Source organism: Callorhinus ursinus, unplaced genomic scaffold (genome assembly GCF_003265705.2).
Source record: "Callorhinus ursinus isolate GAN/ISIS: 27379988/994484 unplaced genomic scaffold, GSC_fseal_2.0 scaffold8, whole genome shotgun sequence".
In the NCBI taxonomy this organism is placed as follows: Eukaryota; Metazoa; Chordata; class Mammalia; order Carnivora; family Otariidae; genus Callorhinus; species Callorhinus ursinus.
The window spans coordinates 41,375,375-41,447,126 of NW_027397070.1; the positions used below are offsets into that span (position 1 = coordinate 41,375,375).

The window sequence follows — 71,752 nt, forward strand, 5'->3', positions numbered from 1 at the left end:
GGGGGCGGGGAGGGGATTTGCCGAACAGTAACTAGGTGCATCACTGTAGCTGACCGGGTTGCACAGGTGGTTTTCGGTCTGCTCTGGTGGCAAAGGTACTGGAGAGCCAGAGAAGTGTCAGCCCCGATGGCACAGAGAGCGTGGGTTGAGAAAGCCCGCGGGGTGATGACCCTCACTTCTCAAAGTCTGGTCCTGGGCCTCGCACGTGGCCATCACCTTGCAGAGGCAGGTCTCAGACCTCTCCTTAATCAGGAAATACGTTTTAACCTGACAGCCAGGTATTTGGAGGCATGTTGGAGTTTGCAACACACGGAGGCACAGAAGGGAACATACGGGTGCTTCCATCTCTGACTGCATGATTTTAATTCCAGTTCTGTCACTCAGTAACAGTGTGATGTTAGGCACAGAAACACCCTCTCTGAGCTCCAGCTTCCTCACCTGTAAAGCGGAGGTGATGTTACCTATATCATAAAGGTATGAGGCAGGGGCCTGGCACCAGGAGGCTCCAACCTAGTAAATGTAAGCAGCACAGAGTTGATTGCTCAGGGAACGTTACTATCATTTGCTTCCACAAATCAGCTACGCAAGAGATGGGGCTTCCGCTGGCCCTCTTGCTATTTCACTTTTGTATTTTCTGAAAGGATTCATAGACCCCTGACCTGAACCCCCAAGCCGAGAGTTGTAGCCTCAGATGGAGGTGGGTGAAGGAGCTGACTGAACAGACAGACAGGGCCAGGTTGAGAGGGACTTCTGGGAAGAGGAGACACACACAGCATCTGACTTTGGGAACGGAGCTTTATAAATGGCACTTGACTGTTTCCCACAAGCTAGTAGTATAGAGTCTGGATTTCATTTCTCTTACCATCTCTGCGTTTCTTTGGGAGACGATAGTGTTCAGTCCTTGTGGGGGAGGAGCACTGACCGTCTTGCTTTGTTCTGTGTTGACCTGTTCTTCGGCCACAGCTCCCTCTTCTTGCCCAGGCTGAGGTAGCTGAGCACCGGGACACATAAGCCACAGGGGCCTGCTGGGGCTGTGAGGCCATGACCGCTGGGCTCATTTTGCAGAGCTGCTTTCCCAGCGGCACTTGGCTGACGCTGCTTTTCAAATTCGTTCTGGGGGACAGAGAGAGGGACAGCTCCTGGGCGGGCCTTTAAATGTGCCGGCTGGTTACCTGGCCAGCTGGGCGGCTCGTCTAACCTGGCTAAGCCTCAGTTTCCTCCTGGGATGGCAATTCTGAAGATGCCATGCAAGTCTCTGCCCATGCTGGGGACTCAGGAACCACAGGGAGCTGAAGTGATTAAATGAGGTGATACCTATAAGGAGTAGGGCCCAGAGAGTGCTGTGTGGTCACTACACATTAGCTGTGGTTCCTGTAGTTGTTAAAAGAGGTGAGCCTCTGGCAGTGGGCCGAGGCTGAAAATCACCAACAAGAAAGGGGCCTCCCCATTTGCAAACAGCAAGCAGAGCCTCCCTGCTCCTGTGCAGGTCAGCAACTGACCCTCTCCTCCCCCACCTTCATTTTTTCTTTCTTTAGCTGCAGGGGTTGTCACACGTGGCTCCCCAGGCTACCCCGGTGAATTTAAAGCTTGAAATAAATACAAGCTCAAAACTGCTCCTGACCTGGGGACGCCTCTCCCTCCCCTCCCTCTCTCTTCCTCTCCTGCTGGAAGCCAGGCCCAGGCAGAGCCCTGGAGAAGGTATCTCCTCTGCACGTACGCGGGTCCCAGGGGCCCTGCCTGGGGCGGACGAGGATCGTCCTGAACCAGCACAGACTCTCCTCTTCCTGGGTTTGTTAGAAGCCTGACCAGGCCCGAGTCTTATGACTTCAACAGATGTTTCTGCTTAAGCAGCCCTGGCATCTTTATGGCCTGTTTTTTCCATTCTTGCTTCTCTTCCTCTGTCCCAGCAGCCCTGAACACAATTTGGACTTCATTTTCTTTCTAATGGTTACAGGGATAGAAAGGACTTTTATTTATTTTTTTCTTTTTCATTTTTTCACCCTTTTTCCTTAGCTCTTCAAATCACTCTCTCACACACACACACACACACTCTAGATGCATTCAGATCTGTGTTCGCAATGTGTATTTGCTAATCGTACTGACATTTATTTCATTAAGACTTAGTCCCATTTTAAAGCCTCCTTCCCTGCCTCCACCCTCACCTCACATTCGTCCCCTGCCTGTCCCCACACAGGTCACCCCAGGATAACCCGATTAGTGTGTCCTCCCAGATGCTCAGGCTGGCCCCAGTCTCTGGCTCGCTACCTGAGGAGCCCCGTTGTGCGTCGGGCCCCGTGTGTCGGGGAAGGTTTGGGCTGGGTGATGGAGGGAGCGCCGAGGCTCCAATGGCTGTGTATTGCTCCAAACTCCCCCAGCCAGCCAGGCCACCAAGGCTCAGGTGGGGCCAAACTGACAGTTGCTACAAAATGAAACCAGTCTTCAGCGAGGAGGTCACAAGCTCGAAACCAGTCCGGCTGCTCCTCACATCAACACCTATAATGCCACCCAGCTTGCCTGCATAGCAGGGTATTCACGTTCGCCTGCCCTGCAGGGTTTGGGGTCACCTGTCTCAGAGTCTGGTTCCCACAGCAAAGAAAGCCTGGAGACCTCGGGTCTTCATCCGAGGGCCTGTCCATGTCAAAGGCACCTGGGATTGGGTCCCCTTATTGCTTCCCAAGGCTGAGAAATGCACCTGGATTTCTCCTCAGGTGGCCCCACTGGGGGTAAAGACAGACCTACCTGGAGTCCTCAATGTTAGCACCACCTGCCATTAGCCCATTGCCTTTGAGGGGCCGTCCAATCTTAATTTCTCCATGTCTCTGCAACATTTCTACCGAAGAGTTTAACAAAGCATTCACCTCTCAGGGCATGGTCATAACTGAGCTAACCACCAACTCCTGCAGACTACTGTAAGCCATTCTGATACTGACCACGGGGGAAGGCGGGGTCTTCAGAATATCCCATCTCCAACATCCTCACCACAGAGGCGCCTTTCCAGAGGGACGAGAGGGGGATATCTGAGCTAAACCTCAGCATGTCCTTACTAGATGACAGCCCCCGCTTGAGAAGGGCCAGGCAGTCGCTGTCTCTACCTCGCCCGATCATGGTCATGTCACCATATACATCTCACCTGTGACCCTTCTCCCTCCTTCCTATTAAGACAAGTTAAAACCCTGGTTCTTCTCTGTGTTGAGAAGCTGAGTCATGGCACCCTCCCTGCAGTGGGTTAGGGGAGGCTGCCGCAGGGTAATGAGCTTGGGCTCCAATAGCAGGGTGACATGTGTGAGGGCAGTGGGGAATGGAAGTCAGAAGAAGACCTGGAAGTAGGAGTGGGACAATGGCCGTCTTACACGCCCAAGTCTGCTGGGGAAGCTGTGTATTCTGAACGGGGGCCATGCTCCTCCGGCTGAGTCTCGAGCATGCCCCTTTCTGTTTGCTTTACTTATCTCACAACCACTAGTAAAGAGGAAGAAGGGAGCTGTCTCTTTGGCTTTTCCATCCATAATCCCTCCAGAATACCCCTCTGAGATGGACACGTCCCTAGAAATAACTACATGGTGTTAATATAACTAGAGCTCCCTCTGATCATTAAAATCAAATCCACACAGGGACGCCTGGGTGACTCAGTCAGTTAAGCTTCTGACTTCAGCTCAGGTCATGATCTCATGGTCCTGGGATCGAGCCCCATGGCAGGCTCTCTGCGCAGCGGGGAGTTGCTTTTCCCTCTGCCTTTCCCCACCCTTGCGCATGCGCTCTCTCTCTCTCTCTCAAATAAATAAATAAAATCTTTAAAAAAATCAAATCAACACGTGAGCCCCATGTGTTGCTCTGACAGTCTTCTTCCCTGGGTGTTTGTCCCTTGAGGTACCAGGTCCTCCTGTGTGTGTGTGTGTGTGTGTGTGTGTGTGTGTGTGTGTGTGTGTGTGTGTGGTGCATGTTCAAGAAAAGGGAGAGAGAAGTGGAGAGGTGTTTCTTGAATATCAAAAGGAGGAATCTACTCAACCAAGAGGTGAAAGACTTGTACTCTGAAAACTATAAACCACTGATGAAAGAAATTGAAGACAATACAAACAAATGGAAAGATACTCTGTGCTCATGGATCAAAAGAACAAACACTGTTGAAGTATCTATACCACCCAAAGCAATACACAGATTTAATACACTCCCTATCAAAATACCAACAGCATTTTTCACAGAACTGGAACAGACAATCCTAAAACTTATATGGAACCACAAAATACCCCAAATAACCAAAGCAATCTAGAAAAAGAAGAAAAAAACTGGAGGTATCACAATCCCAGATTTTAAGATATACTTACAAAGCTGTAGTAATCAAAGCAGTATGGCACTGGCACAGAAATAGACATATAGACCAATGGAAAGAATAGAGAGCCCAGAAATAAACCCATGATTATATGGCCAATTAATCTTCCACAAAGCAGGCAAGAATATGCAGTGGGGAAAAGTCTGTCTCTTCAACAAGCAGTATTGGGAAAACTGGACCACTACATGCAATAGAATGAAACTGGACCACTTTCTTACACCACACACAAAAATATATTCAAAACATATTTCAAAATTCATTAAAGACCTAAATGTGAGACCTGAAACCAACCAACCAACCAAACAAACAAACAAAACTCCTAGAAGAGAGCACAGGCAGTAATGTCTCTGACTTTGACAGTAGCAAATTCTTTCTGAATACATCTCCTGAGACAAGGGGAAAAAAAGCAAAAATAAACTACTGGGACTACATCAAAATAAAAAGTTTCTACACAGTGAAAGAAATAATCAATAAAATTAAACGGCAACCTACTGAAGGGGAGAAGATATTTGCAAATGTCATACCTGATAAAGGGTTAATGTCCAAAATATATAAAGAACTTAAACAACTCAACACCAAAAAAAACCCAAATAATCCAATTAAAAATGAGCAGAAGACATGAACAGACATTTTTCTATAGAAGACATCCAGATGGCCAACAGACACATGAAAAGATGCTCAACATCACTTATCATCAGGGAAATGCAAATCAAAACTACAGTGCAAGATCACCTCACACCTGTCAGAATGGCTAAAATCAAAAACACAAGAAACAACAAGTGTTGGCAAGGATGTGGGGAAAAAGGAACCCTCAAGCACTGTTGGTGGGAATGCAAACTGGTGCAGCTACTGTGAAAAACAGTATGGAAGATCCTCAAAAAATTAAAAACAGAATTATAATATGATCCTATTATTCCACTACTGGGTATTTACCCAAAGAATATGAAAACATTAATTTGAAAAGATACATGCACCCCTATGTTTATTGCAGCATTATTTATAATAGCCAAACTGCGGAAGCAGCCCAAGTGCCCATCGACAGATGAATGGATAACAAAGATGTGGTATATATGCACAATGGAATATTACTCTGCCATAAAAAAGAATGAGATCTTGCCATTTGCAGCAACATGGGTGGAGCTAGAGGGTATAATGCTAAGTGAAATAAGTCAGTCAAAAACAAATACCATATGATTTCACTCATATGTGGAACTTAAGAAACAAAACATATGAACAAAGAAAAAAAGAGACAAAAAACAGACTCTTAACTTCAGAGAACAAACTGGTGGTTACCAGAGGGCAGGTGGGTAGAAGGATGGATAAGATGGGTGAAGGGAATTAAGACTACACTTATCTTGATCAGCACCAAGTGATGTGTAGAACTGTGGAATCATTATATTTTTTTTTAAAAAAAAGGGAGAAATCTGTCATAAGAAGAAGACTGAGTGACCCCAAATGCTTTAAACATATGCATCTCAGTTGTAAAATAATCACGACAGTAGAGTTAATCATTTTTTGGCTATCATTTAGTGATATCTTTCTCTATGTCAGGCACTTTGCATATATTATCTCATTTAATTCTCAAAAACCCCTGTGAGGTACAAGTATTGTTATGCAATTTTTAAATGGGAAAACAAGCATTGAAAAGTTTAGGTCAAATGCCAAAAGTTATAAAACTGAGAAGTGGCAGATACAGGATTTGAATCCCGGCTTCTGACCCAGAGTCCAGAGGCTTCACCAGAAGGGCCTTCCACCTGTATATACAACAGTAACTGCCTACACTTACAGCACACTTGCCATGTGCCAGGCACTGTTCTAAGAGCTTTACATAGATTCATTTAATTCATTCTCACAAAACTCTATTTATGATGTTCTCACTGAACAGATGAGGAAACTGAGGCGCAGAGCATTTGACATTGATTTCCCTCAGCAAATGTAAATGAAACACCTCTTATGTGTTAGGCACTGTGCTAGGAGCTCTGTGTGGGACCCAGAGTTGAGAAAGACATCAATCTTATTGTCTGGGATCTGTCAGAAAGGTCCATGGCAATGACCATCGGCATGGGCTTAGGGTAGGATTCCAGAACTTGAAATGAGGGCTGGTCAGAATAGGGTATCCTGAGGTATCCTAGAGAGATAAGCATACCAGGAAGTCTCTAAAGCAAGAGTCCAAGCACAGGAGCAAGACAGAATCCTGTCAGACTGAGGCCCAAGGTCAGATCTGGGACAGCAGCAGGACGGATAGAAACAGAGCTATTTTATTTCCATCTGCAATATGGCCTTATGGGCAGGACTCCAAAGCCAAGCTGCCAGATTCAAATCCTCACTCTACCACTATTTTATCCTTAGCGATCTCATCCTCCAATGACTGTTGAAGGTGTATGTGAGGCCCCTGGGGTGAGAAGGGGCGATGGCACGGGAGGTGGCTCTGCTGATCTGCCCCACCCAGACCAAGCTCCCAGGCATGAAGCACCTGCCCCTTCACCTGGCAGCCTGTTTCCTCTGGGCCTTCCTTCTAGGCTAAAGTGCTAGCAATATAGAAGCGGGAGGCATGTAAGGCACACCTTCAGGTGGCAGCTTGAGTTTCTCGAACCAGGAACCAGTGGCCTAGATTCTGCCCCAAATTCTCAGCTGGGAGTTTGCTCAGTGGCCAAGTCTTCTTAACCCTTTGGCTTGCTGGGAGCCTTGGTCCTTTCTGCTATTCTCCTCTGGACTATCTACTCCAACCAAGCAGAACAGTGACCCCGGAAGTACTAGATGCAGAGTATGACTCAGAATGGCTTGTGATTCACCCCGGAATGCATGCTTCCAGGTGCCTCTACTGACTTACCTTGCTCATTACAAGCTTCTGCTGCCATTACAATAAACTCGCCTTCCCTGTCAAAAGACGACCGGAGTCAAAGGGGAACCAAACAAGGGAATGTGTTTTGTCTGAAATAGTGCACATATGAATAAATGAGTTAAACACAACTGTCTTTTTACATCGGTGGGTGTTTCTGTGGAATTAAGAAAACCTGCAAGGCTAAATTTATTTGAGTAAATCAAATTTGTCCTTGTGTTCTGAGAAAAGGTTATGAAATCACCTGTGATATAGTTTCTCTGGCCCACAAAATGACCAATGGCTTTTGAGGAAGGACTACGTGACTGATGACCAGGACAATGGAACAGCCTGAGTTAGTGTCCCAGCATGTACATTATGTTACTTAAAATAACACAAAATAGACACAACCTAGGGGCACCTGGGTGGCTCAGTTGCTTAAGCGACGGCCTTTGGCTCAGGTCATGATCCTGGAGTCCCGGGATGGAGTCCTGCATTGGGCTCCCTGCTCAGCAGGGAGTCCGCTTCTCCCTCTGACCCTCCCCCCTCTCATGCGCGCTCTCTCTCTCTCATTCTCTCTCTCAAATAAATAAATAAGATCTTTTTTAAAAAAAGAGACACAACCTAAATGTCACCCATAGGGTATTAGTTACACAAACATCTGTATAATGGAATAGTGGGCCATCATTAGAAGAAGGCTTAATCTCATGGGAAAATATTCACAACATATCATTAAAAGGAAAAAGCAAATTATAAAGCAGTATGGACAGAACATAGCAGTCTTGTAAGAATAAAGTATTGTGTATATTTTTTAAAGGGAAGAATATGTATAAAAATGTTAATTGTGCTATCTCGGGGTAATAAGATTTGGCTTGACTTTTTTTATTTTGGTCTCTATTTTTTGTTTGTTTGGGGGAGAGGGAAGGGCCAAGAGAGAATCTCAAGCAGGCTCCATGCCCAGCAAGGAGCCCAACTCAGAGCTTGAGCTTATGACCCTGAGATCATGACCTGAGCTGAAATCAAGAGTTGGGTGCCCAGCCAACTGAGCCACCCAGGCGACCCAGTCTCTATTTTTTCAAATTTTCTTCCATGAACATATATTATTCCAAAACCTGGGAGGGGGGCGGATTATTAAAAAAAAAAAAAAAAAGATCGTCTTAAAGGCCAGAAAATGGGTTTCCTGTTTCTTATCCCATGTCTCTTCTCCATTTTATTTTGGAAATTCAAATTTCTCAGCCCTTCCCACAACAGATACTTAAGAAGCAAGAGGCACAGAGTTGTTGATGTCCTAAGCAACATCACCAAGGTGAATTACTCACTGACAGTAACGGCTTTGGAAAGGTTTCCTTCCCACCTGACCCTGGGAATTAATGGTACCAAAAACAATTTTTCTTCTAAGCAGAAACAAACTTCTCCACGGGATCTTACATGAGTAGATAGGGGCTCACAGAGGACAATTACAAACCTCAACAGCTGCTCCGTGGGTTTTCAAACATGAGGGTGAATCAACCCTTCTCCTGAGTCTTTTTACCGCACCCTATCCCTCCGAGTTGTGAAAATCTGCTGCTGCAGCTAGAAGGGGAGGGCTTGGGAGAACCGTGGAAGGACAAGGAAGGGAACTGGAAAGAACACAGCTAAGGGACTGACGCAGCTGGGTTTTGCTTGCCTGGTTCACGGAAGAGCATCCCGCATAGAGGGGGGCCTGAGAGTGGACAAAGGGAGCAACAGCTGATTTCATGGAAGGAAACCACTGTAAAATCTGCTGCTGAGTAGAGACAGGCCATTGTACACACCATTTCTGTCACAGATTTCTAAAAACCCATCTAGTTTTACCTCTTCCTTATCACCACTTCCTTCCGAAGCAGAATGGTCAAGATCGTCCCCTTCCCCTCGCTGGAAATGGCAGTGGTAGATCTTGGCGACACACCTAGAAGGTAGCAGGGAGCATCACTGTTCTCGTGGTCTGCTATTCCAGCTGGTCATCCCTGCCATCCCCGAGGGGACTGCATTACCTAATTCTCAGGCATGGTCGGATGGTGGCTTTTCTCCGTCAGCCTGTCCTTGGAAAACTCATTCCTCTCTTGTCCTGGAAAATTCCTCTGGTGCCTGTCATTGCACATATCAGGAGACAAAGGTTTCCATTTTCACAGAAGTAATTAACCATCTCATGTCTGAGACCAAGCCTGTTCCTGGAATTTTTTTACTCATCCTTTTAAAGCCCAGGAGATGAGGTCTGAAGCAGGGCTGTGCAGTATCCCAAAGCAAAGAATCAGAGGCTGGGCCAGGCTGTGCACTGAGTCTGGGGTCCATCTCCAGCAGCTATGATCACCCCAGCCCTACCACTGATTTCATTTTGTGCCCTCTACTCTTGATTGCCTGTGGGGGAATAAAGAGTGGGCAAGGAAGGGCCAGCTGAGGAGCACTTACCCTGTAGAATAAGTCTCCCACCATCCTGGCCCTTGATAAGACTCTTCAAGAGAGAAAGAGGTGGGGGGAGCGAGAGAGGGAGAAAGAAAGAAAAGAAAGAAGGAAAGAAAGAAAGAAAAAAGAAAAAGAGGGAATAGCCTGACCCTGCTGGAAAGAAGTCTACCCTTCTCTATCCTTGCCAGAGGACAAGCGGGGGAGATGTTCACTTTTCGGACGATGGACACAGAAATAAAGAATTGTATTTCAGGGGATGAAAACTCAACAGATTAAACTAAAAAGCCTCACTGCTTCAGTTCTGAGGATTGGCTATAGCAGAGAAGTCAGCTTGGAAAAATAGACTAGGGTTCTCTTGGCCCTAGAACCCCATAGGGTTCAATCTGATTTTAATCTAAATTCTCAATGAAAGTATATTCGGGGTGAGAAATCTACTTATGCACAGTGATGCTTTTAGTAGGAAATCCTTAGGCCCTAACATTTTATTATCAAAGATGATGAAGGTGAAGCTTTCTGTTGATATCATTGTCAGACCATGCAAAACACACCAACTCAAACCTCATTCATTCATTCACGTGCCCATTTAACAAACATTTATTGAACACCTTGCATGTACATGAACCAAATACTCTGCATTACCAACCATCCCCTCCAGGAGTTCACAGCCCAGGAGAAGGGCACTCAGGGAAAATGAGAAATTATAATAGATTATGGTTAAAGCCTAAAGCAAGGTAAGAAGAACGAGCCACGGGTACACAAAGAAGAGTGTTGTTAATTCTACCCACAGCTTCTAGAAGCTCTTCACAGTAAAGAAGACTTGTAGGTTGAGGTGAATAATGAGTAGGAGTTTTCCAGGCAATTAGACTGATGTTCTCACTGGGGACATGAGCGCACTGCACTATGCATCTGAGCTCCAGAATGTCAGGACACGGTGGGTGACAGCCTCCTGTAGGACATGTATCCCATCACCCCTCGGGAGCCATCGCTGTACGCTAGCAATGAACCTGGGGGCTAGTGGCCCTACACAGGCCTTAATGGTTGATGCAGCCAGAAGACATCTCAGACCTGAGTCCTGAGCATGTTCATCCAGAGCTGGCTCCTTCTTAGGAAATTGAGGGTCCAGCTCTACTCAAGCATGTAGGCAAAAATGCCTGGACAAAGACTGGAGAGGGTTTGCACAGTGTGGGTCCCAACCTGCCATGGGTTTCTGTCCTTCGGTGATGCCCCTTTCTCCCTCTCCCTGCCATATCCGCCCCACTCCTCCCGGAGCCTCGTGGTTCAAGACTTAGCTCAAATGTCATCTTCTCTAAAAAGACTTTCCCAATATTTCTGGATAGAAATGTCATCCCCTTTCTTACCCCACCTTGGCACATGTTGCATCTCACCTGTATCAGAAGTCACTGTATTCATTTACTTATATGTCTAACTACCTGAGGGCAGGAAGTGGGTCTTTCTCATCTCTGTAACCCCAATGCCCAAGTGCCTGGTGAACTTTTATTGAATAGATGTGGACTGCACTAGTATGTCATCCAACAGAGCAGAAGATATTCTACTGCAGAGTCCTTCCGGATAGAATCATCACGTGTCTAATTACCCTGTTTCACATATAAATAATGTGTGAAGGGAGGCAAGTCCAGAATTTACTTGAATCCAGGACTGTAAACCTCAACCAGGACTGTGCAGAGACCAAAATTCCTCGGAGCCCCCAGGGCCACCCCAAATCAGACACAAGTCTAAACAAGCCAGAGCCTTGCTGAACAGTTCCCCAGTGCTGGGCTCTCGTGTGTTCTGGAAGGTTCTTCGGAACTGTGCCTCCAAAGGGTTGTGGCAGGGAGAAGCCCCAAAGGCCTAGTGCAGTGTCAGGTTCCCCCTTTTCTGTCAGCAGGCATGGAAGAGCCTTTAAGAAAATGGAGTATTATTATTTGTTTGTTTTTACAATGACTCATCTGTCGTAACTGGGTTAAAGTCCACTTAGAGAAAAGGAGAACAAAAGACCTCCTGTTAGTGCTGGAAGTTTGCCTCTTAAGATATCACTGAGAGGAACTGGGAAGAAAAAAAAAAAAAACCAGCAGGGCAGAGGAAGCTGCAGGCCTTCAGGAACACAGCGGCACTTTGGGAAGGCAAACACGGTGGCTTTCATCTCCAGAGCCCTATCTGAGCTGGCCGCTCCCTTTGCTGCTCCTTTGTGACCCACTGCAGTGCAAGCCATCAGACACAGGCCAGTGCCCTGTTCCCACACTCTTTGCACCCAGGGAGGCTGCCAGGAGCCAGGGCAGCATGGGCAAATCTCTATATTCAACTAACTCCAGGCTCAGGAGGAGGAGGACCGTGCTAACAACACAGAAAACTCACTAAGTGCCAGATGCCATCCTAACGTTACAGATCACAACTCATTTCAGAAATATCCAGGAGGCTAGCATGCTACCCCCCCAGCTGCTGCAGAAGGGAGATGCCACAAGGCAGAAATCTGGCCCCACCCTCTTTGGGAAAGCCACTGACTCCGTGTAGGTGTAGGAACTGTGGGGCTGGTGGGCTCCCAAATGGGGTGGGACCAGGTTTCCAGGGGGCATTTTCCAGAGTGCAAACTCAGACTGTCTGACCCCAAGACTCGAGGACTTAGCCCTTACACTCTTCAAATAAAAATATAAATAAGCTAGAGAAAGACTAGACTCTGCGGTTCTCTTCCCACAATCTTCCAACCCATCAGCCCCACCTGCGGTCCACTTGCATCCATGTCCTTCATCCAGCAGTTCTTTGAAAATATTCTCACCTTTGGCCATCCAGACATGAGGTGGGTTTGCACCGCAACTGCCCATTCTGGCCCTGGTCCTCTTCCCCTTCATTGTAAAAGGCTGGGATTTCTCTGCTCCAAGGCTATGAAAGAGGGATGGGGACCTGAAGGAAAAGATAAAAATCCCCGGAAAATCCCAGGTCCCTCCCCCCCATTAGAAGCACTTCTTATCACTCTCTTCCTTCCCAGGGGGCTGCTGGTCCCCCAGAGATAAGGTCTCGGCTGTGTGTCCCAGACCTCTGCCCTGCAGGGTAATAGGACCTTCTGGGCCTTCCAATTCAAATAGTCATCCCTAATCATTCCATTTCCTGAACAAGACTTATTTTTGGTAATTTATGATCAAACACCAAGAATCCTTCAACAAAAACCCCGAAAGGAAAGTGTTATTGTGCTAATCTACCCGCTCTTTGCTCATGGATATCCACGTTCCACCAAATGCGGCAGACGGGTGTGGGAAACAACTTGCTTACGGTGATAGAGGTGCCGTAATTAGGCTGCCCCAGCACAGGGCTGGTCCTCTGGTTTTCTCTACGCTGCTCTGTGACTTTGAGGGGATTATTTGCACTAACAAGCAAGGCTTCCCCCAAACAATGGGTTGAGGGGAAGACTCAAAAGAAGCCGACCCAGTGCTCCCTGGGATGCTTCTCCCTTTGGCTGGCCTCGCGAGGATCAGGCCCCTGGTGGAATCACTGGAGATTTAAGGCTTAATTAAACCCTGGCTTTGGGCCAACATGCCGGTGGCCCCTTGATTTTCCCAGGTCCACCCAAGTGGCATAAACAGCGGACTAGGAATGTGAACGGCTTAGCTGATCCCATAAGAGCCAGTGTTCATTAGCTAGGAGTCTTAGTATTGCCAGCTCACAGAGTTCAGCAGGTGTCGGCAGGCCCAATCCTGGAAGGACAGCATGACTTTAGGTTAATTGTCCCTATATCTGCCACAGGTGGGGGGCTTTGCAGACCAACTTCACCATTAGGATCTTGGGGATGCCCTTCACTTCTTGGCCCGATAAAGCCCAAGCTCACCACCAGAGGCGACTAAATCATCTTAGTGGGCTGTCCCTGATTACCATTGGCATTTAGAGATCATTTGGCTTCTGAGCAAATGGTTGGATCTTGCACAGCGCAAAGCATAAAGACTAGGGGCATTTCCCTACTAGAAGGCACTGGAGAATTTCCCATGTGAGAGTACCCATGAAACACAAACAGAACAACTGCATGCTTTCTTGAGTTTGGCAATTTTGTTGTTGCTAAGACTCAGCATTTGTTTGTGACCCTTAAGGACTCAGCAGACAGAGTAAGCTGCTTAGGCCCCCATATGGCCCAGGACTAAGCAAACACTAGCTTCATTCCCAGAACCCCACAGCTGGCAGCCCCAGGACCCTCCGGGATTATCCTGAGGCTACCCTCTAAAGCATGAACCCTGTAGTTGGTCTGTCTCAGAGCCAAGTCTCCCCAGTAACATGGGGGTCCTGGCAAGATGTGGGTGACTTAGGAATGGCCTAGAAGCAGAAGGGGAGAGCCAGGTATGACACCTCCCACCCTGACTAGTTGCATGAACTTGGTTCTCATCTCCGCCACAATATCCATGCCCATAAACATAAAGATGATACCCGCCACCAACTTTTCCCTAAAGGAGGCTGCAAGAGTGAATTAATTAATGTTTATTGAGCACCTGGAGTTCTTTGGAGAGAGGCCTTTATAAATATAAGGCATGATTAAAGGATATCAGTTTGCTAACTCTCAGAGGAAGTACTTAATGGGATCAGGGCTAAATATCTTAATGACTGAGTTTCATTCTTAATTCAAATATGCCCTGGGCTCCCATCACTCAACTCTGCTGTCCACTCGTGTTATTATCCTGTTTTCTTTTTTCCTTTCCATATAGCACAGTACAACAGCTGCTCCCCTCCTACCACGCTTACCCACTGCCTCCTTCCTTCACACCAGCTTTTGTCACCTCCACTGAGGTTACCAAGACCACCTAATTGTTAGGCTCAATGGCTTTTCCCATTCCTCATTCTCCTTTTCCTTTCTGGAGCATGACACTGGCCATTACCTGCTCCTCACCCTTGAAAGTCTTATTCTGTGACTTCCTCAAGCCCAACAGGTCCAAACTGAAGTCACCATTGTCCTCAAATCAATTCCCTGCCCTGACCTCGAGACCTCGCTCTCCATGGACAACCCCCAGTGCAGGCCCTTACTGTCCCAGCCTGCTCGGTCCTGGCAAAAACCCATGCCTAGGCAGCGAAACCTCTAGATTTGAGGCAGGTGTGACACGTGTATGTCCCTGAACTGTCTCCCAGATCTCTCCGTACCACTTTGGCCTCTGGCTGTCCTTTTCCCAAACCCATCTGAGTCTCCTGCCCCTTTCCTGTGGGCTGTTCCAGCTCCAGACACCACAGGACCTGTTTTCCCACTTGCCCCCCACTTCCTGCCTGCTTCCCAGACCAGTGTGCACTGTTGCCCCCAGCAAGCTGTCTGAACTGACTGAAAATATAGCAACCAAGTCCTCTTCTGGGGACTCCATGACAGACTCGTCCCTGCCTACAGCCCCCAGCGGATCCAAACAAATAGACACACATGAACACTCACATAGACACGCACACACATTGATGTATACAGATGTGCAAAGAGTTGTAGCTACATGCACAGGCACGCCCAGACACACACACACACACACACACACACACACACACACACACACACACAGATTTTAAGAAACTGGTTCATGCAATTGGCTGGCAAGTCTGAAATTGTAGCTTGAATCCAAAGGCAGTCTGGAAGCAAAATTCCCTTTTCCTCAGGGGACTCCAGTCTTTTCTCTCAAGACCTTCAACGGATTGGATGTGGGCCACCCACATCACAGCAGGTCATCCGCTCTACGCAACATCTACTGATTTAAGAGTTACTCTTATCTGAAAAAAAACCTTCAGAGCAACATCTAGCTTGTTGTTTTCACCAAGTATCTGGGGACCATGGCCTACGGAGTGGAAACATAAAGTTAACCACCACCCCACCAGCCGGCAAGCCTGTGCCCACGTAATTCTCCTAAAATGCCGCCCTCATCACAATGGTTCCCCGCTCCAAAACTTGAACATCTTTCCCCCTGACTCAGACTAGGCATGAGGTAAATACCTGTTGGGTAAATGAATAATGAATAGCCTTTGTACGGGGCACTACACAGCTCACTGCAGAGGGCCCAACAGTGAGCTCCACTAGGAACTGAGGACACAAATGTCAAAAACCACTCTTCACATTGCTTGTCCTCTCCCTCTGCTTTCTCGGGGCCAGGGGCCATGCCACGGGTATCTCTAATCCCCCTACAGTACGTAATGGAGTACTTTATACAAAGCAGGCCCTCACTTACTTGTGGATTCATTCATTTGATCCTTTTTACTGATCCCTATATCAAATTTACCTGAAATAGGACACATTTTAGAGCCTCATTTATGAAAGCATGAATTGTAGTGCCCCAGTCTGTTTCTACCTTTCTTCGAAAGGGGCAGATGTCAAGAGATATTTTCATACTCAGGAAGGGTATATACACCACAGACCACTGACAGTAGTCTCTAGGGGTGGGATTGCGGGTGGCTTCTATGTGATTTTTTTATACTTTTCTGTGTCTTCCAAATTGTCCCCTGTGACCATGTGTTACTTTTATGACCATAAAAAAAACAGTACATGTTTTTTTTCTTTCATCTTCTCATTTATGAGTATGAGGAGATTCAGGGTTCCACTCTCTGCACTTTCTTGGGGCCCTTGGCGTACCTCTTGGCTTTCCTTTGAAAAGAAGGCGTTCTGGGACATCCTTGTAAAAATCTGTGAGGTCATAAAAGGTAAAGTTAACTGCAAACGGTTGTTCTGTTTTAATTATGTTCAAGTGTCAGGTAACGTGGAACTTTTAATAAAAGCATTCAGGGAGTTAATGATGACGGCTCTTGTTAAACTGGTGGGAAGCCCGAGCCGGGAAGCTGGGTACACGGCGTCTTGCCTTGGGCCACTTCTCCAGGACACCCCCCCCCCCCCCCCCCCTCCCGCCCCGGTCCCGTGGCCGCTTCTGGGCCGCCTGTCCGAGTGCTGTCAGGCTGCATCTGAGCCAGATGCCCAACACCCCAGTCATGGTGGAAGTGACTGTTCCTTGAACTTTGCTTCAGACCCGCCTGCCGGGGTGTCTGGAGGAAAGGGTTCACCTCTGGCCCCGATGAAATGGAGCTTCAGAAAAACCACAGCGGAGGCCACAGCGACCTCGGGCCCTCAACACTGGAATTCTTAGACTGCCAGAATCACCAACTGCTGAGTGCCACGGGACTCCCAGAGCTGGGAAGAGGGAGCCAAAAAGCCGGAGGAGGAGCGCAGACACCTTGTGGCTGGAGAGTGGGTCTCCAGAGCCACCTAGGCATGTGGCAGGTGGGCCGGCGAGGGGCTGGAGCCCTGGGGACCCAGGCAGGTGAACCAGAACAGGGAGGCCGGGCCCACTCCGAGGCTAAAATTCCAAGAAACTCACCCTGCACCAGGCCAGATCTGTGAAATTGCCCTCATTCTGGAAAGGATCCTATGCACATTTCTGGGGTTTCCAGTGTGATATTTGATAAGTGCAAACAGGCTGAAAATATTCTCGAGATGCTGCGGTTTTGTACCATTAGTGGCAGCTGCTGAGGCCCAGCTCACCGCCTCCAGTGTCCCAGTGTCCCGCCGGTGGTTGCAATGGCCAGGCAAGGCCCAGCCTTTGTCCCCGACCACCGTGGCCCTCCAGTAAGGCATGTTTCACCCTTTGTGCCTGCGGAGGAAAGCAGGGGTCCAACTCCATGTCCCCTGCAGACAGAGAGATAGCGGTGGCCCCCCAAAATGCCCCAGTGGCAGCCCAGTGGCTCCCAGCCAGGCCACCCTCCTTTCTCCCTTTCCAGCCACCAAATGTCAGAGCTGGAAGAAAACTTAGTGTTCATTGACCCAACCTCCTCACCGAGGGGCAGTAGACCCCTCAGCTGCAAGCTCCCTGGGGGCAGGGCAGGGCTGGCTCTGGTCTTTGTATCTTTGTGTTCCCAGAGCCTGACACATAGCAGGGCCCCCCAAGTAGGAGGTGAATGAGCGAGTGAACGCATGAATGAACTGATTCCTTTGTTCTTGTCTTACCTTCACAGACTCACACTTTGGACAGGTCACACTTTACTCTGCCCTCAGCTTCTCAGTAGAATGAGCCCACTGCTGTTCCCTCCCCAGCTCCCAAAATCCTCGGCCCCAAGCCCGCCGCAGTCCTGGCATGAGTGTCTCAGGAGGAGCGTCTACAGCAAGGATTACTAACGTCAGTCTCTGCGTGAGTTTCCTAGGGCTGCTGTAACAGAGGACCACAAACTTGGTAAAGCTGGGCTTATAACAGACATTTCCCCTGGAACATCTGTTCCAGGCCACTCTCCGGCTTCTGATGGTTGCCTGCTCTCCTTGGCATTCCCTGACGGGCAGGTGCGCTATCAGCCCAGTCCCTGCCTCCCTCTTCATGCGGTGTTCTTCCTCTGTGTCTCTCCTCTTCTTGTAAGGAACTGTATCCCAGGGTCCCAGGACCCACCTTTTCCACTGCACTGACCTATGCCAACTGCCAGTTTGCTGTGTGACCTTGGATAGGTGTCTTTACTTCTGAGCATCAGTCTTCCTACTTAAACTTTGCAAGGAATTAAGGGCTTACCCTATCCCAGTATGACCTCATCTTAACGAATCACATCGGCAGTGACCCTACTTTAATAAAAAAATAAGGACACACTCTGGGAGTCCAGGAAGGACATGAATTTTAGGGGGATACTATCCAACCCAGAACAGCCTTCCTGCCCCCACCCTGACAAACTTCTGTCTTATTCCCCACCTCCATCTAAACTCACTGCCCTTTCCTTTAGTTGGGGGTGCAGGCTTCTGGAATGTGGTCTCATCCGCTCACCAGTCTGAGCAGCAGTAAAGAGGTAGAGGGTAGGGAGCTGTCTGTCTGTCACTGCTTCCCTCCATGGACATGGACACTCTGGGGCTCCCTGAACTGCCAGGTCTGAACTATAAGTCGGTTTACCCAGCCCACGCTGCATACTAGGATCACCCGGGCAGCTCTTCAAACACATGGAGCACTAACCACTCTCCCAGGATGCTGCTTCACTTGGTCAGGGTAGGACATGACGTGGGTATTTTCAGAAGCTCATCAGGTGATTCTAATGTGAAGCCCAGGATAAGAACAGCTGTGTCAGATGCTGTGAAAACAGCTGTCTCCTTAGGAAGGGGATACAGCCCCCCCATACACACATACACATACACACATTCACCAGGAATATGAGTTTCTGCAATTCACTGCCTAGTGGGCCCTGAATACCCTTTAGAAAACTCCCCACCTAGTTCACAGGCTACACGAGAGAACAAATACGTCCTGGGAGGACCTGAAGCAGACAGCAGCAAGTACAGAATGTCCTTAAGTTTCCGGTGTTACTTTGAAGGTGTGAATTTCACATTCCCTTCTATAGTATAGCCATCTTGTTTTACAATTAAAAAAAAAAAAAGATTTTTTTTTCCCCTCCAGAAATATTCAAGTATAGAAATGAGGCTCCAGAAAGATGTACCACGTTTAAAGTGTGGCTCTGTATATTCTTTTGACACACCGTTCAGTTCCCCTGAGGTTGATAAGGCCAGGCACAGAGTTTTAGAGGGGGCAGCCAATCTGCTTAAACTCTGGAGCGAGTTGCATCTTATGGAGGAAAGCCTGTGCCCAGAGAGATTAAGTAACTCACCCAGGGTCACACAGTTCATCATTAGCTGACCGTATCTCAAGACCCAACTTTTCCACTGCACTGACCCAGGTCAACTGCTGATTTGCTGTGTGAACTTGGATCGGTATCTTTACCTCTCTGTGTCAGTTTTCCTGCCTGTAAAATGCTGCTGATATCTGTTCCACCTCAGTGGATCTGTGTAGCAGCACTTCAAAATTCTATGTAAAGGCAAGGTCCTGTAACTGGGGTATTTGCAGCCTGACACGTCTAGGCGAGGCACGGTGACTCCTGCCCGAGTGACCCCTCCAGGGTCATACTGCAGGCACTGTCTGAGGGGAGACGAGGGTGGTGAGCTCTGCCCCTTGGAGCCAGCGGACAGGTCCAAGTGAACTCCCTAATGTTCCAGTCCCGGGAAGGCTGAGGCCTTGGGAGCTCACGCCTGTCACTTCGGTTTGTGCTCTACTGCTCTAAGCTTTTATCTACCCGGCCCCAGCCCCAGTCTCAGGCTGAGAAGCCATTTCCCCCCAAACCACCTTCTCTTCCCAATCCTGAGAGTGTCATTTCAAAAGGGTAAGTCATGGGAAAATGAGTGGCAAACAGCAGCAGGGCCAGCATCTTCTTTCTCTTTTCACCAGGCCGCAGAGACCTCTCCCCGCCACCCGCCCCTTCCAGAGGAAGTGGGCGGCCACCAGCCCACTCCAGACCCCTCGCTGGCCGTCCCAGACCCAAGTGAGGCTCCTTGGCCCACGTCCGCCCTTTTCTGTTTACACTGGGAGATGAGCTTCTGCTGAGCTTAAGTGCAGTTCTGGCTCTTTTGTTTGTTTTTAAGTCAAGTTACAACTTTGCTCCTAGATTTATTGCAAATTCCATTTATCTTCTTCTGTCTGGGGTCTCTGCACAAATCCTTCAGAGCTTCCCTCCTCCTCTCTGGACAAATCACCAGGGGCCGGGGCAGGGACAGGGAACACAAGGGTGGGTGGATAGAATGACTGGCATCCTCGGAGGAGGCAACGCCAGGAAGGGCCAGAGGCTGGCCCCCCCCCGCCCCCCCCCCCCCCCCCCGCCCTCCCCCCCACCCCACCCCCCACCCCCCACCACCCCCCACCCCCCGCCGCCATGGTACAGGGGACAGAGCGGGTCTGGCAATGCAGGAGCGGCCATAGATCACCCAGGGAGGACAAGGCCAAAGGAAGGCCAGCCACCCCACCTCTGGCCCCCTTCTTGCAAAGTCCTCCAGAGGGAAGAAGAGTCAGGCTGAAAGGCAAAGAAACCCCAGGTTTTAGCAGAGGGAATAAAGAAAGGAAGTTCTGATTTAGAGGGAAGGAGCCCACACAGTTTCTGGCAGGCGTTGGTCTGAGTCCCAAGGGGCCTAAAAAGTATACCACGAGGGGCTGTCTGACAAGAGCTGTGGGTCCGAGGGTTTGGCCCATGGAGGCCCGCCCCAGGCCTGGGGAGACCTACTGGGCACCAGCATCGCGTCTGAGAGCTCCTGTCCCTCCTCTTTCCTCCCCCTACGCCACAGTTCCCATAAACTGCTGATGACCAGCAAATAGCTACACACGGAAGCTCACCAGGGGGAGAAAGAGAATCAAACTGAGCCGAACAAACTGAGAGTAGGGTGTCCAGCCGCACAGCTGGCTTGTCGTCCCAGGGCAGGAAGTGCCCATGGCCTGTCCTCCGTCCCCAGCAGAGCTCCCCCGCTCAGGGCTGTGCCAGGAGCACTCACTGGCTTCCAGACGGGTCCGGCAGTGTGGGAGAGGTGAGGGGTGGTCCCAGGGGCTGGGAAAGCAGAACTGCTGGAATCTCAGGGCCAAATGGCTTGACCTCAGAGTGGTGTTCGAACCTTCCCGGCCCGGGGTAGCAGCTGCAGGTTGCTGGGGTGACCACAGTGTGTCCTCGAGCAGGTGCCTATGAGTCCTCCCGGAGGGAGTTAACTTTTCACATCCTCCCTCCGCATCAGGGTCCAGAGGCATGAGACTCAGCCCAGGGTCGCACTCAAGGAGCCTCAGGAAGTGGGGGTTGAGTAAGCGCGAGCAAGGCAGGCCCCCTCTGCCTTTGGGACCATTCTGGCTTCCAAACAGGCGCCATGGCTAACAAGTGGAAGGACTTTCCACAGCAATTTCACAGGCCAGGCTTGGATTCCACCCTCCTGGAGCTGCTGGGCCCTGGTTCTTCCTGTCACTCATCACTCCGCCATGAGACCAGCCTCCCTCTCCTCGTGCCTCGGCCCCTCGCCTGCAGGGCCTCCTCTCTCCAGCCTCCAGCTTTCTGTGTCTCGGCTGCCTGGCCCCCCGAGCCACCTCTAGCGCTCACCTCCCAGACCTCACCACCAACAGCTCTGGAACGTCGGCTTCCCTCTCACCTCTTCCTTTCTCCTGCTTTCTCTTCCACCCTCTCTTGTGCCCGGCCCCCACCCCATGTCCCTTCGGGAGTCTCCTTTTCCTCCAAGTGCTCATCTGCACCCTCGGACCGAGGAACCCCAGTGGGTCCACCACCCGTTCACTCTGTGGCCACACTAGCTGCACAACTTACCCGAGGCCCCACTCTCCTGTCTGGCCGGCAACTCAGCCGGACCACTGTCCCTGAGGCTTCGGTCCTCCGGGGACCCCCCTCCCAGACCCCACCTCCACCTTCTACCTGCAGAATCCCTCACTGCTCACCAGACCGAGAAGGTCCAGGCGTCTCCGGAGGGGCTTCCTCGTGCCTCTTACCCCCCCCCACCTCACGTTTCCTTCACATCACACTTCTGTGCAGCTGACACCCAGTCCCCCTCTGCAAAACAAACTTACTTAGCTGGCCCAAGGGGGGGCATCATCGGCTCCTGTCCCTTCCGTGCCACGGCATCCTCTGCTCTCATTCCTAGATGGGAAGCTGCATTTAGTGGGATTCTCTATGATGCAAGTGCACATTCACATCTGAGAAGCACGTGGCCAAAAAGTGGCCATGTCTTCCTTACCCTCAAATGGCCTCCCTTGGCCCCACTCTCTTTCAGCTCACCATCGTTTTATGCTCGTTCCATTTATTACAGACTTCTTTATAGGGTCCCTTACACCTCCTGCTTCGATTTCCTCTCCTCAGGTTTTGGCAGCTGCCTGCTCCTTGGGGCCATTTTCCCAGGCCTTCTTCCCAACCGTGGCTGGGAGCCACCTCCAGCAACCTCCTCCTCGCCTGGCTCGGCCCCCACTGACTCAGATTCCCTCTCCCGGCTCTCCTGGCAGCCTCCTGCCCGGCTTCCATTTTCCTCTCCACGCAGGTGCTCTTTCCCTGCCCCTCTGCCCGGCCTCTCCTCCCCGCACACCCGGTCCGTCTCACCTACATCCACATCTTCAACCCTTACTGCCGTGAGCCCAAATAGCCCCTGAAACATCCTGATGGCCTTCTAGATACACACCTGGTGTAGACATCCCAAAGGCTCTCCCATTACACTGATCACCTCCTCTCTCCCCACATCTCTCTTCCTGAACTTGCCCATCTCAGTTCGTGAATCTCCACCCCTGCCATTGCCCAGCCTCAAAACCCTCAGAATTGTCTTCATCTCCTTCTTCCTCTCCTTGCATATCTGATCAGCCTCCAGAAGCCTGCAGAATCTCCGTTTGCACTATTTTGTATACCCCTCCCCATCCTGATGTTGCTATCTAAATGCAAACCCTTGTCATCTGTCCCCTGGACCTTTCCCCTCACCCCTTCTGTGTCCATCTGCTCTTGGACACCGAGCCCATCAGAGTGGCCAGTCTCCCTCTCAGAAGCCCACGTGGCCTTGGCGCTGCTCCTGGCTCCGCAGCCAGGGAGACCCCCTCCCGTCCTTCCAGCCAGGTCCTTGTCACTGCCATCATCACTGGCAGATACCGACTGAGGACCTGCCGTGTGATGTGTTCCTGTGCCTGGATCAGAGTCCCCTACCTTCCCCTCCCAGAACTTGCTATCCTGCCCTCACCCAGTTCTCTGGTTCCTCTTTTTGTTTACTTGTCTTATCAGCCAGAGACAGCTCCTCTTCTTTGCTCCCATCCCCACCTGTCAGCACCTCGTCCACCCATACTCACGGCCTAGTCCATAGCCCACCTCTCCAAGAAACCCGTAAGAGTCCAAAGGTAGAATCCATCTCTCTCCTTCCCCATTCACCCTTAGAGTCGTGTTTGATTCCTATTACAACTGCATCCCAGTGTGTGCGTGTGCGCGTGTGTGTGTGCGTGTGCGCACGCGTGTGTGTGTGTGTGTGTCATGCGTCCCTGGTTGTGTGGTCCTACAGGCCAAAGAACAGCTCTTACGCAACCCGAAACTACACATGTGAATTGGGTCCTTTCCCTTCATCTCACCAGATGATAAAACTGTGATCTGAGTGGCCCCACGTCTTTGATGCCAGTTGTCGACAGCATCACATCCCAGCCCTGGCCTCCTGGTTCCTGGTGCAGTTCTAGGGAGACAAAGTGCCCATCGTCTGATGGCACGTGCCCTCCACAGATGTGCTCAATTGTCCTTCAACTCTTCTCTTCCTCCCAGACACTGGGTGGAATGGAGTGAGAACAGAGAGACCTTGGATGAGGAGCCAGGGGTCACCCAGCCCGTTTTTCCACCACCACTCCCAGGCCTACACTGAATAGCCAGCAGTGAGTTGACCCTCTAGGGAAATTTCTTGCTCGCCTTTTTTAGCAAAGGATGCCATCATCCCCAACATCTCCAGGGAAAAATCTCTTTGTTCTACTCTAAATCTCCCACCCCTCCAACCCTCAACACCCTCGATAAATCTTTCCTCCAGCTAGGTCTTCTGCAGGGATGGGAAGAGCATTTCCTATGCTCCCCACAGCACCGTTTTCATTGCAGGAAGATTTCTGGAACTTGTTAAGGCTTGTAGCTCCTATAAGGAAATGCACCATATAAAAAAAAAAACAAATCAGTGTGTTTTTCTAAAAGTCCAATAGGACACCACCCCTCTCTCTGTATGACTATCCACACTGGGCAGTCACATAGGTATTTTGTGGGAATTTGGAGAAAGCCAAGCTTTTTCATTCAGCAAAGGTTTATGTAGGTCTTTGGGCTGGGGCACCCACAGCACAGAATGCGCTCAGCCCCTACCACCAGATTCGGCCTGGGGCATCCCAGCGCCTGTTAGATTCATTTCCAGCACTCCTTGCTTCCAGTCTAGCTGTGGCCTTACCTAAATCCAATGAAGGATTCTGTTTTTCAGCTTCAGAAGGAATTGGTTCATTTACCTTCACAAAAGCCAGTGGAAGGATCATGCCTGAGACTCAAATCCTTTTGGTAAATTTCAAAGAACTGGCTGAGTAAACACCAATCGCCCCACCAACCCGGGATGGAGTAGATGGTGCCGTCGCTGCTGGGAGCAGCAAGGGACATTTCGAGAGTCCTCTACACCACATTCCATACAACCTGGAGCAGAAAAATAGTTCTTTCTCGGGAGAAGCTTATGTTCTCTTTCAAGGCTAAGCAGGAGCAAGCTGACCCAGGAAAGGGCTCTCAGACTCGAATGCTTTTGCTTTGCGTGGGAGTACAGCGGTCTCACTGGGGCCCAGGAGACAGACTGACGAGGCGAGAATTCCTGTGTTTGGGATTGGGTTTGAAAAGTCTCCAGTTTGTCACACCCAGCTCGCAGAAGAGCAGAAAGAATTTCCAGCTGTTGTAGGGATGAGAGAGCCCCTCACCCCACCCTGATTCTGACCAGGGCTGTTTCTGTGCTCTGGACTCTGTTGTCACTCCTCCTGGGCTGGTCACCCCATCAAACACCCGGTCTCATGGGCCAGCTCTGGAATCAGATGACCCTTTGCCATCGAGAAATACAGGTGGCAGAAGGTGACGTAGTATATGAATCTGCTTATACGAGGCACCTGGAGTGGTCAAATTCATAGACGCAGAAAGTAGAGTAGAGAGTAACACGTGGCTGCCAGGGACAGAGGGTAGGGGGGAAGAACGGGGAGTTCATGTTTAACAGATAAGGAGTTTCAGTTTGGGAAGATGAAAAAGTTCTGGGGACAAGTGGCGAACACTGTCACAGAATTCTACACTTAAAACTGGTTAAGATGGTACATTTATGTTATGCATATTTTACCATAATAAAAAAGGGAGGAAAAAAGAAATACAAGTGGGGACTCAGCCTAGATCACAACCCTGCTGGGAGAAGACAGCCAGGTGACTCAGTTCTCAGCCCTAAAGAGAGGTCTGTGTGCGTGTGTGCGTGTGTGTGTGTGCGCGCGCTGTGTGTGTGTATGTGTGCGTGTGTGCGTGTGCGCGCGCTGTGTGTGTATGTGTGCGTGTGTGTGCTGTGTATGTGTGTGCGCTGTTGTGTGTGCGTGTGTGTGCTGTGTGTGTATGTGTGCGCTGTGTGTATATGTGCGTGTGTGCGCTGTGTGTGTATGTGTGTATGTGCGCATGTGTGAGCTGTGTATGTGTGCGTGTGTGCTGTGTATGTGTGCGCTGTGTGTATGTGTGCGCTGTGTGTGTGCACGCGTGTGTGCRCTGTGTGTGTGCGCGCGCGTGTGTATGTGTGCGTGTGTGCACTGTGTGTGCGTGTGTGCGCTTTGTGTGTGTGTGTGCGCGCTGTGTGTGTATGTGTGCGCTGTGTGTGTGCATGTGTGTGTGTGCGCTGTGTGTGTGTGTATGTGTGTGTGCGTGCTCACACGCGCACAGGCACCCAAGCATGCTGGGGGTGTCTGTGACCCTGCAGGAGTGAAAATGGGTCCATAAATGGCATGGTGAAGGAGGTGAGCATACTGGAGCAAGCCATTTAATCTCTGGGTGCTCCCCATGACAGATTTGGGGGTCATTCTGTATAATGCAGACCAATGGAAGATTCTCAGTGGAAGCTGTTGTTTAAATGCCAAAGAGCCTGTGTAATATCCTTGGAGGGCTGAACAGGAGGCCTTTTCTCCATGACCTGTTCACAAACGCATTTGGCTTGTTCTAAAAAAGACTAGATTTTTGGAGTTGGAGAAATTGGGGCTAGGGTTCAGGGCCTGCTGTTATGTGGCCAGTTATAATGTACATTTAAATTTAAATGCCTAACATCCAAAGAGTGGTGAATCTGAAAATGCTTTCTGTAAACTGTAAAGTACCTCACTCTCATCTTTTATCATGAGCCTGGCTATGGGAACAAGATAACAATGGATTTTAAAGAATTCATATGGCAGGAAAGTTAGCATAGATCCTAAAATAACAAATTCAACCTGCATGACCTGTTATAGGATTCTTTAGGCTTTGGAGGCAGCCCAGTAGCAATCACAGCTGCGAATAAAATCACAAGTCCTAGGAGCCAGACTTTCTGAGAAAATAAATTCTGTAGCCTTTGGCAGGAGGGGTTGGCCCAAGTTAAAACAGATATTCCTGTAAGAGTGGCACATTAAGCCTTTATCAGTTATCAGTACTGAGGCATAAAGTCATTTCTATCAGATCCTTATTTTTTTTAAGATTTATTTATTTATTTATTTGAGAGAGAGAGGGCAGGGAGGGACAGAGGGAGAGGGAGAGAGGGAATCCCAAGCAGAGACCCCACTGAGCATGAAGCCCGACATAGGGCTCCAGCTCACAACCCCGAGATCATGATCTGAGCCAAAACCAAGAGTTGGATGCTTAGCTGACTGAGCCAACCAGGTGCCCCAGATCCTTTCTTTTTTTTTTTTTTTTAACACACATACCATAAAAATTACATTTAAAGCGCCTAATTCAGTGGTTTGGTTGTTTTTTTGTTTTTCTGGGTTTTTATTTTAAAGTATATTCACAAGGTCATCAATTACTATCTAATTCAGAATATTTTCATCACCCCAGAAAGAAATCCCCTTAGCAGTCACTACTTGTTCCTCCCTCCTCCCAGCCCCAAGCAACCCCTAATCTATTGTCTCTCTCCATGGATTTGCATATTTTGGACATTTCATATAAATGGAATTATACAATATGTGACCTTTGTGTCTAGCTTCTTTGACTTAGCATAATGTTTCCAAGATTCATCCATGTTGTAGCATGAATCAGAATTTCTTATTTTTTATGATTTAATATTCCATTGCACAGATAAACCACAGTTTGTTTATCCATTCATTGGTTGTACATTTTGATTGTTTCTACTTTTTGGCTAATGTGAATAATGCTGATATGAATGTTCATACATAAGTGTAGTGAACATGTACTTTCAGTTCTCTTGGATACATACCCAAGAGTGGAATTGCTGGGTCATATGGTAACTCTGTGTTTAACTTTTTGAGGAACTGTCAAATTGTTTTCCAAAGCAGCTGTACCATTTTACTTTCCCACCAGTAATATAGGAGTATCCCAATCTCTTCACATTCTTGCAACACTTGTTATTGTCTCTTTTTTATTACAGCCATACTAGTAGGTGTGACGTGGTATCTCATTGTGATTTTGATTTGCATTTTCTTAATGACTAAAAATGTTGTGCATCTCTTCACGTGCATATTGGCCATTTGTATATCTTCTTTGGAGATATGTCTATTCAAATCCTTTGCCTATTTTTAAAATTTAGAATGTTTGTCTTTTTATTGTTGCATTGTAAGTTTTTTGTATATTCTGGATACAAATCTCTTATCATATATGTGATTTGTAAATATTCTTCCCATTCCATGGGTTGTCTTTTCACTTTCTTGATAGCATCTTTTTGCACAAATGTTTTTCATTTTTATGAAGTCCAGTTTACTTTTTCTTTTGTTGCTCATGTTTTTCATGTCATAGCCGAGAAACCATTGCCTAATCCAAGGTCACAAAGATTCATGTTATTCTTTCTTCTAAGAATTTTATGTATTTAGTTCTTTAATCCTTTTGAGTTAATTTTTGTATACGGTGTGAAGTAGGAATCCATTTGTCTCAGCACTGTAAGTTGAAAAGAATATTCTATTCCTATTGAACTGTCTTGATAACTATGTCAAAAAATGGATCTCTTTTTCTAATATAAGCATTTAAAGTTTTAAAATTCCATCCAAATGTTAAGTGAAAAGAACCAGGCACAAAAGACCACATAATATAAGATTCACTTATACAAAATGTCCAGAATAGGCAAATCCATAGAAATGGAATGTTGTTGATTAATGATTTCCAGGGGAGGGAGAGGAGGGAGTTAGGACTAACTGCTAATGGGTATGGGGTTTCTTTTTGGAGTGATAGGAATATTCTGAAATAAGATAGTGATGATTGTTAATGTATTACATAGTGAATATAGTAAAAAAAAAATACTGAACTGCACACTTTAAAATGATGAATTTTATGTTATCTGAATTGCATCTCAATTTTAAAATGTTAAGCTGGCTGCATGCTTAAGAAGAAAAGTTAACAACTGTTACCTTATTGCAATTGCAATTTAACAGTAGTTTCTGAGGGACCAGAAAAAGATAATCCAAATTATGGTAATGGTTGCATGACGCTGTAAATTTACTTAAAATCATTGAATTGTAAACTTAAAACAGGTGAATTTTATAATATGGAAATTGCACTTCAATAAATACATTTTTAATAAGACTTTTTAAAAAACTTCATTCAGTGGGCGCCTGGGTGGCTCAGATGGTTAAGCGTCTGCCTTCGGCTCAGGTCATGATCCCAGGGTCCTGGGATCAAGTCCCACATTGGGCTCCCTGCTCCTTGGGAGGCTGCCTCTCCCTCTGCCTCTCTCTCTCTCTCTCTCTCTCCCCCTCTGAGTCTCATGAACAAATAAATAAAATCTTTAAAAAAAAAAAAAAACTTCATTCAAACTCTGCTTTAGCTGAATCACATAAATTTTGATATGTTGTGCTTTTGTTTTTATTCAATTTAAAATCATTTTACATTATCTTTGCATGTCTTCTTTGACCCATAGGCTATTTAAAATGTGATATTTAACTTCTAAATATGTGGGCATTTTCCAAACATCTTCCTGGCTTGGCTTTCATTCTAGTTTCATTATTTTATAATAAAGTTTTACATTTTAAATATTATTTTAGGTGTGTGTGTGTGTGTGTGTGTGTGTGTCCCAAATTGTAGTCTATCTTGATCAATATTCCATGGGACTTGAAAAGAAATATGTATTCTGCTGTTGTTGAGTGGAGCAGAGTGTTCTAAAAACGTCCATTCAGGATGGTGAATAGTAGTGTTCAAGTCTTCTATTTTTTCTGCCTATTTGTTCCATCAGTTTCTGAAAGAGAAGTGATGAAATATCAAAGTATAATTGTGGACTTGTCTATTTCTCCTGTCAATTTGGTCAGTTCTTGTGGATGAACACACATTTAGGATTGTTATGTCTTCTTATTTTTTTTTATTTATTTTTTTATTATGTTATGTCTTCTTAAAAAAAACTTTTCTCTTTATCATTATGAAATTATCTATCTTTATCTCTGATAGTATTCCTTGTTCTCAAGTCTTCTTTCTCTATTGATAGAGTCTATCCTTCTGATGATAAGGGTTGCATGGTGTATCTTTTTTCATTCTTTTTCTTTTAAACTAGTTATGCTTTCACATTCAAAATAAAAACATTTAAAATGTTTTTTATCCAGTTTAATAATCTCTGCCTTTTAATTTGGGCCATTTACATTTAATTACAAGTCCTTACAATGTGCTTACAATCTGTTTGGTGTAGGTTTAGCATTTTACTATTTGTTCCATCTGTTCTTTGTTCTCTTTCTCATCTTTCACTGCCTTCTTGTGGATTGAGGGTTCTTTATGATTTCATTTTATCTATATCTGTATTGACTTATTAACCCTACTCTCACATCCTATATGTTATTGTTGTTAGACATTTTATTTCTACATTCGTGATAAATTCCGTAGTACTTTGTTATCGTTTTGCTCTAATATTTTAAATTTTTTAAATGGAAAACAAATGTTTTATATTTACCCTCTTGTTTACCATTTCTGGCATTCTTCATTCTTTTATGTAGCTCCAAGTATTATTTTCCTTCTGCCTAAAGAACTTCCTTTAACATTTCTCTAAGATTTTATGTATCTCAAAAACTATTTTACCTTCATTTTTTTAAAGGATATTTTTGCTGGATACAGAATTCCAGGTTGATCAGTTTTTCTTTCAGCACATTAAAGATATCATTCCATTGTCTCCCGGCTTGCATAGTTTGGATCAGAAGTCTGCAGTTCTCTTTGTGCCTCCATAAAATATATCTACGTCAGGCTGCTTTAAAGATTTTCTCTTTATCACTAATTTTTAGCAATTTGATTTTCTTTGTTGGCTTTCTTTGTTTATCCTGCTTGTCTTTCATTGTGATTCTTGGGTCTCTAAGTGCTTATAGTACTTATCAAATTTGAAAGACTTTTGGCCATCATTTTACCAAAAATTTGTTCTCTCCCTTTTCTCCATTGAATTACTTGTGGTAGACCACATGACATTGACCCACAGGTTACTGAGACTCTTGTCACTTTCTTCCGTTTTGTTTTGTCTTGCCTTTTTCCTCTCTGTGCTTCATTCTGGATAGTTTCTACTGCTATGTTTTCAACTCATTTATTTTTCTTCTGTAGGTGCAGTTTGCTTTGAATTCCATCCATTGACTTTTCATTTCAGATATTGTATTTTTTTTTCATTGCCAGAAGTTCCATTGGTTCTCTCTCTTTCTCTCTCTCTCTCTCTACATATATATATCTTTCATTCTTTTCTCATTCTATTCATGATTTTCTTTAAATCCTTAAGCATATTTTACACATTTATTATAGCTGCCTGCTCATTCTATCAATCCTGTCATTTTAAAGTCTGTTTCTATTAACTGATTTTTTTTTCTTAGTTATGGGTCATATTTTCCTCCTACCTGATGAGTCTAGTGATTTTTGATTGGATGTTGGATATTTTAAGTTATATTATTGATTGTCTTGTTTTGTTATCTTTCTTTAAAAAATGTTAAGTTCTATCTGGAAAGCGGTTAGGTTACTTATGGATAAGCTCAATCCTTTAGAGGCATGTTTTAAGTTTTTTAGGGTGGGTCTAAAGTTTCTCTAGGAACAGTTTAAACTAGTTGGCATGACCCTTACAGGGTCTCTACTAAATGCCCTGAGTGATCCCACTGGTTGATATTTGAACATTTATCAGTCCATGTGAACTCTAAATTATTCAGCTGATAGTTCCTGATCATTCTTTTCCCAGACTTATGGAGTTTCACTCTGTGTACATCTTCATATTAAGCAAATACTCAAAAGGACCCTTATGCAGATTTCTAAGGCTTTTTCCACATAGGTCTCCGCTTTTCTAGAACTTTGCCCCACAACTTCCATTCGAAGTTTCATTGACCTTCAGGTTCTGTCTCTTAACTCAATGAGACCACCAGACAGCTTGGGGTTCCTCCTCCTGCTCTATACCAGAATGTGTCTCCAATCAGAAACTGAGGTAGTCACTGGACTCATCTCATTTATTTCCTTTATCTCAGGGATCACTGTCTTGTACGGCCTGTCGTGCGGTATGGAAAGCCATCAACGTATCTATTTTGTTTATTTTACTAGTTGTTTATGGTGGGAAAGTAAATCTGGATTCTGTTGCTCTGTCACGGCCAGAAGCAGAAGTCTTAAGACCTGATTCTGATAAAGAAATAACGGTGAGGGAAGGCATGCCCAAAAGTGAGACACTAATGACTTACTGGGGATCCCAGGGTATACAGAGGCAGCAGAAAGACCCTAGGCCCTACAGGTCATGCAGGAACAAGTGGGAAAATGGAGAAAGGAAAAAAATGCAAAGGCTATAAAAACAAATCTCACTTGTGTTCCCGGGTGGCTGGATAGCTTCCATCTGCTTCTCCAGATCTACTCTCCACCCTTCACCCTGCCCTGTACCTTGGAGGATTAACCTGTCTATACTGCATCAGCAGGGCTCCTTTGACTCTGGTTTCTAGTTGTGCTCAGGCAAAGAGAGGTACAAGCAAGAAACTGGAAGGCAGGAAGATCATTTATTCCCTTAATTTCTTCTCTGCCAAATCACTGCGAATTTGGCAGAGGTCATAGGTCACAGGTCCTGTCAGGATCTCTCTCTAGGTTCTGGTAACTCTTCCTTTCTCATGACCCTTCAGACTTAGGGATGGTAATGCCTTCTCAATGTTATTAAACCTTGAGTATCACACCATTTTTGTTAGTTCCCTTAAACCCTAATCAAAGCTTGCTAAATAATCCTTTCATTAAATTCTTCTCTGTCTTTTTCCCAACAGGACCCTGATACTATAGAATTATTGATGCTGTCCCTAAATGAACAATGCACTGCCCACTAATTGTATGACCTTAGGCAGACCACTTTCTGACTCTCTCTTTAGTTTGCCCTTGGCCTACCCTTGACTATTTGGGGCCTCACAAATCAGAAATTCAATTTCAGCAGACTACCCCACAGTAACAGCCCTAGGGCAATCAGTGCCCCCTCCCCACACCTTACCTTTTCTTTATTGTCTCTTACTCCCACACTGGAATTCCTGGTTTAGCTGCTCTACTTCATAGGATAATTCAAGTCCCTCCCTCCAGATTTTAGCAACAGATACAACTTGCTGAGGGCTGAGAAAGCAGCAGACCAAATGAAAACCACTTACAGGTTGATGGCCATCATTTTGGGATCAAGGTCAAGTTCATACAAGCTACTCAGCATTTGGCCCTGGCCAGTAGGGTTCAACACACAAGGAAAATATCTTTTCCTCTTAATACATGCACCTTGGAGAAGGCATTTTTATTTTTTAACTAGAAAGACAGATAAATAGCATGAATAAAGAAAAATGTTTTTAAAAATCAGGAATTTAAATAATAAAGAGGGAAAAGCCATTAGTTTTAAAAGGTTAGTTTTATATAAAGGTAATCCTGAGGTCAAGAAAGCAAGTTAGACAGGGCTGGGCATTACAGCCTCCCCCAGGCTGAAGCATATTTAGAAATAGAAGCCAAAGGAATGGTGGAAGGAATCCACAAGCAACAAGAACCAAAAAGTTAGTGGCTGTCTACCCTGATAGACATTAGGCCACAGTGAAGACCATAAAAGTGAACACATTACCTTTGGGTCCAGCATCTCCATCTCCCTGTCCTGAGAGAGGGAAGATGAAATGGTCTTCCACCCTTCTGTGAAAACCCATTAAACCTACTTGCTTTGCCAGGGAGGTTATTTCTGCATAGTGCACCTTTTGTGTCTTCCCCTTGATCAAAGGAACACTTAAGTCCCCTTAGAGGCTTCTAACATGACAAGCCTATTCACTCTTCCAGGACTGATGTTTTTCCTGGAGTTTCACTTGACCCTTGCCCTAAATATAATGTACCTTTCTTCTGCCCACGTTGGAGTTCAATGCCAAAGCCTCCCGGGCCACTACTCCTGGGTTAGCCCTTCTCTTTCTCGCCCTCTCTAGGGCTACTTCCAAGATTTCAGGTAAGGTTTACACCTTTCTGGGAACCAGACCTCCTCATTCTTCAACTCTCACAGAGGCTTGAACATGACACTGCATCTTCTTTAGAGAAAAGGCCAGTGTTTTCCTATTATTTTGTTGATATGGAAGGCAACCCAGACTTACCTGAGAATGCACCTAGGCAGGTTGTTGGACTGGATCTACCCAGGAGCTCAGGGATTCCCAAGTGAGTCATCAGGCCCCTACAGTAGCAGGGCCCAAAGAATGGCAACCTTACCCTACAGCCTCTACTTGATGCCCCTTCTGACCTGCTCCCACCATCATTAGTTGTTATAACCTGACTGACAGTATCCCTCTGTGTAGTCTGACTTCCGATAAGGAACTTCTGTGAAAGAAGCTTGGCTCACCTCTGTGCCAGCCACCCACACTTTTGGTTCAAGGCTTGGAGGGTGTAACCCTTTGACTCCTAACCCTTGACCCTGACCCTAATTCCCACTGGGGCCTTCCCCGGGAATAGGTCTATACTTAACATTTTTTACTGAAGGGAGAAAAGAGACAATCTACTCAATGATTTGCTATTGTTAGAGTAATTAATACTCCAAATCCCTGAGTAGGAATGACTGACAGTATTGAGGCTCTTTAACTCTTCCTATCCTCAAACTAATCTGAAGCTTATTTTCCCTGCTTCCTCTAATTATGTTTCAGGCCCTTGCCATCTATCCAAGCCAAATTCACTTGGTCTTGGAAGGGATTTAGTTAAAGGAGACACAATGCCTTGCATTTGGCCAGTGGCAGCTCTGGAGTTCTGGTAAAGGAGGATCTAGAGATGGAAAACTGGGTAATACAAAAGCTAGGGGATTTTTCTTCAGGCTATTTGTATAGTAAATACTATTTTTCTCTTAGGTCATATGTTTATTGAAGACAGCAATGGGGCAGAGAGAAGCCCCCCCACCACCACCACCGCTTGGCACCAATATCATAGTTGATAGTCCCTGTCTAAAATGGTTCACCCCAGGGGCGCCTGGGTGGCTCAGTCGTTGGGCGTCTGCCTTTGGCTCAGGTCGTGATCCCAGGGTCCTGGGATCAAGCCCCGCATCGGGCCCCCTGCTCAGCGGGGAGTCTGCTTCTCTCTCTCTTGCACTCCCCCTGCTTGTGTTCCCTCTCTCGCTGTGTCTCTCTCTGTCAAATAAATAAAATCTTTTAAAAATAAATAAATAAATAAATAAATAAATAAATAAATAAATAAATAAAAATAAAATGGTTCACCCCACAACTGGATCCTCTCACTTTTCCCTCTACCTCTTCCCCTTTCACCCCTCCAATCGCTGGCAAATCCTATCCTGCTGGTCTTTGTCCTATCCGTCTACCCATCCATCCATCAATCCATCCGTCCACCCCTCCATGGCGGCAGCCCCTTCCCCATGGGAAACAAAATCCCCGTTCAGAGAGAAGCCCTATTTTTTTCATCCAGGCCTGTGGGGTCACCCCACATTGGCTTCAGATCCCAAGTGATGCCAGAGGCTGCCATTAGGGTTACTGCAATTCCCCACAGACACCTTTCTCCTCTTCTCATTCCCTCCCCGTCTCTTTTTCTTCTACTCTTAAAATTCCTTTTCTGGGTTTTTTTTTTCCTTTTTTCCTCTCCTTTTTCTTCCTCCACTCCCCACGCTTTAAGCATACCTGAGGCAGCCACCATGGATATTTAGTAGCAACTGAGGGGCAACTGAGCCCAATCTTAGGAGAGCTGATAACTCCCCACTCACAGGTCCCCCTTCACCCTGCCACTCCCAGTGTGTCTGGGCAGAGCCAGCCTGACCTTTTCCTCCCCCGCCACCAGGGTGTGGATTTTCAGGCCTTGATGGGGAGCCCAGGGCACCCAGCCTGCATGCAAGGGCCCTGGGCTGGTTATAGCCCATCTAACAGGAGAGAAAAATAAGCTCCCAACATGGAGTAAACTGCCTTGCCTCCTGTTGCTATTGACAACAGAACAACAAAGCCAGGATTTAATGGCCAGGCAAGACTAAAACAGTGCTGTCAGCAACCGGGGCCCAACTAATCTCCTCCCAGCAGTGACCTCCGTTCTGTGCACAGTGACAGTGAATGTAACCAGACACGGAGTTCTCAGGTGTAGGAGGCAGGCCAACAGCCACAGCACCACTCCCCTCTCTCCTCTTGCCTCTGGCAGACGCATTGGAGGTCAATCTCCCCCAACTGAAGCACATGTGCTAGGAGTGGAGGATGGTCGGCATCAGGCCCACCGGAGGCTCCTCTTCAAAGCTGCATTCCCAGTTCACATCTTTGTTTCTTTCCCAAAGAAGGGATTAGGTCTGGAGCTTGGGCACCTGGAATGTTCCTGCAAGCATGCCTCTCACCTGGCCCGCACCCCCACACTCTGGTAACCTGTTTATTGTCCAGGCCTCTAGAGCCCCATCTGTCCTAGAACTGCTGACTTTAAGCTGGACGGTCCTTGGCAATCATTTGGTCCTGACCCTCTCAGGAGCAGAGGAATCCCTGCTTGGGATTCAACCCTCCACATGAGCCGGATGCCCTAAACACAGGAGTATCACAGGAGGAGAAGCCACTCTGATCTAGTATACAAGATGGGTTACAAATGGATTCATTCAATCCATATTTTGGGGGGCCACATGGCACCAGAATTTAGTGCCAACCAGACATGGCCCCTTTGCTCCTGAAGCTGTCTAGTAGTGAAAATAGAAATGGATCAAGTAATTAAAGTACAGTGCTGTTTACCAAAAGGGAATATACACAGGGGTCCCAAGCCTTGGGAGGGTGTAGTCAGGGAAGCCTTCCCAAGGAAATGGCACTTAAACAGAAAGCAAAAGAGTATTTTTCTCGTTTGCCTCTTCACGCAGAGCCTAGTACAGAGCTGGCACATGGGAGTATGCAGTAAATGTTTATTGAACGAATAAACTAGGAAATGAACAAATATCTCCACACGTCCTGAGAGCCCTTGGTTACTAACAGGATTTGGTGCTGGGTCTAGTAATGCATCCATTTACCAAAAAAATCTAACTAAACTTTAAAGTCGTGAGTCCTCATGAATCTATTCATGATATGGATGTGTTGCGTGCTGTTCATTCCATTTTAGAGGTGAGTTTGCTGGGTCACAACTAGGGAAGATGATACCCCTGAGATCCCACAGGGAGTCTTCTGGACCCACCCCCTTCCCCCACAGATCACACCATGGAGAACTCCATAAATGAACTCATTAAAGCAGGGAAGGTCAGCCTCTTGACAGGTGATTGGATTTACATAAGAAAGCAGAGATGGGTTAAACTCCTGTGCCCAGATGTCCTAACCACAGACCAAAGCTCAAAAGAAGACAAGGGGAGACTAGTGCCACGAACCTACCCTCTCTTTCTCAGAAGACTGTAAAGCGTTCTTGGAAATGACCATAAAGCATCCAAATGAGCAAATCCGAGGCTGTTTGCTGTCAGGTTTCCCAGCAGGATTGTGGGCAGACTGACCAGCTGTTCCATCCCCCAGAACTGTCTTAACTTCAAAGACTGGGTTCTCTGTCCCTGAAAAAGTGCCCTTACTACACATACCCTGAAAGTCTCCCAGACCTCCAAACATACCCACGTCAGGTGTTGCTCTTGGGCCTCGGGAAACCTGTCTCTAACATACAGCAATGAGTACCCCCTCCCTATCCCCCTCCAGCAGACACATCTCCAAGAAAAGAAACTGGAGCTAGTGACCCTGCTGATGTAGGTAGAGGCAGGGCCACCATGTGGAGCCATGCAGGCTGTTCACGGCACAAGACGGTAAGTGGGGACTGAAATCCAGCCCTCGCTCTGCTGGCCACACTGTCCCCCCCCCCCCCCCCCCGGCATGGCTGCCTCCACACAGAGGAACGGGTGCCTTTTTCTTGTCTGCACAGAGATGCATGTGAGCTAGCAGTGACCCTGGGTGGAGAGCCCAAAGAATTACATCTGGGGAGGAAAATAAGCCAATCCTTCCCTTGCCACCACCTAAATAGTCCAGCCAGGTGTTCCTCAAGGGGCCAGATATGCTACTTGGACAGACTTCTTAGAAGGTAATAGAATATGATGGATAAACCAGTAGGCCCAATAAGGCTTTATGTTTTATTTTTCTATGTCCTGAGTTCAGATGACAGTGAAAATTGAACTATTGAGATGTACTAAGGAAGGATCAAATGCCTTATTTCTGTTAAACTACTTTAAGGAGAGTGAAGATTTACAGGAAGTATATCCCCTCTGTGTTGGAAACACCAGGGGTTTAGAATCTTTCCCAGACACTGGGCTCTAGCTTCACTTACTTGGAGCCTGTTGGTTAGGAAGTACAGCCTGAGAGATGAGGTAAAGTGGGCATTTTCTCAGAAAAACGACCCTCCCCATGGAGGGCCCAGCTTCCCACCAGAGAACATACTCCCTGCTCAGAATGATTAGCTGACGATGTCGTCTGAATGGTGGCATAACACAGGTGTGCTGCTTGGGAAAAGGACTGCAATTCGAGCAAATGCTTGGTTGCTACAGGAGAATGGGCCGTGGTCCCTCACTGCTTTCTTTACCTCACAGGGACGTGTCACAAAGGCAACTCCTACCTGTGGGCAGAGGCAGCTGCCCTGTCTCAGAAATGCTTTCCCAGCATGGTATCCTGTGGTATCTGCCCATCTGCCCAGTCTTCCTGGAGGCTAGAAAACAAGCTACGAGCATGGAGCTAAGTGCTTGTTTTGCCAACAGGGTCTCATCAAATCCCCATACAACCCTGAGATGAAGCACTTATTTTTACTGATGGGGAAGGGGTTCAGAGAGATTAAGCAACTTGCCCAAGATCACACAGCCAGTAAGTTCTGGTGAAGCCAGGACTTGAACCCAGATCATGTGGCTTTTGTGCCCACACCTATTACCACCTCCACAGCGCGGGGATTTCCGGGTCTTTAAATGAAGTCAGAAGGCTAAGCTGTAATAAGGAGGAAAGACACAGCTCCCCTGATTTTCATTGCCAGCCAAGTTCTACCGACACAGGTGACGTGATCTGAGATACAACTCCCCCAGAAGATGTTTACCTGGAAGCAGGGACTGCCTCCTACTGTGTGCCCCGTGCCTGGAGCCACGCTTGGCTACAGGTGAATGTTTATTGAAGGGACAAAGAAACTTCTCCTGAGCTGACCCTGTCCTGCCTTTGCTCCTCCCTCTCTCACAAGCTCTGAATGTGCCCTGGGTTTAGCGGGGCCCCTGAGCAGACACCAGGTTCTACACAAGCTGACCTGCATCTCCGCCACTGACCTTGGCCGGCATGGCTTAAACACACACATCCAGTGATGGACAGCCAGGGGAGGCCTTGAACATGTGGAAGTGTCCTTCACATGATGGGCTCTCAACTGTTCCTGGGAGCGCCACTAATGAGTCCTGCCTGGGGGCTTGCACTCTCGTGGGGTCTCCTTCCCCCCGCACAGTTACAAACCCCCTCTGGTTCCCAGAGCCGTCACGCGTGTCCTCTCTCTGGTTCCAAAGCCTCCAGAGGGACAAATCCAATCAGGAGATTTGTAACTGCCCCCTTGACCCTGATCTCCTTCCCTTGAGTGGCCAGAGCATTGGTGGGGTTCAGACTCCCCCATGATGTGGCTAGCCCCTAGGTGGGCCCAGGCAGCAGAGACATAAGATATCAGGTATTAAATGTCAAAGATCAGAAGCCAAGTCACTTAAAGCACCTTGAAATCCTGTTCCAGCAGTTATTCTCCATGTGTATCCACTAGAGCAGCCTGACGAATCTGTCAGTACCAGGGAGGGTAAGAATCAAATCAGACAGAGCCCTACCCTCAGGGTGTCCCCCATCCCACGGAGGAGCTGAGTACACGCGCTACAATCAGCAGCAGGACAAGGTCTGTGGGCTGTGGGCCGGGCACAGCTCAGAAAGAACAGCTGGTGTTGGGGGTACCAAGGGGGAGAGAAAGAGAAATAGAGCCCCTCAAAGTGATTACGTTGTCATGAGCTCCTCCCCTCTCCTTTCACTCCCCACCCAGCATTGCGTTCCTGTTCAATTACCTATTGCTACATAACAGAACGCCCTAAAACGTAGGACCTTGAAACAACTCTGCTCTCTTGTACCTGTGCTGACCCGGCTCAGCTAGCTGGTTCTCACTCAGGATCTGTAACACAGTTACAGTCACACGGTCGCTAGGGCTGGAGTGCCCCCAAAGTTCTACTGAGCTGCACAGCCAAGTGGATGCCCTTCATTCACAAGGCTGGCAGTGATGTGAATCTTGGGCGGAGAGCTCAGCTGGGGTTCTTGATGAGAGCACCTATTTCCAGCCTCTTTGTGTGGCTTGGCCTTCTTACTGGATGGTAGCTGGTTTTTAGAGCAAGTGTCCCAGGACTAAAGCTTCTAAAAGACCCAGACAGATATCACAAAGCTTCTGATAACCAAGCCTTGGAAGTTCCAGAATGTAACCTACTGTATTCTGTTGGTCAAGCCAGGCTCTATGGCTATCCCAGTTTGGAGAGGTGAGAAGCAGCGCATAAACATCAGGAGGGAAAGACTGGGGGCTACCAATTTGGGGACTGTCTACCACAACTTCCTTTATCGAGCTTGGAGAGGGAGAGGAAATGAGCTATGGACTGGGGGAGCCAAAAGGAAAACTACCTTGTCCCTCTGTCTAGAAGAAGGTACTTTTTTTTGTACTTTTTTTAAAATTTAAATTCAACGAGCCAACATATAGTACATCATTAGTTTCAGATTAGAAGTACTTCTTTCTCCAAGTCCTTCCTCACATTATTCTCTTAACTCCCATCCCAAGGTACATTCTTAGACTACGTCCTATGCCCAGAATTCTGGGCCAGAATGTGGAAGAGAGTGGAAAAAAACCACATACATCATCCTCATTTGAGAATGAATTTGTTACATGGCAGTTGCCAAAAAATGGCTTATCTGCCCAGTGTGGACTTCAAGGGACACGCTCTGGTGCCTATGACACCCCAGCAGTGGTTGCCCTGGAGACCCGGAAATCAAGGATCGTGAGGGGGCTTCTTTGCCAAGATGACCTCACATGGAAATCTCTGCTTTCTTGTGACCACCTGGTCATGAAGCTGTGAGGGAAAGAGAAAGAGCCATAAATTCCTCAGATGTGTGGACATGGGCAGAGCAGAGTAAGCTAATGCAAAGTCCTAACACACACATCATGAGATGTCCTTCCCCTCCCCCGACTTGCTTTGTTGGGGGCTGTCCCTCTAACCTTGGGCCCAGGAGCTTTGTTTGGAAGGCTGTAGAATCACCTGGAGGTTTGAGACTGCCCTTCCCATTCATGTGGATAATTCAAGCATAATAACTCACTTCTAAATCTGCAGTTAACTTCCCCAGCCTCTGTCACTCCTCATTACCTACCAGGGGAAGGTGATCATTGCTAGTATAAAGCAGGATGGAGTACTCTGCACATCCCATCCCCAAGTCACTCCTAGTCTATACTACCGGAGAGACCTCTTCAATCTCCTCCCCAACACAACAAAATGTGCTTAATAACTCTTTCCTTCCTTCCCCTCCCTCCCTCCCTCCTTCCCTCCCTTCCTTTCTTCCTTCCTTCCTTCCCCCTCCCTCCTTCCCTCTGTCTTTCTATAAGAAACTCTAGTGCATAGATGAGATTAATTATATCCCTTAGTTCATGACCCAATCTCATCTTTGTGCCGTGCACACTCTACCTCTATTTAGTTGTTTTTAAAAAATAAATAAACACCGTCCAGCCCACCACCCCAAACAAAAGTCAGAACCTTGACAATAACCAACATTTCTTCCAAATCCCAAGTGACTGTAAACAGGAAAACGAAGCAGCCAATCACCCAGCGTACACAAGACAGAAGAAGCTAGTCCTTTAAAAATGTTTCACTGGCGTCCGAAGAAGGCGTCTTCTCGAAATGCCTTGATTTTTACACTGCCCAAGTGTCCCATTAAATCCCACTCATTTAAAATCTGGGTTCCCAATTGGTATATCATTTTATTTTAATGATCTGTGCTTCCTATAGAAACATGGAAAATGACTATTTCTTTTTTCAATTAAACGTGTAACGGGCAGCAGATGAAAAGGCAGCGTCTCCGTCCGCCTGCCCCCCGGGGAGCGGCCCGCAAGGGGTTAACACAGGCCCGGGCGGACCCTGGTGGAAAACTCTGGGTAACCTGAGCACGGCTGGGCCCGCCGCGCGCCTGCGCCGAGCACCCCTCGCGCTGCCTGCTCCCCGCTCCCGGCTGTCTCTGTGCACAAAGGCCTGCTTTGTTTCCTCGGCTCTGTTTTAAATATCTGACGACTGTTGCCCCCCCCCCCATCCCTGCGCCAAATCCCCGGGCCTGGCTGCAGGCGCGGCACAAGGGCGCATTGTGGGGCCGAGCGAGGGGCGAAGGGGGTTGGGGGCGGCCGGCCCGTTGGGGACGCTCTTGTTTCGCCAGGTTGACTCAGCCATTTCGGTCGCCGGGGCTGCGTCTTGGGGGTGGGTGCAGAGGCTTTGGGGGGCCCCCAACAGTAAGAATCAGAAAATGGGGACCCTGAGGGTGAACAGAAGCATTTCCAAAGCGCGCAGGGAAGGAGGTCCTGCAGGTCAGCCGAGCACCAGTCCCCGGGCCGTCAGGGGGGTGCGAACCCGCGAAGTCAGACGCTTGCTTTCAGTCCGTCGCTGAGCATTTAGAAAGTGCCTATCACTCACTTTGAAAAGTGTGACACTTGGGCGGGCACAAACCTACCCGAACGGGGGTGGGGGGTGGGGGGGGTGAGGTGTGGAATCCCTTAGCGCAGGTTTGGGGCGCCAAGGGGCGCTGCAGAAAGGACGTCACCCCGGGCTTTCTGCACCCACAGCTTTCTGGCCCTCTTGCTGCCAGGTTTTAGGAATGGGCCCTCGGGGAAATCACACCTTCCCCGGTTTGGCCCCTCCCTCTCAAGGGTAGGTAGGTGAGGACTGCGGATGAGGTTCAAACAAAAGTAGGCTTTCAGCTCGCTGGAGAGCTGGCCCTGCCCCTGCGCCCTCCCTCCCCTTGTCCTGCTGGCATTCCCTGCACGCTCCCAGGTAGTTTTCCTTCCCAGCTCAGGTGTTTGTTTACCTGCACTGCGGAGGAGGAGGAGGAGGAGGAGGCCTTGCACGGGGAAGGTTTGCAACAGGAAAATCACAAACCCCACCTCTCCGTCCCATTTTCTTTAAAGGTAGGGGGACACTGCCTTTCAGACTAGGCCTCGCCAACTTCAAGCAAAACACAAAATGTGGGCCTTAGCAACTCTGGGAAGTGTTTGGTCCTCAGTTTAATCAAAAGGAGGTTTTCTTCTTTTCGCTTGTGACCAAAGCCCCCATACCCCTCAGAATCTCGAAGGGAAACCTTCCACCCAGGGCAGGTGAAGGAGGAGGAACTGGCTTGGGAGGATTTGATTCAGAAGCAAAGGACTTTGTAATTTTGTTGTGTTCTAGGCCTGATTGGGAGCCCCAGAATCCTCCCTCGTGGTTTGTTATAAATCTGAGGGTTGACTTACATTGCCTTGGTCACATTTCTAGTTGCAAAGACCATAAATATTTCCCGAGATGTATTTTTTTAAATCACACTTTGATTCACATTGTTGTCTCAACTCACCAATACCGTGAGTATTCGAGCTGAGAGCTCATACAGACCAACCTTCTTATTTTGCAAATGAGGAAACCTTCCCAGAACCACTCAGAAAGACAGGGCTGAGGGGGGCCTGGAGGCCAGGTCTCCTATGTCCACGATTGGGTTCTTTACCTTCTAACGTGCTAGTTAGGCATGGAATAAAGACCAGGTTTTCACTTACCACTTCCTCACAAATCCTTCCCACATAAAGGATTCTGATTCAAGAGCCAGGCGCTTTGAGGAAAGGTTCTTGGTATTCACGCAGCTCTGTGGAGAGATGAAAAGTCTCTTCTCAGTGTATCCCTCAGAACTGCTGAGTGTGCTAGGACCACACTCCACACTCGCTACAAGCTTAGAGACCTAAGTCACGTTCAGCTGCCAGGGTTGCTAAGTGGCAGAGAAATCCTGGCTGCCTGTTTCCAGGCACCCTTCCGTCTTCTTAGGAATTTCTTCAAGCTAACACTAAGTGTCCTTTCGCCACTCTGTTGGCCGGTAAGCCTCCTATCTCTGGAGATGATAACAGCCCCCAGCCCCCCCCCCCCCCCCGGCCGCCTGCCGATCAGCCTGCAGCTGAGTTGTTTGGGAAAGTGTTACCTAGAATTGACTTCTCTCTGCGATGAGTGTGCTGAATAGGAAAATGGGATGGTGGTCCCTACAACCCCTCTTCCCTCACGCACACACACCTGCAGACTCAGAGATGTTGGAAGGTGTACCGGAGCATGTCTGTGATACAATACAACCTGCTTGGAGAAGAGCCATCACCAACAGTCCCATTGCGTGGCAGTGCCTGTACATCTGGGCAGGAGGGGTAGCAGGATTTATACCCCACTGAGCGCCAGAGGATGGGATCACTGTAGACGACCTTCTGCTTGTACCTTTCACTCTGGCCCACCCTTCTTTTTCATACATTCTGCATTGACCTATATACACCACCCTGATTCCTTGCGGGCGCCAGCCAACCACTGATTTCAAGCTCTCCTGCATTGGCAGATGAATTCACATTTCAAGCCATCACGTGGGAATGCTGCCTGGCGGCCAAGCGTTTGGTTTCAGCAGCATCACCTTTTGACTGTTCAGCAGTGTTTGTGCGAGTATTTGAATATGTTCCTGCATTTTGACCTTGTTATTTTATAAGAACAAGTGGAAAATGGAAAAATGAAGTGCTGATGCTGGTGATAAGAAAGGCAGGTCTCCAAACTTAATATAATTGAGACAAAGATGGAAATCATTAGGCGCGCCACAAGACTACGTGGCCTCCATCAAACGCTCCCTGGATTTCAGCCAGTCGCCTGTGTGTTCAATTGTGAAGGAGAAGAATAAATTAGAGAGCATATAGGACATTCCGGACCTAACATGGTCAAAGATTGGATTGAAAGGTGAGGTGTGATTGGGGATTTCCCATGTTCCCCCAGTTCTAAAGCTGCATTGATTTAATGACAGTGTTTCAGAGCAAGGGTGAGGGTGATGCTGTGAGACTGGAAATCAAGAAAATACAGTGATAATATTGTTCGGCCCCCTGGGAACAGAACCCGCCCTTATAGCTTTCAGGTGCTCGCTTTGCCTCTTGCACGTCAGACCGGCGAATTTTCAGGAAAGCCTTAGGTATGAACGGAGAGTGTATCCTATAGGCACATTCTCTGTGGGGGTCACCCCGGCACCAAAGCCAGGGATGAGGCCTTTAATCAATGTGCCAAAAGGGATGGAACTTAACTCAACAGAGGCCCTTGTGCCAGGAAGTTTTCACAGCCCGCCTGTGCCTGGCTGACAGAAAACCGTGAGAGTCGAAGCAAAGAATGCAGGGCTGGCCTTACTCTTCTTTGGGCACCCGCTCCCCTCATAAGCCATTGTCCCAGCTGTCTCTAGGGGTGGGGAGGGGGCATGCTTTCCCTCTGGGCTCTGCCTGGATTAGCTGTCCTTCCTCTCCGGCTGCCCGGCCAACTCCTGGCTCGTTCCTGAGGATTCGGCTCCTCCGGTGTCTGCGAACCCAGGCTCACGCTTCTGCCCTGCCACCGAGCACCCTCTGCCCACCCTCCACACCGTGGAACCACAGCTGGCCTGCCTGCAGGCATCTGGCGGCCCTCAGGAAGCGTCTGCTAAATGACCAGGGGACACGGGGCGCGGGAGACCCTCCGGAAGAACTCTGTAACACAGAGCTTGTGGGCGTGACCTAGCACGGCCATTTTGAACTTCTTAGGCACTAAAAAAAAACCCTTTCTTTATTCTCCAGAAGCCAAGCCATTAGTCTCTAGATTCTTCTTGGTCTGCTCCCAAGGTGCTCTCATCTGGAGGCCTTCTTGCCCACACCAGTGTCTTCAGTCCCGGGCCTGCAGCGCCACCCTGCTCACCTTCTGGACGGTTCTCTGCAAATACTTTTGCTAAGTAAATCCACTGACTTTTCCTTCAACCATGGGATTCTTGCTGAATTCTTACCGCTTTCCTCAGGCAAAAACAACCCAGAAGTGCTGTCTGATCCAAAGCATTTCCCAGGGAGGGCAGCCAAGTGAGTGCAAGAACCTCTCGGCCGTCTGGGACTGTGATGTGATGTCTGAACAGCCTCTTTAGAAACACTCCAGCCTTTTCCAGGGATGCCATCCAGGCGGGGACACTCCACGTCAGCTCCTCGCAGTTGTCTGGGGGTCCTGGGGGTCGATGCGGGAGCGCTGGATCGGGGGATTTAGCCTGACTGGGCCTCAGCTGGCATGACTGGGTCAGCTGTGAACGAGAAGGGGGTCCAAAGCTCCAGTTTGTACCCTTCCACCCACTGACTTTTTCTGCGCCTAACACCCTCCCTGCCCTGCTGCCCTTGGCTGTGACAATGGGAAGCCATGGTCTGAACAGCCCGAGGGGGCTCGGCTCAGAGAAGCCCACCACTGGCCCGCCTCCCACCCCCCCCCCAGCACGACACCCCACGGGCCCCTTTCTGAGGGTGCCGCCACCATCGCTGGCTGGCCAGACTGCTCTCAACACTAGTCCGTTCCACTTACTCTCTAGGTCCTTGGGAGCTTGAGCTCTCTGGGGCAGTGCCCAGAGTCCACTTGATAGAAAGCTGATTCTTTTCCTGTGGGACAAACAGCTCTGATCAGAACACGTCTGTCAGGGGAGGACTTGGCAGAGCTACAATGCCAGGCTCGGATGCGTCTTTTCTGTGTGATTTCCCAAAATTCAGGCAGGAAAACATGCCTTCCCCCTGAGCAGCCGGCTGCCCCACCGGCATTTGCATCCCCCAACGAGATATAAAAGGAGCCAGTCGCCGGCCCCCAGCGAGGACAAGGCTGTGATTCAAGGAGGCCCCAGTGACATCCCCAGCGTGAGAGTGCAGCTGGGGCGCTTTATGAACAGTGCTGAGTCCCAGGGGGAAGTTGGCCCTGTCCTCTAACCCACAAACGTCTATTGTTCGCTTTCTTGTTTTGCTCCAAATGTTTAGATGTGCTCAGAGCACAGAAAAGCCCCCAGACCAGCCATCGGCCAGGGCCAGCCTGAAGCCAGGAAGACTCTGCCTGGAGCTCTGTGGGACCCCTGCCGTCTCCGTTATTCCCACCACTCCCTGAGGAGGTGACAGGGTGACCTCTTCCTGGCCAGGTCTATTTGGACAACAGTGGACTTGGCTTTCCCCCGCCCCCCGCCCCCGCAAGCAAGGTGTGACCGCCCAGACTCGTTTGGTTGGCACCCAGACACCACTGGCCTTGCTCATTACCTTGGGGCTGTCCAAAATCCAAGCAGGAGATTCTCTCCTAAATTCTCCTCACTGTCAGGGTCTAATGGGAATAACTGAGTGCTGGGCCACTGTCTATGTCAAGAACTTGGGCCCTAAGGTTCAGCCTCTTGGGTTTGACTCCGGGCTCCAGCTCTTAATAGCTGTGCAACCTTGGGCAAGTGACTCAGCCTCTCTGAGCCTCAGTTTCCCTCTCAGTAAAATGACACCTACCTTGTCAAGCCATTGTGAATTTAACCAGGTAATCGAGGTAGACACTGGCACAACATGAGCCCTCAGTAAATACCGGTTATGTCTTATATTATTCTTATTCACTAGTGACCTCTATCATACCGTCCTGAAGCCACCCTCTCTGCCATGAGCACCCACTTTTGCGCCTAAACCGAATACCTTTGACAGCCTCCAGTTGTGGGTCTGAGAACAGCTGTGCAAGACAGGCAGTGCCAGAGGAATGAAGGATGAAGTGCCTCGTGACATAGGGGAGGAGAGAACGTGCCCAAAAGCCCGTCGCCTCCCCCTCCCCCTCCCCTCAGCCCCAGATCCCTCTGGCCAGGGCTCATGTTACCCACCCTCCCCCACAGCTGGCGATTCTCTGCCCCACCATGTGGCCCTGAGTCCCAGCCACCCCCAGCCCTGCGCAGGGAGCCCCTCTCCCCTGTGCACCCACCTTGACGCCCACCAATGGCCAGCATGGGCGGCAGGGGGCTAGGGGGACAGAGGTAGGATCTCCGGAAATTTTGCTCAACGAGGGGGTGAGGGATCCAGATCCCGGAAACGCCAGCCTCTGAGGGCCTGAGTGCTAAATGCAGTTTAGAAAGGCTTTGCTGTGAAGGGGGCACCCAGAGTGCAGAGGGGCAGAGAAGCCAGGAAAGGCAAGAAAGGGTCCTGAGTTCCAGCCCTCCTCCTCCTCCTCCAGACAGTCCATAGCCCTCTTTGGAGCTTTGGGACTTCTTCCTCCTCAAAAACCAGCGCCGAGATGACCACCCTCCCCCTTTGGATTCATTAATCTTTTCAAGAATAAGGCCCTGGGAACCTCCTGACAGGGCCATATGGTTTCCTTATCTTCCTAATCTCCCAGCACTCACCTTCCATTTGGAATGTTTATCCCAAGATAATGATCAGATTCCACTTAGGGTGATTGAACGGGGGCCTCCTCCGAGTTGTTCCCCTCTCCCCATTTCAAATGAACGAACGACCCAATCCAATAATAAATGAGCCAGGCCAGGTTCAGAGAATGGATAGGGCGCTTCCCCCCGCTCCCAGCCTCCTCTCCCTACAGATAGCCCCCTCTCTCACCTGAGTAGCCCCACTGTTACGTGCTTTAGCTAGCGGAGTTCTGTGTACAATTGCTGTTGACCAAAGTATAACTGCCATAAATAGTGTTCTAGAAGGCGAAGATCTGATCCAAGACGTGCACTTTTTGATACAAAGGTCATGCAGGCCACAAAGACAAGCCAATATGCAATTTTATATTTGTAATAGCCACATTAAAAAAGGTTAAAAATGGGGGCACCTAGCTGGCTCCGTCAGTGGAGCAAACGACTCTTGATCTTGGGGGGTTGGAAGTTTGGGTGTAGAAAAGACTTAAAAATAAAATCCTTTAAAAAAAGGTAAAAATAAACAGGTGAAATTAATGTTAAAAATACATTTATAAGTATTATTACTTATACAATATTTATCTAATATAATGATACCTTTAATTGAGCCCAAAAATACCATTTCAACATGTAATCAATATAAAAATGATCTGTGAGGTATTTCTTTTTTTTTTTTTAAAGATTTTATTTATTCATGAGAGACAGAGAGAGAGAGAGGCAGAGGGAGAAGCAGGGTCCCAAGGAGCAGGGAGCCTGATGCGGGACTCGATCCCAGGACTCTGGGATCATGACCTGAGCCGAAGGCAGACACTTAACCATCTGAGCCACCCAGGCGCCCCAATCTGTGAGGTATTTCATGTTTACTTTTTTGTACTTAGTCTTCAGAATCTGGTGGGTGTATTATGCTTGTAACATGCATCGATTCAGACTGGCCACATCCCAGTTGCGTGTAGCCTGCTGAGGCAGGTGGCTGATGTATTGCTGGGGGATCCAGCTAGACTGTGCTAAGACACCTGGGCCAAGGACAGTTGTTACGGGCTGCATGACGATCACTAGTGAGCTGGCTGCCCGAGAGCCTCTGTGAAAAGATGAGCAATCCATAACTTTGCTCCCAAATCTAAACGGAAAGCCAGACCTCATCTTCCTACCCCTCCTAGCCTTCCCCCTCCCAGGAAAGAAAACACACAGAGATGACAATTTTGTTAAAAACTGATGGTAATTGCAGGGCGCCTGAGTGGCTCAGTCATTAAGAGTCTGCCTTTGGCTCAGGTCATGATCCCAGGGTCCTGGGATCGAGCCCCACATCGGGCTCCCTGCTCTGCGGAGAGCCTGCTTCTCCCTCTCCCACTCCCCCTGCTTGTGTTCCCTCTCTCGCTGTCTCTCTGTCAAATAAATAAATAAAAAATCTTTAAAAAAACAACTGGTAGTAATTGTGATTGATGCAAATTTAATGTTAGTCATTTCACTTGTTAATAAAATTGTTCATTGACGCTTTTCCTGTAGGCTGTTCAAAGCTGAAGATGGTGCCACTGGGCATCAAGCAGCCATGCGGTAGGCTCTGCTGCGCTTTGAAGAGGGGAAGGCCTGGCTGGAGTAGACAGAGCCAGATCACCAATGCCAGTGGATGCTCGCTGATTCCAGGAAAGGGGAGACACAATTCGGACATTGATGGGACAGCCGGGCAGAGCTCCCACTAACCATTCAGACACCATATTTAGATGACCATTTGTGTCCTGGACAGGGCAAGAGGCCTGGGCCTGTGTTTGGTGATTCGTGTGTGCGTGCTTGGTTCCTTCTGCCCAGGGAGTCTTCCATGAGTCAATAATGCAGCAGGTCTCCTGCTGCAGCAGAGTTATGCCCAGTGCCTCCCCGGCTCTCAAGGTCAAGGTCAGCATGATCCAAACAAAGAGAAGGATGGGAAGGGAGGCCTCTGGCAAAGCAGGAGGATGTTAGAGAGGCCAGTCCTGAGCCCCACATGGAAGAAAGGTGGGGAGCACGTTCCAGGCCTCCTGGGGAAGGCCCTCCGAACCACCCTGTGTCAGGGCTGCTCTCTGACCCTCTCTGCTTATGTTTCCTTCCTAGTACTTACAGTCCTTGACTATTTTTCTTTGCCGCCTGCTGCCCTCAGCTTTGTTTCTTGCTTCACTCCAGTGCCTAGAAGAGTGCCTGTCACTCTCCGTAAACATTTGCCGACTGAATACACAGTGCAAGGAGCTCCAAGACACCCGCCCAGGCCCAAAGGAGCGGTGAGCTCGGGAATAGCAAGAGGAGGGAAAGGAGTCTGTAGGAGAGGCAGAGAGAGGAATGGGCGTGGGGGCTGAGGGGGAAACGAAGACGCAGAGAGAGGTGGTGGTCTGTGTGTGCGATTCGCCCAGTAACGGGAGACAGAGAAAACGTTGGAAAAGGGAAGGAACGTGATTGCAGCACAAAGTCAGCAAGATTAGTTTGTCAGCAACATTTGGATCCCATTGGTGATGAGAGACATGTGGGCCCGGCAAGGAGACAATTGTGGTAGTCAAGACAGGATGTGAATAAGACATAAAGAAGTGTTTCATCAGTGGGGATGGAAAAGAACCAGGGCTGCGGTAGCCAAGTCAAGGAGAAGGAAGGGTCGGCCCCAGGGTTCCTGTGCGCTGCCTCGGTACGCTCCACACGCGTGTGCACACTCACACACACGCACAGGCAGCCCACGAGGGGTGTTCACGCGCAGGCGCCCCTCCTGCGTTCCAGCTAACTGCAAGCCCCACTCTCTGCTTCAGTCTCTGGTCTTTGTCGTCTGTTTGCTTCTTCCCATGGCCGCCGAGGCAGCAGCCTTGTGGGCAAGGAGAAGGGCAGGACCGAGAAACTCTGGAGGAGGCAGTGCTTTCTCCATCAACGAGGTCTGCTTCTGGCTAATTTGGGAGGGAAGAGGGCTTGAAGAAGGTCGCAAGGTCCCCAGTTCAGCAAGGAGAGAAAAGCCCCAGCAAAGGAATGCCTGGAAGAGTAGAGAAATCTTCCTTTGAAATGACCAGGAAGGGCAACTGTTCACGGACATCCACCACACGTTCACACATGTGTGGGCCACATGAAGGGTCTGAAATCAAGACTGGGACCCGGAGGAGGCGAACGGCTTCTCGTTAGAAGTGGGTGGGGACGCGCTCGGGGATCCAGCTGAAACGGGACTTTATTTTTAAAGAGCCTTAAGATTGATGTCTCTGCTAGCCTAAATATAACTGAGCAGACAACTTCTTCCCAGCCGGGCCAGGCCTCCGAGCGAGCTCCAAGACCCCGTGTTCGAAAAGAAAAAAAGAGAGAGAGCGCGTGAGGGGGAATCCACAGATGCAAAAGGTCACACAGCCAGCCCTGTGAGTGTGTAGGGAGGAGGAAGACGGATGAGCTGCAATCCCCCGGCCTCACCCTGAAGGAAGAAAGATGGAGGCTTGTGGGAGGAGGGGAGGGGGCTCTGGTTGGCCCAGAGGTGACAGTGGGGACCCGGGCTTGTGCTCAGGGAGCCGACAGTCCAGTGGGAGGGAGCACACATGCCTGCAATGCACGGCAGCGACTGAGGGCCCTGGGTGACACACAGGCAGAGGGCGGTGGGCGTTCCCCAGTCCATACGACTGGACGTCCCAAAAAAGTCCATCTTGGAGAAGGAAGAATTCTAAATGAGGGCTTTTGACAAAGACAGAGAGAAAACATAAGCGTGGGCAGGATACATTTGGGCAGCTCTGGGCATTCCGATTTCACATGAATATGAGAACGTGAGAGAGAGCTGGTGGCTTGAGGTCTCCATGCCTCTTCCAGAAGCTTGTCCTTGCATTTGTAGATGAGGGGAAGTCGCTGAAGATTTGGGGGCGAGGTAGGGACATGACCCAGATGGATTGAAGGAAGATTAGGTTAGCAATGGGATATAGGGTAGAGTGGAATGGGGAGGCTCCTGGGGTGGGGAGAGTCCAGGAACATGAAGGTCAGTTAGGGATCTTAGTGGAGACGTGCTAGCTTCTGCAACAGCCTCCCCAGCCTGAGATACACACTGGAAGTTCATTTCTTGCTCATATAACGCCAACTTGTAGGGCTCTGCTCCTACGGTAATTCAAGGATCCTGACTGAGGGAAGCTCTGGGGTTCACCCTTCAGTAGACATCCATCTGGCACAGGAGAATGTGGAGGATCTCATAGGTGGTTTTTATGAGCCAGACATTCCATTGGCCAGACCTCAGCCACTTGGCCCCACCCACACACAGGGGCCCTGGATGTGTAGTCCTGGCTGACCATGCGTCTCTGGGGGGCATGACAATCTGGTGGTCATCTCTGCCACAGGACAGGAACGGGGACCGAGATCCGAAGGAGGGTGTTGGCAACAGAAATGCAAATGGGAAGCAGGGAGAGTGTCCACACTTAGGAGTTAGGAGGAGGAGCCAAAGAAGGAAAGCAAAAGGAGGCAGCATGGGGAAAAGAGAGAATTGGCTACTACCGCAGAGACTTCAAGGAAGGGGGACTGAAAAAGAGCCCTTCAATTTGAGTCCCGCAAGGCCTAGGGAGAGGTGGGGTTGAGCCAGCCTTCGAGGCTTTGGGACGCAGCCAACAATGATTCCCTAGCACTTTCCATAAGCACATCCCATGACCCTCTGGTGGGGCTTTATCTTCACTTAACAACTCTCCATGGTGCAGCAGCAGGAATATGGGTTAGGAGTCAGAAGATCTGGGTTTGAATCCAGATGTAGCCACCTTAACCTTGAGCAAATGTGACCTCTCTGAGCTTCAATTTCCCCCATCTATGAAATGGGCGTACTAGTACCTACTTTCCAAGTTTATTGTAAGGATTAGCAGTAACCTGCTTTGTAAAGATTTTCACTTGGTGTCAATATTCAGTTATTCACGCAGCAAACATTCATTGTGCACCTACTGAGGGCCAGGCACCTTATTGGGCGTTGAACATCCAAAGGACCCAGACAAAATTCCCTCCCCCAAGAAGCTTAAACTCTAATAGGATAGACAAACACACCAGCAGATCCTAAACTGCAGTGTGGTAAATGCAGGGATCGAGATAGTCCTAGGAGCAAAGGAGCAGAGAGGAGCAACAACACCACGTGTGTGTTGGAGCAGCTGCTGGGACGTAGGTGAAGCAGGAATCTCAGAGTTTAGTGTCTCTGACCATAAAATTGAAGCAGAACAGGTGGCGATACTATGGGAAGTGTCAGCAGGCCCCTGAGCATGAGGACTCGCCAGTGTGGTAACAGACTATGGAGAGCTTTAAGCAGGAGACAGATAATGGTCTTCTGTGTGTGCTGCTGAGCTCATCCTGGTGGCTACTTGGAGGGGAGGCTTCAGGAGAGGAGGCTAGAGGCAAGGAAGCCCAAGACACTGTTCAGATACAAGATGATAAAGGTCTGCAGAGGACAGTGGTAGTAATAATGACAACATCTGTTATCATGCAGGGGCCCTACGTGCCAGCCAAGTGCTAAGGGCTTTGTAGACGTTGTCTCTATTTTTTAGCTCATTAATAAGTGAGGGAACTGAGACTAAGAGGTGAGTAAACAGCCAAAGGTCACACACCTAGTAAGAGGCAGAGCCAGGGTTTTAGCACAAAGCCAGAGGCCCTAACCATTTCACCAATTCAGAAATATCGAGGGGACGATGATTCCTGCCTCCCTCCCCTGGGAAGGCGGTGCCTCCTCCGGCCACTGAGGCCAGAGCAGTGCAAGTCTAGGGGGAAGACAAGGAGTTCTGTTTGGGAAATGGTGGGTCTGAAGCCCTCAGAAGAGCACCCGATAGAAGCATCCAGCAGAAGTCAGCTGGATATATGTGGCCGCCATGGCTATGAATGATGGCCACCTTCATTGTCAACTCTGCTTTGGGTGCTACAGAGAGAAGGGGAGCCCCCGAGGAGGATGGCAGCTGCAAAGGAATAAAGATTAAACCAGATCCCTGTAAAATAAGCAAGTAGTTTAGTCGAGCCATTCTATTTCCTCATTTGAAAAGGGAAGTGGAGAAATGGTTGCAGGTGGATGGTAGAATCACTCTCCTTCCCTGCCCTTCACAGGCCCACCTCCGAGATACCACCGGTTCGGTTCCAGACCAACTGCAGTAAAGCAAGTCAAATGTTTTGGTTGCCCAGAGCATATAGAAGTTTACACTATCCTGTAGTCTATTAGATGTGCAATAGTATCATGTCTTTAAAAAATGCATATGCCTTAATTAAAAAATACTTTGTGGCTAAAAAATGTTAACCATCATGGGGGCCTCCAGTGAATCCTAATCGTTTTGCCAGTGGAAGATCTCGCCTGGATGTCGACGGCTGCTGACTGTTGGGGTGGCTGTGGCAGTTTCTTAAAATAAGATAACGATGGAGTTCACCACATCAGTTGACTCTTTGTCTCATGAACGATTTCCCCGTAGCATGCAGTGCTGTTTGCTGGCACTTTACTTCTTCCAAAATTGGAGTCGATCCTCTCAAACCCTGCGGCTGCTTTACCAACTACATTTGTGTCATATTCTAAATCCTCTGTGGTCAGTTCAACAGTCTTGACAGTACCGTCACCAGGAGTCGATCCCACCACGTCAAGAAGCCCCTTTCTTCGCTCATCTGTAGGAAACCACTCCCCAACTGCTCAAGTGTGATCACGAGATCGCAGCAATTCAGTCCCGTGTTCAGGCTCCACTTCTCATTCTAGCTCTCTGGCTATTTCCACCACATCTGCAGTTACTTCCTCCACTGTAGTCTTGAAACTTCAGTCTGTAAAAAAACATAGTCTCTGCAAAGCACGATAAAGTGAAGTGCAATAAAATGAGGTCTGCCTGTATCACTTCCTTTTATCCTACCCCTCTGCGGAAGGGGCCGACGTGTTCAGAACACATAACTCACAGAAAATACCATTAACGCTAAACACATGCCAGGAAAGAAACCAGACCAGTCCTGTGTCTTCCCCTTTTCTGGAAGGTCTGGAAGGGTCACCTACCTCCCCTTGAAGGCTGTGCCTCAAACACAACAGCATCGGGCCGCAGCCACCCCACTCCCTGCAGAGACACAGATTCCCAGGGGAGAGGAACTGAGATGGCAAGGGGGCAGGGCCTCTCTGCATGAGAGAAGGTGCTGGAATCAGTAAGCCACCAACTCTCAGCTTCCATTTTGGACTTGGCCTTTCCCAGGGTGGGTCCCCAGCCTTTCCCCAGGGCTGCCTACTCTTTGTTATGGGGGTGCTCTGCCACCTGTCTGCCTCCATCTGTTCCCTCCTCCTCTGTTCCATGGCTCCCCTTCTCCCTTCCTCTTCCTGGCCCTTGCTTTAGGCTTGCCCTGGGCATTGTGGCATCCTCATTCATGCAACAAGCATTTATCTGTTCATCGAAAGTCATGCAGTGAGCACCTACTGGATGCTCAGAAATGATGGGTGCCCCTACGGTCTTTGCGGGGGTGGGGGAGAGGATTGTGCAGGGCCAGGTGTCTGCCCCCCTCCTGGTGCCAGGCCATGGCCCAGGACCCTTGCTGTAGGGCCTGTTCCTGGTCATGTGGCTATAGGACCTACCTCTTTCTGCCACTTCTGTGCCCCCCAGCCCATGAACCGCCCCCCAAAATCCTTCTCTGTGAAACCACCTAAGGGCCATCTGCAGCATACCTCTGAAGTGTGGAGGCCCTCCTGGGGCCCTGCCTGGAAACAGGTTTCCCTACTACCTTCTGAAGCCCACAGACCACCCTAAGAGTTGTCCTCCTTCCTGAATCACACCCTGAAGAGGAGGGAGAGGTTGAAGTGTTGCCTCCAGGGCATTTCCCAGCTCCCCTCAGGGATCGGTCCTTCAGACCCTCCTAGGTGTGTCATCAAGCTCGGCAGTGTAGGTTTTGATCAGACCCTGAGTCTGTTTTGTTTTATTTTATTTTTCTTAATTGGTTTTGCCAACCACCCCCTCCCCCCAAAAAAGGTTTTATGTGCTCAGGCTGGGGAATTAGGCAAAACAGAACTGTACAGAGAAGAGAATAAAAATAACCCATCATGGCAGCGCTTAGGGAGGGCCACTGTTGACATTTTGTCTTCCTCTCCTGAGCGTATTGTTTTATGTACTCGAGCTCATAGCTTTGGCCTCACTTGTTTTGTTTTGAAATGTTTTTTTTGTGGTAAAATACGTTCACAGTTACCATCTAAACCATTTTGAAGTGTGCAGGTGGGTGGCATTAAGTGCATTCACAGAGTCGTGCGATCATCACCGCTGTCCATCTCCAGAACTCTTTGTCACCTGGCAAAACTGAAACTCTGTCCCCGTTAAACATGAACTCCCCATGCTCCACTCCCCGGCCACTGTCAGCCTCCCTTCTACTGTCTGCCTCTAGGAATCTGACTCCTCGCAATACCTCCTGAACGTGGAATCATACAGCACTTGTGTTTTTGTGACTGCCTTATGTCACTCAGCATCATGTCCTCAAGGGTCATCTGTGTTGTAGCCTGTGGCAGCATTGCCTTCCTTTTTAAGCCCGAATAATATTCCACTGTAGGCAGATGCCACATTTTGTTTATCCATTCACCCGTCAAAAGGCACTTGGGCTACCTTCATGTTTTAGCTGTTGTGAATAATGCTGCTATACACATGGCTCCTTGAGACCCTGCTTTCACTTCTTTTGGAGGATATACCCAGAAATGAAGTTGCTGGATCACATGGTAATTCTATTTTTAATTTTTTATGGAGCTGCTATACTGTCTTCTACATCTGCCGTACTGATTGGCATTCCCACCATCCACGCCCAGGTTCTAATTTCTTCTCCACTTCCTTCCCAATGCTTGTCCTTTTGGGGGGTTTTTTGATAGTAACATCCTAATGGGTGTGGGGCGCCTGCTTGTTTTTTTAAGTTTACCTTCTCTTGTAAGCATCGGCATTAACAACTTCAGACATAGACCCCTCTCTCATTCTCCTATTGCTGGAAATTCAGGATTTTTTTCTTTCAGTATTTTTGCTGTTACAAATAAAATTGCAACGAAGATTTGTGCATTAATCTTTGCTGCACTCTAGATTATTTCCATAAGCAAGGATCGACAGGTAAAGTACAGGATGCCCAGTTAAATTTGAATTTCAGATAAACAATGGATAATTTTATGGTATACTTTGCCCAAAATATTGCCAGGAGCAAACTTAAAAAGTATTCGTTATATGCCTGAAATTCAAATTTAACTGGGTGTCCTGTATATTTTTATTTGCTAAATCTAGCAAACTTACCATAGGTAGAATTCCCAGGAGTGGAATTAATGGATCAAAGTTGATGAGCATTTTCAAGGTTCTGGGTGCCTATGGCCAAAGGTCTTTTTACAAAAACACTGCCAGCTTCCTCTCCCCCAAGAGTGAACAAAAATGCCCATTTCCTTACAAAAGTGGCAGCTTCGAGTTATTTCAACAATGTGGATGGACCTAGAGGGTATTATGCTCAGCAAGGTAAGTCAGTCAGAGAAAGACAAATATCATGATTTCACTCATATGTGGAATTTAAGAAACCAAACAGGGGAAGGGAAGGAAAAATAAAATAAGATAAAAACAGAGAGGAAGGCAAACCATAAGAGACTCATAACTATAGAGAACAAACTGAGGGTGGCTGGAGGGGAGGTGGGTGGGGGATGGGCTAGATGGGGGATGGGCACTAAGGAGGGCATGTGATGGGATGAGCACTGGGGGTTATATCACGAAATTCTACTCCTGAAACCAATACTACACTATCTGTTAACTAACTTGAATTTAAATAAAATAATAAATAATAAAATAATGTATTTTTTAAAAGAAAAGAAAAAAGAAATAAAACTTTGCTTCTCTGATAGATAGAAAATGATCACTCAAAACATTTTGATCATCAATGAAACTGACCTTTCATTTCCAAAGCCTGGTCTTTAACACTTCCCTTTATGTTAACTACGTGCTCCTGACTTGGCTTTTACTTTTGTTTTTCTTATCAAACTGCATGGACTCTTCCAAGATAATAATAACCTTATGTGTTTCCCATTTTGCTGCAAATATTTCTCCCAGTTTGTTGTTTGCTTTTTTAATTAAGTTTCTATTATTTTCCAAAGTAAAGGCATGTAAACATTACATGTAATCAAATTTCCAGTTCTTTCATGAGTCTTTCTTGCCCTGGCCTACAGTCCCTCCTCATCTAGAGATTAGATTTATCTATTCACTTGTATTTCCTTCTAGATATCTGTATGGGTTCTTTTTATTGTTTTTTGCATTTAACTCTCCAAACCACTTGGAGTTTATTTGGAAACAATGTGCAGTGAGCTTCTAAATCCATTTTTCTCTCAAATCTTTCGTTTCAGCTCTATTTGCTGAATAAAGTCTTTCCCTTCTCAATGATTTGTGGTGCCTCTTCGTTTACACAAAGCAAAATCCATTTTCTCTTAAAAGTGAATGTATTTAGGGGTGCCTGGGTGGCTCAGTCGTTAAGAGTCTGCCTTCGGCTCAGGTCATGATCCCAGGGTCCTGGGATCGAGCCCCGCATTGGGCTCCCTGCTCCGCGGGAAGCCTGCTTCTCCCTCTCCCACTCCCCCTGCTTGTGTTCCCTCTCTCGCTGTGTCTCTCTCTCTCTCTGTCAAATAAATAAATAAAATCTTTAAAAAAAATTTTTTTAAAGTGACCTTATTTATGTCATTTAATCATTCATGCATTCAACAAATACTTACTGAGCATATTCTGTAGGTCAGATGTATTTTGAAGATTTCTTCCAACATTAAAAGTCTAAATATAAAGAAACTTCTACCTATGTATTCTCAGATCATTGGAGGATGGTGACATAATTTGCTTTTCTTGTTGGTATTTACTCATGTATCTTACAGTAATCTATTTTACTGTGGCTTAATTTTATTTCTCTCTTTTCCAAGAGTTTTACCTCCTATTGCCATATTGTGTGTTACTGCATGGGAAGAAACCTCAAAATTATTATTACGGAATAAAACTACATAGTAAAAGTAATAGCTAGCGTCCTTATTTTAATCTTTGCATTTAACAAGAAGGCATCTAATGTTGTGCCATTAAGAATAGCTTTGGCTTTTTATTTAAGATTAAAAAAAGTATTTTCATGTTAACAAAGTAATTGTCTCTTCTTATTTTCCTAAGACGTTTTTAAAAAAGAAAAAAGGAAAAGTTAAGAGTGATTAATTAATTTTTATTAAAAGTATTTTGTAGAGGTGCCTGGCAATCTTGATCTCAGGGTTGTAGGTTTGAACCCCACATTGGGTGTGGTGATTACTTAAAAAATAAATAAAATCTTTAGGAAAAAATGAATATTGTATCATTTTTTTCCTTGTGAGTTTTCAATTGTGAAGTACAAATACTCCTTGCCCAGTGGGATTGCATAAAGCAGAATTAGGGTGAATTTACACAATCCCCCTCATGTTATATCATATAGGGGTTTTGTAAACTTGAACTGTGTGTTAAGGTCGACTGCACATGCTAATCCAAAAAAAAAATTGTAGACCCGCAAATGCATATGTGTATGTGTTGTGTTTTACAATGTATGTATTATAGTAAAAATTTTTTTAAAGAGACATTCTAATCTTTTTCACTTACCCCAATAAGTCAGCTTGCACATATCCTACTTCAGAGACCAGTCATATAAAAGATGAGTATCAGTAGGATATTTGTGGGTTCATTCTACCCCGGACGTGTACAAGGTTCTGTGGAACATCTGTATGTTCATTTCGATTGGTCACCAAGGATTACAAATAATGTATTCGAATTTGAATATGCATACTTCAAAATGCCCTCTGAAGCTTGAAGAAGAATTTTTAAACTATTGAGATCAAGCTCAAAAATGGCAAAAACACACATGTGCGGCACGCACGTACACAATGAGAGCAAAGCAAGTTACTCAACTTTGCCTGACCTTGGCCAAGTTATGTAGCCTCTTTGGGACTCAGTTTCCTCATTACTAAAATGACAGGGTTGGTCTAGAAGACCGCCAAGTCCCTTCCCGCCCCGACATCTTGTAACAGTGATAACCCTGGGCGGGGGGGGGGGGTATCGGGTGAGGGAGAAGCAGATCTGTGAGTCCGCGCGCAGGACAGCTCTGCCATTAGGAAATCAAGCAGAGTGCAGTCCTAGGGCAGATGGCCGGGAGCACAATGTGCACTAAAATCAATTCTGGCCATCCCCAGGGGCAACTGTGGCACCAGTCAAAGCAGTGCAACATGAAGGATTTGGAAATCTTTAGGAGGGATGAGAGAAAAACAACCTAAGGATTAAAGCCTTGGAAAATGGGTCCTCTGGGGAAAAGTCAGACGTGGAATTCCTCAGCGTTGAGAAGCACGTACTAAGATGGGTCTAGCCTCAAGCTCCTGACGTGCAAGCGAGTGTTTTAAAGAGATTGCACAGGAGTCTTAGACGAAGCTCTTTTTGTTGCAGAGACCATAGGTCCTAGAAATCCTCAGGCAGAAATAAGCGTAACCAGACTCGTGAGAACAACCAGGCTGTGAGGCACTCACACACCTCTCACTTGGCCCAGTCTTTCCATTTTCCATCTTAGATTTCCCTGAGAGGATTTCTTTACCCCAGCTCATCTTTGGGAGCCAGGCCACCCCAATCACTGGTCATCATTGGTGAGTCACCGGTAAGTGGACACCCGTGGGTCAGGTGCCTACCCCGGTCCAGTCACGTGATGGGGGGAGATGTGGCATGTCCTCCAGAACATGGCTGTTTTGAACAGATTGCCTCAGATCTGCATGTGGGAGACTGGCCATGAGGAACATCTTCAGCAAAAAAACCAATTGTCTTTTAATCTGATACTGATATGAGAGCAGAATAAGTCTGACCCTGAGCTCTTATGCAGGAGTCAGGAATAGCACTTCTCAGGACACTGATGAAAGAATGTGAGACTTGCTGACAGGGCTGTCTTGAGGCGGTGGCCTGGCTGCAGGGCCTCTGAGAGTCACCTCTTGGCCTGTTGGTCTATGAGAATAGAAAGTCACTTCCCTGCTGGAGCCTAGTATCTCTCAGGAACGTCCAGTCTTTGCTGATGGGAAATCAGCTATTTGAGGATTTTACAGAGCACCAAATCTAATTAACCACAGAAAGAGTTTCACTGCCTAACCAGAAGATGCCAAAAACAACCCAAGGACCTTTTGGCCCTCCCAGGCTGGCTTGGCCTCTTTTCAGCCATTTTGAATATCCAGTTTCTTCTTGCTTCCCTGAACCAATACACAATCCAATATCTTTGAGTCACTATACTCCTGTTCTTTTTTTTTTTAAGATTTTATTTATTTATTTATTTGAGAGAGAGTGAGTGCATGTGAGCGGAGGGGGGGCTCTAGAGAGAGAGAAGGGGAGAATCTCGAGCAGACTCAAACCCCATCTCACAACCCTGAGATCATGACTTGAGCCAAAATCAGAGTCAGACACTTAATCAACTGAGCCACCCAGGCGCCCTTATCCTCCCGTTCTTTAATGTGGCTCTTCTGCTCAGCATCCTGCTCAGAAATCCCCATCGTCTTCCAAGACATAGAAAATGAGACATTAATGAGGAAATGGCCAGGGTCATTTTTTACGGTCTCTTTCTTGCACTGGGTTTAATCACTCTATCAACCTCAAATATAGGTAGGCAAAAAACCCACTTACTTCAAATGCAAGGGCCTTGGGAATATAGACTGCAAGCAGGGTAAGACTTCGTCTACCCAAAACACAACTGCCCAAACACCTCACTTTCTAAAATCAGCCCAGAACCTGGAGAGAAGCCAAGTGACGTCTTAGCAGCCAAAATTATCTTCATGGGCTCGTATTGGTTTATTTAAAGTAGCATATAATTCAAAGCAACTGTCCCCAGAGAACTAGATGAACTATTACCCTCTATGAAAGACTGGATAAATCCAAGTGGAAGAGAAAAGACTAAGTTCCTCACTTATAATCTACTTACTTTTTCTCTGCACAGAATTTTAACGAGTTTGCAAATCTGGTTTCTCAACCCAGAGTGGACTAAAAGAAGCTGGGTCATGAGGTCCCTAAAGGTAAAATGGCATGTTCCCTGATAAAAAGTAGACCGAGAAACCCCAAAAACACAGCAAAATGAACCCACTTGGACTAGAAACAAATGACCATACATGTCTCAAGGTTTTGGGCACTGCTAGAATAATAGCACAGTGATGAAAGTTGATCGAAACGACCTTAGGCAGAACAAAAATGTTAAATTAAAATCAGTAGATTCTATCTTTAAAACTGGGAAGCATGTAACTTTTTTAAAGAAAGATTTCCATCCAAAATGATTGAATTTTTAAATGTGATATTTCAAAAGGCAAACCTATAGCTTGCTGGCGAGCTCCACCCTCCACAACGACAGTTTTCTCTTTGGTTAACAGAGGTTTCATGATAGCTCCGCTGGAACCCTCTAGACTTTCCCCGAAAGGACACTGGGGCACCTAGTCAGCCCAGGAAATGCTGTTACTTTGACTTAGATGCTATTTGGAATAAACCAACAGGGGCTTAAGGAGGTTTTACTGTATTTGGTTTGCAGGCTTTGCTTGGCACCATCTCTTTAAAAGGCTGCCTGCCTTTGAACTAAGCCTCTATTTATAATCCGGCTGGAGAAAGGCCTCAGCAATATATACAAATTCCTAGGATTTACAGAGTGCTGCTCACGTATTCCTGAGCCCCCTTGCAGAGCCCGGGCCGCGGCCGTTCCTTCTCCAGAAAGCACCCTGCATTGCATCATCACGGACACGTCTTGGTGCTGTGGCAGCCAGGCCACCTGGTATGCCCAGGAATGTACCCGAATTCTCGGCTGGGGACAGGGGCATGAGCTGGACAAGGCTCGGTAAACACCATCGCTCACTCTTGTTGGCCTACGCTGTTTGGACGCCCTTTCCTAAGGGCCAAGGGCTGAGGCTCTCCCCTATCAAGCCATCATTTTCTTATAACTCATTCCCTCCCCAAAATGACGCCAACTGCACATTTTCCTTTTCTGCCCCTCACACAAATTATTGCAAGTCATGGCAGTCTAAATATAGCTCCGGTCTGTTTTCCAGATGCAGAGGCCTCGACATTTTCCTGATGTCTCTCCAGCTGCGTCTTTGCTCTTGCTTTCCTTTCTCCTGCTTTCTCACCTTTTTTTTTTCCCTCCCCGAGATTCCTGCCTCTGCCTCCCAGGCTCCTCTTGTCTTTCCCGCCTTCCCAGTTCAAAGGAAAATTCTAGAAGGAAGCCCCGAAGCCTGGACAGCCCTCTCCCCAGCTCTCCATTAGTACTAGTGGTGGAGTAGAGATAGCATCTTGGAAGAGGCAAGAAACAGAGTCCCTCTAGGGCCCCCAACAATGAGCTGCCATGAGTTCTCACCATCCCTTCACTTTGTCCGGAAGCCACTGAATCTCCATCCCATTCCCACCCTCCTCCCATTGGCTTCTTTTCCTCGTGTCGTGGGTGCCAAAGAGTAGCCGGTCACTCTCTCCATTTAGCAACCTCCTGTGTTATTGGAAAATACCTACTCCCTCAGCCATCACTTCTTTGAGGCTAAATAGTATCAATTTCTTCTGCCTTTCTTCATCAAGCCTAGGTGTCCAAACTTTCATCCTTGTCATGGATTCTTTCTGTACCGTCTCCAAGTTGGCCATAACCCACGTAGGATGTGGAGCTGGGCCTTGAGTCCTCTGCCTTAATAAGGTTTGACTCCTGCCAGGTGAGCATACTGGAGGAATTCACCTGACACTTCTCCATCACAGGACCCCAGCTCATGAAAAACGAAGCACTACAGTGAAGACATGCATCCTTGCCTCACTTGAGATCCACTCCAATGGTGTAGCATCAGCCCTTTTCTGCACTGGAAACAAATTTTGGCTCAAGTACATATTTTATCCCATCCTTTTCCATATGCTCACTCACTGTTTAGTCAACTTTCTTGAATTCTAAGTCAGTGGTTTCAAAGTGAGCCACATGCTACAGGTAGAGAGTGTATGAAAAAATCGGTCAGTCTGTTTGCTTGTTTATTCTCAAAACAGTTATTGGACACCTCTTTAGACCAAGCACTGGAGACAAAAAGATACAAATAAGAAGTCACCTCAAGAGACACACATTCTAGTGCACAATGTCTCAACCTGTTAACATCTGGGGCAGGAAAGACTTTTGTTGGGGCTGTCCTGTGCATTGTAGGATGTTTAGCCGCAACCCTGGCCTCTAGCCATTAGATACCAATAGCACTCCTCCCCAACGTTGTGAGAACCAAATATGTCTCCAGACATGACCAAATGTCCCCTGGAGGCAACATCACCCCAGCGTTGAGAACCATTAGTCTAATGGGTTAGACAAATATTTAAATGATGGTTATAGTTCAAAGAAGGCCTGTAATGGAGGTGTGAATGAGAGTTGTGCTTGGAGTTAGGAGGCATCTGAGCTGTGATCTGAAGGATAGACACAAGTTTTCTGGATGGATGTTAGAGAAAGAATATTGTAGGCAGATGGAGCAGCATGCGCAAAGACACAGGGGCACCACCGAACAGTTCAATGTACCTGACATGGCGGTGCCTGGGGGGCAAAACCGAAGATGAGGACAAATTGGGGCTGGCCTCTGTTGGGGTTAAGGCCGTGGTGATTGAGAAAGGAAGGAAGAGCGGGATTTGAGAACCTCTTCTGAGACAGAACATGCAGGGCTCAGACACAGTGGCTAAGGAGCAAAGAGAGGGAAGAGAGTAGGAGGTGACCCTGATGCTTCGGAGTGGATGGAACCCTTCGATATCAGTCGTGGAGTTGAGGCCTTTTTCTGTCCTGGAAACACTCCCAACACACTTGCATTGTGCCTGCCTCTCATGGGAAGATGGCGCTTTTGGGGGGTACATTTACACTGGGGAGTGTGGACATGTGGACGTTAATCCTTCTTCCTGGCCTGCCTTTACACCAGGCTCGTGGGAGGTGTCTGGAGACAAGAACCCAACCATTAAGAATTGGGTCAAGGAACTGAGCATCTAATTTTGTCACCACCAGGCTGGCAGTGAGGTGGCTCTGAGCCTCAGTTTGTCCGTTTGTGACCGGAGAACACCCCCACCTCTCCAGGATGTGGTGAGTATGAACAGAGCAGTTTCTGTGGGTGGTTCAGACCCCCGTAGGTACTTGGCACTTAATACCTGCAGTTGGCCAGGACCATGAGTGGTTGTAATCAGGCCTGATGGAGAGGCCCCCTGACTCCACCGCGGACTTGAGCGGCTGCCAACGCTGTGACCGGGTTTTGAGACTTGCCTGCAAATTCTTTCTTTCAGGGTATCTGGTTCCTGCAAATACGCTTCCCCAAACCTTCTCAGGCTCCAAGAAGCCCCTTTGGCTGTGCACCCCACTGTCCCCCATGGTCCCCCAGCTCAGCGGGAGACCTTGAGACAATCCTGCTTGGTTTTGTGCAAACCCTCCCCTCCAGTTCCCCACCCTGCCTTTCCGATTACATTAGAGTGAAAGGAAAGAGCAGGAGGCTGAGTTAGAGGCAGCTTAGACAGAGGCTAGCCCAGCTGGCTGGTTCACGATGGTCTCTGGCCTGTTATGTAACCCCTCTCCCCAGCCTTTCTCTGGGGGCCAAGGTGGGCTGGATAGTGTCCAGAGGTAAATGGTGGGTGGGTGGGTGTGGGTGTGTGCGCGTGTGTGCATGCGTGCGTGTGTGTGTGTGTGTGTGTGTGTGTGTGTGAGTTCACTGCCCCTCGCTCCCAGGAGTCCCGGCGCTGATGGTGATCTCCCTCCACGCAGGAACAAGGGGCTGCATTGTTAGCCTGCCTGTCTCCTGGTTTCTGATTCACCCCGGGCCACTGCAGGCTGAGCAGGTTCGCAGCTGCTCAGGGATATACTTTCCAGCACATTTAGGACTTGGAACAGCCCCAGGTTTCAGGAACACATGGTGAGGGGGGAGGAAGGGGGCTCAAATAGACTCAGAACGGGAGGAGAGCGAGCTACTTCTTTCTTTCTTCAAGACGAATCTCCATTTTCATCATCTGATAGCAGGAACAGCATCTGAGGACGGCGGATGAATTGCAAACCTGTGCAGGTCGGGGGAGAGGGCAAGCGAGTGGGGGGAGATGGGCAGATTTATTTCATCCTGGCTGAGGCCTTCTTGTGCAGCCCCATCCCCTCTGACACGCCACTCCTGCTCGGTTACACAGTCTCCGCCCATCCCAGGGGCCTGGCAGGGAGCGAGCAGGCACAGGAAGCCAGCCCTGGGGGGAGCCTCAGGCTTCCAACAGCCAGGGCCAAGGGGCAGGAGAGGAACCAGAGGCTGTCCCTAAGATCTGGGGGCCTGGGAGAGCAGCAAGTGTTCCAAAAGGCCTGGCTTCACAAATTCCCAATGTCTCCATCCCGGTGCCTTGTTAAGGAGGTAATAGAGAGGACTTCCCCGGGCTCTGGCTTCCACTTTTTGCCTACCTCCCAGCAGACGTGAGCCAGAGGACGCTGCCGACCCACGCATTCACCTGCATTCAGCCCCAGCCGTTTGTCCGTCCATCTAATGTGTGTTCAGGGCCTTCTGAGTGTCCAGCACAGTCCAGGTGCTGGCTCCCAACACGGACCAGAACAAGGGCCCTGCCTTCTGGGAGTCCCCAGCTAATGGAGAAGCCAAACAGATTGACCCGCCTTTATAGCACAAGTGAAAGGGGCTCAGGCAAACCCAGATCTGAACCCCCTCGTTCCTCAGACAGACCCAGGGACCAGCTCACCTGGCTCCAGGCAGCCTCCTCCTCCACCGCCATCTAACTGGGTAACCTGGGGCAAGTTTCTCTGAGTGCCTCAGGCATCTCATTCTGCCAAAAGGGAGGGTGGAAGGGGCCCTGCCTACCTCCCAGGGCAGCTGGGCCCTCCAGTGAGGCGGTACACAAACCCTTCAGCAGGGTATAGAAGCTCTGCCTGATTCTAACATTCTCGATCCACTCTTTTCCCTGTAGGGTAACTGAGGATTTGGTCCATCACACACAAGCCAGTATGGGAACAGGGAGGCCCGCGTGGGATGCTGGAGGTCATCACCCTTCCCAGGCCGGACCTCTCGGGGCGGCGCTGCACAGGGCTGGCCTCTGTGCGGGGCTCAGAGCAGCTCCCAGACTCCCAGACAGAGCCCCTTTCTCCTGCGCTTGCACAAAGCTCACTCACAGGGTCCCATTCAGAGGGCTGGGTGATTGAAAAGGCGACTGCAGGCCAGCAGTGTGACCTTTGGGCCTGCCTCAGGGGGTGAAGGAGTCAGGCCCTGTGGCCCCCCAGCCCGGAGGGGACCAGCCAGGCCCTGGTTCTGCATAGGCACAGCAAGGTCGGTTCAGAGTGGCGGAGAGGATGGGGCGGAGAGGATGGGGCGGAGTTCCTGGCCCTTGACCCATGGAGCCCCTCTGCTCTGTAGTGCTCCCATCCATCCCCAGAGGGCATGAATAATTACCTTCTCCTTGCAGGCAGACTGGATAGGGGAAGGGGGCATAGGTGTCAGGAGACTAGATGAATTTGTAACTGAATAAAAGAGTTTAAACGGCATGGCTGAAGTCAGTTCAGTCTAGCTGCCATGCTAAGGGAACTTGCTTCAAAGATGGAAGTTTCGTATCTGCACTGTCCCCGTGACAGCCACTAGCCACGCGTGGCTAGTGAGCACTGAAGTGTAGCTGGTGTGACTGAGAAACTGGACTTTTCATTTCAGCGCATTCATGAAAGCACCTGGGGATGCTAAGTGCAGCTCCTGATATTGCTATAGCAGACTGCCGGTCGACCAGAGAGGGGCAGAGACCCAGGCTCACACGGGGGCTGTGACTTACACTTACCGCTGTGTGGCTTGACTTCTCAGTATTCAGTTTCCCCATTTTTTAAAGATTTTATTTGTTTATTTTAGAAAGAGAGAGAGAGCGTGTGCACAAGAGCAAGGGGGAAGGGCAGAGGGAGAAGGGGGAGAGAGAGAACCCCAAGCAGACTCCCTGCTGACCATGGAGCTGGATGCGGGGCTCGATCTCACCACCTGGGATATGACCTGAGCCAAAATCATGAGTCGGACGCTTAACCGACAGAGCCACCCCCAGGGCCCTCCAGTCTCCCCATTTTTAAATACATGGCTGAATAACATTACTAAGTGAGCCCCATGGGAGCCAGGCTTCTGTGTACCCAGGCAGCAAGTGCTAGGCATCCAGGTCATATAAGCAGACATGAGCTAGTGGCCAAGGTGCATCCCTTCACCTCCCCCCCACAGACACCAATCTGGGGGCTTCATGTTTCTGACTTTGAAGGAGGAGACAGACCTAGCCTTTCCCTTCCTAGGTGTGCACTTCTCCACTGAGGGAGGCCTGTGCCCAGGAAAAGGTTATGTCTCCATGGAAGTTAGAGACAGGGCAGGTCTGGGAGCCTCTGGACAGGTCTCCAGGCCTGGGCCTTCTGCTCTGTGTCCACCAGCTTCATCCTCCATGAACAAACGTCCCTGGATTCCACTGGGGAGCCTTGTAGACCCAGGCTGGACGATGCTGTGGCCAGGAAAAAGTTTCCTGCCCTTGTCCTCAAACGCTGGCACTTTCTTCCTAAGCCAGGCCGCTGTGTCAAATTTTCTTCCTCCTATACCTGAGTCAAAACTTACCTGCCCTGTGTCCCATCCTGGTAAGAACCTGCTCATTATCTTCCCAAATGACAGCTGCCTTGCCATGCCGATGTCCTCCGAAGCTCCGGCCCTTGCCCTTCCCAAGAAGCCGGTGCCCACTGCAGGACTCCAGGAGGAGCCACGTGGGAAAGAGCGGAGGGCAGGTGAGATGGGGTGGGAAGAGCTCCCCAAACAGCTCTCTGGGGGCTGCCACATCCTCTGCCTTTTGCTGTGGGATCTCCCGATCCATCCTGGAAACCCTGCGGCCACCATGCCGTGACGGTGAGGGCTACCAGGACAGAGAATCTGGGGCCCCAGCCAGCTCTGACAGGCCTGTCCTCAGGCTGCACACTCCAGGGGTTCGTCGACATGACAAAGGCCACTGTCCTCCCCCCACTAGTGACAATGACTAGGCAGGAAAGCTGATGGAGAAAGTGAGAAACAGAGAAGTTACTAACTTATCCAGAACCATGCAACTCCTTTGAGGTGAGAGAGAGGACAGGAGGCTCAGGCCATCACTCCCTGCAAACCTGCACAGCCACTCAGGAGAGAAGAGCAAGGAGGGTGGGGTGGTCTCTCCTCCATAGCGTGCATGCCAAGCACCCGCAACGAGGAGCCTGCTGTGGGCGGAGGCCGGTGGCTGTGCGGCCTGGAGTACGGGCAGAGAGAGCCGAGCCAGCTGCAGAAGCTGAAACGTGACCATCTTCTTCCCCTCCGCCTTCCGTGGAGCCTCTTCCTCCGGACCAGCCTGTTCCGCTGGAAAAACAATCTCCCCTGCCTGGGGACTTGGGGCCGGCTGGGCCACCTTCTGGGCTGTCTTCATTCAGATCCCATTTCTCTCCTCTCTCCGGGAGGTGGGGGAGGGAGTCATGCCGGGGGAAAGGCGAGGGTGAGGCTGAAGTCTTCATCTGTCCCCTTTAAGCCAAGCAAAGAAAAATAGCCCTTTGCCAGGATCTTTCATCTCAGTCATTTACTCTCACAGATGTTTTCTGCAATATAAACAAGAAGCAAAGAATGTTGGGGAGGAGAAGAGGGTGGGAGGCAGGCAGGAGGAGAAGGAAGAGTAAATGGCCAGCTTTGAAAATCTGGGCCTGCAGAAGGCAGGAAACAGGACCTCAGCAGGGTCCCTCCTGCCCCGAAAGCGTGGGCAACCTCAGGTCACTGCACTGGGCCAAGCAGAGGGTCACTTCCAGGGGTGTCTTTGAAAGGAGGTTCTAGAGAGTGGGCCCAGCCTTTGAGTGGGTGGTCTCCCCGACCAGCCTTCCTCTGCCTGGGAACTGACACATGGACAGCAGCTGCTGGGGCCCTCTGGGCTCAACCTGGAGCTGTGCCCTGCTGGGGCACACACCTGCCCACCTAGCACTCCCCAAAAGCTCTGCGGGGTCCTGGGCCAGCAGAGCTGGCAGCAAGAGCAATGGGGGGTGTCGGCAACCCCAAGGAGATTAGGGTTTAGTTGCACCAGGGGAGAAAGAATCTTGACCTGGATTGGGTTGGAGGAGCACATCCTACAGTGGGTCAGGAAATAAACCCAGGAAGTCAGATGTTGCTAAGCTCAAAATTTCAGAGGATTCCTATCGATGTCAGTAGCTCTCAAACTAAACTCAGATGCCGATGGGGACCGGCAGTAAGCCAGAGGAGTGAAGCTGGGTGGGGACTGCCATGACCCAGAGAAGGCCCATCCAAAGGGGACAGCCACAAGTCAGTCTCAGCTAATATTTATGAGAACCTAAAAACTCAGAGTTCTGTGTAAAATCTCCAGGGTTTGGGTTTTTTGTGTTTTTTTTTTTTTAATATTTGCAATAATTTAAAAACAAACAAACATGTCCGCTTCATGAGGAGTGCCTGTAGGCAGGTTTTAGTTTGTGAATCATGGGTTTGAGACCTTTGTGAAATATTGGTGGGATGAGTGAATGCTAACTTACTGTTTACTCCTCCTGCTCTCGACCTAACAAAGGGATCTGTGAGAATAAGGTTGAAAAAGAATCAAACAGCAAGATTTATTGGGAGCCCATGTGTCTTCATGGAGCTAAAGTTATTATGGGTTCAGAAAATCAGAACACCTGGTCCCAACCCTTGAGGGTCACACTGCGGCTGGGGACACAGAGTGACCCGACCAGCCCTTGACAGTGCCTGGTTACAGGGCGGAAAATGTTTGGGGATGGGGAGAAACCAGACAATGCTTTCCAGAGGAGGCAGTGTTTGGGCTGAACCTTGAAAAATGGGTGGAACCCTGACTTGTTCAGGCTGAGGGAGACTCCTGACCCTGAAAGGCCCCACCCAGGACACTAAGAACACTACCATCAGGACCCAGGACTACAGGACCAGGCAGCCCCTACTTGCTAAGAAAGGGTGCCCACCCTAAATGGCCACCAACCTCCCCACTCCACCTGCCCCCCCCCGACTGCCACCAAATTGTGGGTAGGATCTCCAAGGACAAGTTGGGGGGTGGGGAAGCATGAATGGAGTGCAGCTGGTGGAGGAAGGACTGCTGTGGGGGAGCTAGCCATGGGCAGGCCTGACACTCAGCAACCTTCAGAAGAACAGAAGGGGACAGATCTCACACAAGTGCCCACGAGCATTTCTGGGTGCCCACGATTTCCTGCCAATATCCACAGCTTTGAGCTACGTGTAAGGGAGAGAATGAAAGGAAACCAGTTCTGGTTGACCCCAGGCTCCTCACGCATTAGTCCCCAGTCCCTCACTACACCCAGAGAGCAGCAATCTCTCCCATCCCATCTGTGCAGTGCGGCAAGCTCCCCAGCACAGGAATGTCATCCGTTCATTGCTCCCCACTCAGGGCCAGCACGTAGGAGCTCAGTGATGCTGCACGCCAAGGGACTTGTCCAAGGTCTCATAGCCAGAAGTGGCCAGGAATGAGACTCAAACCCAGGTCTGCCTGACACCAAAGCCCAGGGTTTCTCCATTACGCGGGGGAAACCTACCTTCACAAATGTTCTCAAATAGTCACGGGGTATGCTTATCATCAGTCACCACAGCTGATGGATGGTCAATGTGAAGGAAGTGCAGTGTGCAAACATGACTCATGTGGCCAGGCATTCAGAGTCAACGAGCTCCTTTGAAACAATATGACCGTCCTTTTCATTTAGTGCCTGGGGATGCTCTCCCTTAGCCCTTGGCTGGAACACCTCTAGGGAGAGCAGACTCACGACCTCACACCCCACTCTGACTGCCAGCAACTGGAGCTTCAATCTGCTTCCTTTAGCCTTCACCCACTGGCCTTAGTGTTTGCTTTCTGCGTGACACGGACACAGCTCTTCGGCATGACCACCTCAAAGATCTCTCTCTTGTTAGCCCTTCCTCTTATTTGTCTCCTCTTCTTTTCTGCCACATGGTCCCCCTGTGACATGCTGTCAGGGCCCCTTGCCCGTCCCCATGCTTCTCCCCAAATGCAGCAGTCTCTTTGTGCTTCTCCTTTAAAAGTGACACCTGCTGAGGCATTCCAGGATGGTAAAGAGTCCAGCAAAAGAAATACCTCCTTAATCCTCAAAGCCCTTCGT

General features: G+C 48.6%; 1 long non-coding RNA gene across 1 annotated transcript; it reads right to left on the reverse strand.

Annotated features, from left to right (window-relative positions):
• Positions 1-34,192: 34,192 nt before the first annotated feature.
• Positions 34,193-46,128, reverse strand: LOC141373267 (uncharacterized). The gene is made up of 5 exons (XR_012379050.1): positions 45,937-46,128; positions 45,383-45,664; positions 43,134-43,219; positions 37,659-40,428; positions 34,193-34,537 (listed from the first exon to the last, which is right to left on the reverse strand). It is a non-coding gene; the product is annotated as an uncharacterized lncRNA (long non-coding RNA).
• Between the last annotated feature and the right edge of the window lie 25,624 nt (positions 46,129-71,752).